The sequence below is a fragment of the Falco cherrug genome, chromosome 3, assembly GCF_023634085.1.
Source record: "Falco cherrug isolate bFalChe1 chromosome 3, bFalChe1.pri, whole genome shotgun sequence".
NCBI classification, from domain to species: Eukaryota; Metazoa; Chordata; class Aves; order Falconiformes; family Falconidae; genus Falco; species Falco cherrug.
In genome coordinates, this window is record NC_073699.1 from 48188442 (window position 1) to 48256274 (window position 67833).

General features: G+C 40.5%; 2 protein-coding genes across 7 annotated transcripts in view; both read left to right on the forward strand.

Moving 5' to 3' along the window:
• LOC102049023 (transmembrane protein 68-like) overlaps positions 1-17100 on the forward strand; it is a 20142-nt gene extending 3042 nt beyond the window's left edge. The window contains exons 2-7 of one of the 2 annotated variants that reach the window (XM_055706143.1): positions 2829-3159; positions 4705-4869; positions 8148-8341; positions 13237-13297; positions 13656-13795; positions 15641-17100. In XM_055706143.1, coding sequence (XP_055562118.1) covers positions 2829-3159; positions 4705-4869; positions 8148-8341; positions 13237-13297; positions 13656-13795; positions 15641-15745 — 996 coding nt within the window. In that variant the 3' untranslated portion in view covers positions 15746-17100. The remainder of the gene's footprint in view (positions 1-2828; positions 3160-4704; positions 4870-8147; positions 8342-13236; positions 13298-13655; positions 13796-15640) is intronic. The other variant, XM_055706144.1, reaches the window with a different exon arrangement.
• Positions 17101-19398: 2298 nt separating this feature from the next.
• Positions 19399-47968, forward strand: LOC102049309 (transmembrane protein 68). 5 transcript variants are annotated; one of them, XM_055704917.1, is made up of 8 exons: positions 19406-19700; positions 24647-24977; positions 27361-27525; positions 32085-32278; positions 34435-34495; positions 36271-36410; positions 38427-38557; positions 47814-47968. In XM_055704917.1, the coding sequence occupies exons 2-7, from the start codon at positions 24650-24652 to the stop codon at positions 38529-38531; spliced, it is 993 nt and encodes a 330-aa protein (XP_055560892.1). In that variant the 5' UTR covers positions 19406-19700; positions 24647-24649; the 3' UTR covers positions 38532-38557; positions 47814-47968. The 5 variants fall into 5 exon arrangements, with proteins under 5 accessions (XP_055560894.1, XP_055560893.1, XP_055560892.1 ...); XM_055704919.1 differs by lacking the exon at positions 47814-47968 and having other exon boundaries at positions 19399-19700; positions 24825-24977; positions 38427-40732; XM_055704916.1 differs by lacking the exon at positions 47814-47968 and having other exon boundaries at positions 38427-40732.
• Positions 47969-67833: the final 19865 nt, after the last annotated feature.

The window sequence follows — 67833 nt, forward strand, 5'->3', positions numbered from 1 at the left end:
CCACCACTGATGGATACTTTTTTGTTGTGTTAGTTGATGACATCATTCATTTCATGTGTGCTCCATTTTAAAAAGCTTTATTTTTCAATCAAAATGTCAGGTGGCATTGGTAATATACTTTCATAATCCCCGTAGGCCAATTTAAGTTTGGGCTGTTCCCAAGAGTGGTTTTGCTTGTGCCAACATTTTCACAGTCATCCAGTTAGCAGGGAGCCAGCTGATCCTGTTGGAGACCAGGCTGGTGGTGAGAACATACGGTGAGGGGCTGGTGGCAGGACGAGTTCTAGGTGGCAGCTCATGTGTGGCTTAAAGGGACTCTTTGAAAGCCCCTAGTAAAACTGTATGCGCATGACACCTGCGCAAGCTGTTGCACCTCTAATTTCCTCAGAGAACGGAGGCGCATTGTTTGCGAGGTTGGTTTCCCACAAAATTACAATGAGTGGCATCAGTTACCTTTATCGCATACCAGCTTTTCAGTAATCTTGCCAGCGTTTTATCTGCTGAGTCTGCAGTTACTTGTGTCTGGGGACTTTGGAGTAATGTTAAATCTCTTCCAGTCCTCTGGATTTTCCCTAGTCTTTCAAGAGTTACTGAAAATGAGTATCAGGAGGCCAGAGGTAATTTCAGGTAGTTCATAAAAGGTTAGGCACAACCTGGATAGATACTAGGACTTGTTAATCTTAAAACATTGTTAGATTATATGATGTCTTAATCACCAGGTTCCTGTCAGTGATCTGTATATCCAGATTAATCCCCATATCATACAAGGTTTTTATTGGTCCATTTACTGTGGGTATGGACATTTTTATCTGCAATTTTAGGTCAGTTTTGCTACTGGCAGTAGTAGTCTGTGTTCCCAGTCTGAAGCCCCCATAACAATACAAAATGCACTTGCTTCCTTCACCATATGCTGCAGGCTGAAAGAGTTATTCCAAATACTGCTCAGTATTTCTGATTCAGTAGCCTGAGGCAAGCCCTTAACGTAGCCTTCTCCTGGCCTCTGTCAGTGTCGCGTGCTTCACAGGCATTGAGAATTTGTAGTCCTTGCTCTTATCAGCAACTTTAAACAACGAATAACTTCTTTACTATAGAGTGACACCACACTTTCAGCTTTATCCTTCTTAAACACCTTCTAAGTAGAGATTTTAATATCTGAATGCAGACTACTTCTTTTATTTCTCTCATGTTATCGATAAAATCTTTCCAGTGACAATTTATTTGTCACTGACAATTTCAGTGATCAAAGATATATGAACAGATCTTCATATATCTTATTCAGGCACCAGTCATCAGGATTAAACAGTTCTGTATTATTTCTAGTGACCGTCTTTGTCACATTGGGTTTTTTTGTTTGTGCCGTGCTGAGCTTCATTTAATACAGTGCTTGTTTCCTTTGAGCTCCTAGTTTACTGTCCTTCCACCTTGCGCTCTACTTATGGGTTGAGACAAAGACAGTTTCATGAGTTCTTGCACTTTTACCTTTCGGATTCTCTTCCCCCATCCCACTGCAGGGGAGGGTGAGTGAGTGGCTGCGTGGCGCTTGGTGACCTGCTGGGTTTAAACCACAATGGTCCTTTTTGGTGCCCAGTGTGGAGTTTGAAGGGTCTGAGATAAGGACAGATTTGATTGGAGTGTGCAAGACCAAATTCATAGCTTTTACAGCTACTCATCGGCAGGGCTTGCCATGGTGCTTGCTTGCCTTACCACCCCTATATTCTACCCAGGGCTACAAAGAAGAAAAACAGAAGTTGAGTGATTAGTGTGTAACAGGTTTGCTCATATAAGTACGCAGCTGAAGATGTAAAGTCAGAAGAGTCTGGACTTGCTGTACTTCATGATCTTGGCACTGACTGTGGAAATAATGATTTGTTTCTTGTAGGTACTTGTCCTGGTGTTGGAGTGGAAAAATGTACTCGTTAAACAAGTAGTAACCTGATTGAGGCAAATAAAAGCTGTATTCAGTTATGGATTGCTGAATCTGATTGCAATGTTTAAATCTCTGCTAATGCTCAGAAATCTTAAAATCAGGCAGCAATGCTGGAGTGCTCTTGCCTTCCAGAGAAACCACTACCTGCTGTCAGGCAGGTAGGGTCAGCTGTAGGAACAGACTAACTAGGGAGCTCCATGTGGCAAACATATGACTAGGGCCACGGAGCCCACTTGGTCTTTGCCAGGGCTGGAAAATCTGAAAGAAGGGTGTGTTGATAACGTTTTTGTGGATGAGGGGCAAAGAGCTGTTTTCCCCAGTGCTACCAGCAGTATCAAATGCTGTCCCAGGCACCTCTAGGCCTTGGGAAGGAGCCACGGCTGCCCAGGTTTTGCTTGCTGGCTCTTCAGCTGCTCATTTTGCTGTTTGTTCCCCTCGCTGCCAGCTGCTGCCAAACTGAGAGGGACCAGAAGCCCAGGCTGGACTCTCTGCAGAGGATCAGGAGAGCCCAGACCTCTGGTAGCAGTCATCTTGACTAATGCTGCCAATCAGTTACCCTCTTCTGAGCTTCTAGAAAGTAAGCCATACTTATACAGAGAAATCATCTGATCAGCCATGTTGCATGGATCCTGAGGCTTCCATGGACTCCATCCCTTGCCCTTTCAGCCCCTATTATCTGGCTGTATAAAAAAAAGATCCTTAAATATATAGGATAATCTCACTGGCAGTAGTGAATGGCAATTGCCAGCAGCTGTCTTAACATGACAGAGAAACAAAATGTTTGACTCTGTGCTATAACAAAATAGGCATCAGGTGTATTTACAGAAAACTTTTTTCCTAAATTGAGAAACTTCCATGGTTAGTGAAATTTGAGCTGTGGCTTTTTTTCTCTTCTATCTAGGACATGATAGGTAGAAAAGAATCCTGCACTTCAGGACAGATGCTGATGACCGACCTAAACTGCCTTGCCTATGCACTGGAAGAATGGATGGTTGTGGAGTACCTGAAGAAATACTTTTTTCATGTGGTCATAGTCTCACTGACAATAAGTGCAATATTAGTTTTTTTTATAGTTCCTTTAACAATACTCTTTTTCATTTACCTTACTAATATATTGCTTCTAATATATCGGAAGAATGGTGAAGTAAAAGCAGATCCCTTGAGTGATGTTTGGGATGGTGCAAGGAAAACTATAGCAAGCTTTTGGGATATATATGCAAGAATATGGCATGGTAAGTATGACATGACTTGTCTAAAGCTTTGCATTACAATAAATAGTAAATACACTTGAGTTTCACTTTTTTTATTTCTTCCAAATTGATGCAAAGAAATGACATTTATTATACTTTGTATGTCATCTAACCTAGAAGTTTCTGCCTCTAAGACTGCTTGCAATATAGAACAAGCAGAATGAAAGGGAGAAATTAGTTTATATAGGGTAAATTTCTCTTAAGTGGATAGGCAGGTGCGCTTCTTTGTATATGGTATTAGAGTGAAGCATAGCGTTAATGCTAGTTCTAGTAACCTAACTGTAGGAGAACTGGGTGGTTTAATTTTTACCTTAGCAGCTGCTTAAAATGCACTTAAATGATCAAAACACAAAAACTAGCTGGAAATGTAATTAGTGTATTTTTAGTTGGCAAAAACTACTTCGTGTTATGATAACTGAAAATAATTTTAAGAGCCATATGGACAATGAAATAATTAGATACCACATTTAAGTTTATACTATGGCAGAATTTAAAAGTAACCTGAATTTTCAGTTTCATTACACTCAACTTTCAGATACTTTCAACACACCCTGCTCCCTAGGAAAATCCTTAGCTACATCTAGGCTCTTGTTCTTCCCAGAGATGTCATTTAGGGATATCAGCAAACTTTGCTGCCCTAAGGATGAAGAGTAACAGGTTGTTGTCTACATTGCTATCTTTCCTCACAGATTTTTCCTTTTAATCTTTGAACATCCTGCAGTATAAAATTTTCTCCACCTCTTCCTAGGACTCTGCCTGCTCCATCCCCATCCTTCTCCCCAAACAGCTTATGGTAGGAACTGTAGCAGGGATGGAGATGAAGGCAGAGCTCTTAGTTGGCAGAAGCTGTGGCTTTCCCAATCCTTAGTATACATTAGCCTACTAGTCTGGCTTCACCTAAAACCTAAATCAAATGTAGGAAGAGCCAGGAGGGGGATCTGTAGAAGTCTGTTGTCTGTGAGGAAATTCCCTTCCACTGTGAACACATTTAACTCTTGTGGAAAGAACCTCTCTTCGGGATTCTTACAGATTCTGGTTTGGACTTAAACATCTCAACGAGAGAAACTTTTTATTGTGTAAAATCCCAAAGTTTTCATTCTGCCCGACACAGAATGGAGATTTGTACTTTTGTATTTCAGGAAAGCATACTGACCACTCATTTGCCTCTCGTTCTGCTGATGAAGCAGTTTCACACCAGTATAGTAAATTATTATTAATTTTAAATTGTTGTACTTTGGCCTGGGAAAAGTTTCTAATGGGAAATAATTAATTTAGTCCCCTTACTGGGGAAGATGTCAGATTCAGGTCTGATCTAGTGATGAAACTGACCAACAAATCAATTCACTGATACACCTGTGGTGTTTGAGGGGCTTTCTCTTTGATACTGACCAAAAGTTCCATACAGAACAATACTTCTAAAAGCTACTGCAGAGGCTTTCTTTAACAATGGAGAGTAAACAGTTTTCTTTAAATTGCCAGATGATTCACAGCTATCATTGTTGGTATATTGCTTTCCATCCCAAACAGGTTATGAGCTTCATGGTGTGGAAAACCTACCAGAAGGACCAGGCATTCTTGTGTATTACCATGGAGCTATTCCTATAGACTACCTTTACTTTTTGTCTAGGCTATTTCTTTGGAAGAAAAGACTTTGTCTGTCAGTAGCTGATCATTTTGTCTTTCGTTTACCAGGTAAGAACATGTTCTCTTGTATTTAAGCACCCTTGATTCACTCAACATTTTGCTGGTTTAGATGAAATTTACATTTATTACATTTTCAAGAGAACTTTTAAACTAAAAACCTGCTTTTAGACTCTTAAACTAAAAGCTGGTAGATGCAGAAGGGCAAACAGGGTAGAATATCCTGTCTTTTAAGTGAAAGGTCATAAAACCACTGGTAGACACCCCCACCCCCCACCCCCCCCCGAAAGCCAACAAATAGACTTTATATAATCCCTTTGGGTTTAAATGTCATGCCTTAGTAGATAGTGTAGGATAGGGCTATATTACTGACATAGTGCTGGCTGGTCAGCAATAGGCTATGAGTGCAGAAGAGCTCATTAAATGGTAGGATATCAATAACCTACCTCTACACTGGGTAGCCACAGCTATGGGGTATGACATCAAATCTCTCTTTTGATCAGAGCCTGGAGTAGGGCACAAAACTTCTTTGAAGATTTTACAGTTTGAAGAGAGCTCTGTAATACTGACGACCACAATACATTCAGCACGTTGTAGGCTGAGAAAGAAGTAATTCCGCTGTGAAAAGGAGAATTCACAAGAAAAGCAAACCTCATTCAGTTTTAGAAAATCAAGGGATAAAGAAGGAGCATCCAGAAGGAATAGCAGGGAGAGTATTTAAAGGCACCTTTATATCCCTTACATTAAAAATTATTATAACACTAAGGAGTAAAGGAAGCTATTTAAAAGTAGAAGGACATTCTTCAGAAAAGGAAGTTGTGTTCAAACACTGAAAACAAGGAGCATCAACTCGAGCAAGTTTGATGCAAGAACATATTAAGACACCCCTGGAAAGATAATGAGGAAGAATTTGCTACAGGCATACTTGGTAAATACTGTGTAGTGCTGAACACAGTAGAAGCATGAAGTCATCAATAAATGATTGGCTTTTAAGACCATTAAAGGAAGATACAGTTTAGCAGAATGTTGCAAAGGAGACTTCTTTTTTTAAGCGATAAACGAGAGTGTACTGTTTCAAGTTGAGGTGTTCATAGCACAGATATTTATTACAAATGCATTGTAAACTAGTGTAAGGACCAAACAACACTCTCAGCTTTGCAATTTCCAGACTACTGATGTGTATGTAAAATATTGCTTGAATTATGTTCATGCTAGAGGAACAGGAGGTGGCAAATACAGTGTCAACCTATAAAACGGTTACCAAAAAGGCATCTGGTAAAAAAGACCACAAATACTGGAGATTAGCCTTCCCCATTTGCTGCGTTAGTAGAATATGCAGCTGAAAGTAATAGACTGAGTGAAACTTCTCCCTAACCCGTTGCTCTACCACACTTAACCTGCTTTTTGTAGAGAAACTTTGCACTTCACAGATTATTTAAAGAATGCTCATGAGCATATGCTGAACCTCAGACTGTTGTATTAATTACAGTTATGGGAGAAGTCTTCTTGTGAATGAATAACTGGTTAAAAGGTAGGAAATAAAGGGTAGAAGTGAATACCTTATTTTCACAAAGAAGCAGAAATCACCAGGTATATGGATGAAGATCAGTGCTGGCACCTATATTGGTCAAAATAATCATCATCTGGATCAGTAGTGTGGTGACAAATCTTTTATACTGGCCTTTTTATTTTTTTTTTTCAAGGCAGTAAAAGCCTATACAGAGAATACAGTTATCTATCAATACTGAATCACTGGCTGATTAAATGGCGGATGAAAGTCAGTATTAGTTACAACACAGTGCAGAAGGAAAGAAAACAGAGTCTAAACACATAAACATGTAATTAAGCTTTAAATTTTCTAGATGACTTTAGGGATATGTCACCTTAAATCTCATGAGTTGCCAAAAGGCAAACAAATTTTAGGCTTATGAAAAAGGAGATACAGAAAATGCCATTCTGTACTTAAAATGCATATAGCGCCCACATCTTGAGTACTGCATAGAATTCTGGTCTCCACATCTCAGGAAAGCTGTGAAGTAATAAGGATACAAAAAAGGACAAGAATGATCAGAGTCCTCGCATGACTTCCTTTGAAGAGCTAGTACATGGCACAGAAGTCTTGCATGACGAAGGAGTATAAAATTCTGTGTGACCTGGAAAAGGGGAATAAGAAGTGGCAGTATGTTCATGTGATACATCATAATTCTTAATAGGCAAAAGTTTTAAAGGCAAGTAACAGAAGTAACTATTCACTTAATAAGGATATGGCATTCCTGGCTGCAGGATAGAACAGAAACACATCTGAGTTCACAAAGGGATTAAACAAAGTCAACATTTGTCTTTGACAGAAAGATCTATCAAAGGCAGTGCCTTGAATAAGACTAAATACAATTCAATTGCAAGATGTAGCACTGTGTTTCCCACTGTCTTCCAAAGTTGGTGTTGCAGACCTTTGTCAGAGTTGCAGTGCTAGACACCAGTTCTGGCAGTCCATAGCTTTGTTTACAAAATGTAAACAATGTCTTTTCAAACCATGCCGTTGGAACAGTGAATTTGAAGATAGGGAAACTCTTGTTTGCTGAAGCTTTCTATGGGAATTCCAAACTGATAGGTTTAGAATGTGAAGATGATGTAAGAAAGCATAGAGTGCTTCTGTGGTTTACATTCTGTCTTTTGGAGAAATCCCAGTTATGGAAACAGAGGAAGGAGATTCACTAAACTCCATGCAGTGCTGAAACTGCCCTACCAACTTCTGCCATTCACGCATCTTAAGACTTGTACACCAGTTCAATTTGATCCACGTAGTTTGCAATTTAACCACAAAATACTCAATTTAACAACTCAAAACCTCAATGTTTAAAATGTTAAACATCCCATTTTAAAAGAACAAAGAGAGTTGCTTGTCAGTTATTTACTTTTATAATTGTCTTTATTGTATTGATTTTTTTCTTCTTCTGCATTAAGATATTTAAAAAGAAGTGGGGAGGAATAGGTGTTTATTCTCAGATTTCTAGCTGCGATGCACAAATTTTGATTGCATGGCTGGTGTTTTGATAGTTATGGTAAACAGCATGTGCAGGCATTAGTTTATTGAGATGCTACTGATAAGCTGGTTCATCTTCATAACATTTGGGCAAAACCACAGTCACATATTTGTCATTTTGCCAATATTTACTCTGCAGGTGTTTTACTTCCTTTGTACAAATTTGCCTTAGTTTAAATATATATAGCTATTAGATTTTCATTTAACTGTAATCTTGTTCCTACATGCAAACAGTATTTGTGATATATTGTTACAATAACATGTATTTTCTACTTCTTTATTGCAGGACTTAAATTATTATTGGAAGTGACAGGTGTTATGCCAGGTACAAGGGAGGAGTGTCTCATTGCACTGAAGAATGGACACCTGGTGTCCATCTCACCAGGTGGAGTTAGAGAAGCACTATTCAGTGATGAGAGTTATCAACTCATGTGGGGCAATCGAAAAGGATTTGCCCAGGTTGCTTTGGATGCAAAAGTGGTGAGTATTATATTTTACCAATCCTGGTTTATGCTTACTGCACACATGCTTCATTACAAAATGCAGCTTAGGAGTGTTGGAAAATCTTTCAGACAGAAGAAAAGGTTTGGGGGTAAACCATTTCTTTTCCTTTCCCTACCATGTTCCTCAAGCACAGTAATCAGTAGGGAGCAAGGGGTTTATGGAACTGTATAGCTTTTTCTTGACTGTTGCAAGGCATCCATCTCTGCAGTTCCATGCCTGCATGATGGAACTGTAGACATGCAATTTCTTGTCTTGACTGTATTTCAGGAATCTTTGCTGTGGCTGTCCTTCGTATTGCAGTGAGCTTTCATTTGTTTTTCTCATCCTACTAGACGTATTTTTGTCTTGCTTCTACATACCTAGCCATTTTCTTATTGCTCTTTATGGATTATCTTTATCTTTCTCTCTTCTCACTTATTCTGGAACGGTCCAGGATTTTGTTCTTACCCTTACTTCTTTTCATGTTACTGAAAGACTGCTTCAGCTAACCCAAGGTGTGTCTACATCAGTGTCTTGGTTTGATTCATGTGTGCACTTAAGCGGTTTTTCCATCTCTCTCGCATACCATGCTTTCATTCACACCATGGAGTGTGTTAGAATACCTGAGCTGCGTTCCTGTCGGCAGAAACTAAACCAGAAGTGGGACCTAATACTGTTCAGTTGCAAATGGGCATTCAGTCAATGGTATGAGACAAGAATTAGTTCTACATAAAAACAGAGCCCTGAAATGTGTTCAGTGTTGATATCGGATCCTCAGTGTCCTCTAGAGAGGTGTTTGTATTGGTTTGTGCTCTGCTAATGTACACATGACCACAGCTTCAGTTACATTTTCTGTGATATACAAATACACACTTCTGCCACTGGCTCTGACTTTTTCCAGCTAATTCCACGTGTGAGACTATTTCCCAGAGACTATATCAGAGAAACAATTTTGTTTGGAATGGCACAGGTCTGAAAGAGCAGTAACCGTGTCTTTTTCCCAACTGCCACTTCTCATCATCACTACTAGTGACAATTTTTCTGTGTTAATTTGGAAAGCATAGCTAGCGCTCTTTGTGACTGACAATACTGGTACACATCCAGGCTTCATCTCTTCTGCCATGAGCTTTCTGCTGCTTTCTCCTGAACTGCACAACCATCATTTTTCTTTACATTCTTATGGATATCTATCAATTGCAGTGCTCTTCTTTGGCCTTCCACATAAACATAATCCTTCCCTGTACAGATTCTCCTATGTAGACAGAGAATAGAGTCCTTCCCATGAAAAGCTGAATTTCTTACCACACCTTTCAGTACTCTTGTGCAGTTATCTTTCTTTCTTTCTTTCTTTCTCTCCCCATTACATTTTGTTGCTTCTCAAACTTCGCTTTGGTCTCTTTTGCTATAGCTCCTTTTACAAAGTACCTACTGTTTCAAAATGCATGCTTTGGGTTAATATTTCTTCATAACTTCATGTATCTCTGAAATGTTGTGGGGAGATTTTTTCTAAACACTAGAAAAAATTTAGGGGCATTTACCCAGTGGTAATGTAATTTTAGACTGGGAGTCCTGTTTCTACCTCTTTGTCTTATGTGGCCTTTTAGAAGTCCTGTTTTATGTGCTTCTGTTCACTCTCCTGTCCTTTTTTTCAAAAGTGTGTGCTCATAAATGTTAGTCACAATACTTCATATATTGTGTGCACCTGTACACTACCACTAGGAAAATATCAGAATATGGATAGGATAAACCCAGTCAAATTCATGTGGGCATTCTGAATTCCCTTCTAGTCCTTTCTCTTATTTATTAATTTAATAATATACTCAAACAGTCAGAAAGAGGTGTCACTAACAACTTCAGTGATTTCTAGTAATTTTGCTTTCACATGTGTCTTTCCAGCTACTTCAAACAATTGGAACGGTGTTTTGCCAGATGTTTTCACTTCACTTGGAACCTTGTGTTGTAATTCTACAATGTAATAAGTTGTTTTTAAAAGAAAAATTGAATTAAAAAATTAAAAAAATCTAAGTGCCCTTAATATAAAGGGCCACCCTGATCAAAACACATCACAAAAATCCTTGCTAGTAATCCTCTTAATCCTTCCAGTCTTCCGTAATTTAGAAGCACATGGAAGTAGCTGAATAGTAGTACCTAAAATTGCCAACACCTTCTATTGAACAGGGTTTGTGTGTTTTGTTTGTTTGTTTTTAATTTAATGAATTAGGTGTTAATTGAGGATAAGGTTCTTCAGTATGAAAGGTTCTTGTGGTCATTTGTATATCATGTTTGATAAGAGACATTACGCAGGATTGTGTTACCTTTAGAGCAGAGAGAGTATTTTCTCCTTTGACACCTACTAGCCTGAGCTCACCTTTATACTGCTGCTGGCAATTGTTTCACTTATTATTGCACTCATTCAGTTTTGGAATTATTTTTTTTTAATGATCAGAAAGTCTGACTAGATCCCAGTGTGGTGGGCATCACTGTAATTAGCTAGCAGGCTCCACCGAATTTTGGGCATCCTTGATATTTCTCTGGAAATCTGTGATAAGACACACCTTATATAGCTAAACACTTAAAAAAAAAAAGTGCCGTACATTTAACAGTAGAGGGGGCAATATTAACCTTACATACTTTTCTTATACAAAGTTAAGTCCATGGATTCCATCTTTTGGCAAATTTGGAGTTTGATTGTTTCTGTTTGTTCTTGCATCCTTTTCAATACTAGCCAAACCAGTCTTGTAGACAAGACTTCTTGGCTGAAGACTGGGGACATACTTATCTAAACTTTCAGAACTTGATCTAGCAATTCATATATGTTTTGCTAATACTTACTTAGATCCTGGATGAAGGCAAGATAGGACTCTTAAGTGCCTTTTTTGCATTTATTCTGCATACAGTGTAGCTGTCAACTCAGAGAACCATGCACACTTTACAGTGTTGAAAATGACTACAGTGGTTCATAGCCTGCCACAGATGACTTGAATGGGGATTTCAAGGCAAATAGACATTCCCGTTCTTCTTATGTTACAGAAGTTTAACAGTTCTTCCACTTAAAAAGTTGAAAAAAAAAAGCACCAAGGAACATAGTTTCAGCCTCAGTCCTTGCCTAAGGGTTTCCACATTCATTTTCCACTTTGTCTTGTATAACTACTCTGCTTACCTGGGGTCAGAGAAGGAGAATATTGCTTTTTCATGTTATGACTCAAGGAACTTCTGGGGCATATATTTGTCTCAGTTGAATTTATCTATGCCAGGAGCCTGGAATTTGGCAGGCTAATGGGAAGGATTCATAATTTCTGAAGATCCCTGCACTTCACCTGTGCCAAAAAATTGGTTCAGGTCTAGTTAGGTAAAAGGTAAAACAGGACTATGGTTCACAAAATTCTTATGTATGTGCAAGAGGCTGGACTAGGTGATCTCTGCAGGTTCAACCTCAGCTATCCTGTGATTCTGTCTTTTTCAAGCTGGCTGGGTGTGGTGCAGCTCAGTTCCAGCACAGCAGATCTAAATCTATGGGTTATTGCAGATCTGATTGTGCTGCTTTACAGAGGCAAGCTTTTATGTGTATACCTTTTTTTATTAGCTTAGGGAATTAATGCTGCTACCCACATTCCGTACTTCATTGGCTTATCATTGTATGCATTTAACTTGTAGTTGCTACATTACTTTGTAGCCTAAGATATGTTTATCTTGCACTATTACTAAAATTTGAAGTAGGTTTCAAACATTTAAAATGTTAGACACAAAGTATTCAATTAATAAATGAAGCTGTGTGGTATTTTTAATGTCCAGTAGTTACATGCTATGAACAGATGTTACTGATTGTTTTTGAGGGTTTATTTCTAATTTCCTGTATCTTCTAATTCTGAAGGGTTTACTATTACAACTTCATGTATGTTTGATATTTTTGTTACTTGTCAGGGTTTTTTTTACTTTAAACAATTTCCATCACTTCGAGTTCTTTGTTAGGCTCTAGTTAGGTCTTTCTCTTGCTTGTGGTTTTTTTTTTTTTTTTTCTCTCATCCTGTGGTTTCTGTTCTGTGGCAGGGATTCTTAAAAGCACAAAGGTATCCCTTCATTACCTTCTGGACAAGCAATTCCAACAACATGCTCAAAATACGGTTTCAAAAAAAAATGAAAAGGGCCAATGCCGGGGGTGGGGTGGGGTGGAAATCATTGTGTGTATGGATACAGTCACTGTTACTTTGTCTACAAACTATGAAATCTTACCTGAGGCTGTAAGACATGACTGTTTCAAGTTCAGGTATCTCAAGAATCTTTCTTTTTAGTCACAGTAATGAAGTGAACTTGTTCTGTAACTGCCTAAGGATCTGCCCTCCAGAAGGCGTTGTAGTCCAGGTCAGTGAGGGCATACGATTGCCTTATTTGTCCAAGGAATTTGCAGAAGTTTTCCAGTAGGGTAGTATCCAAACATTCCTGCTTCAATGAGACCTTACTTTGAGAAGCAGATGAGATGAGCCAAATGTGAATGCCTGCTTGCTTTCTGCGAGATTTCACAAACTGAATGCTTTCCTATTCACCACACATGATGTAAGTTTTAGACAGAGAAACTGCAGAACTTCATTTTATGTTTCAGTCAGTGATATGGCAATAAATATGTAGCATACAAGTTATATAAACCTTTAATAAATGTCAGACATTTTCTTTACAGATGGTGACTTTGAAACAGTGATGTCTGTGGGAGCTGAGAAATAGAATTTTATTTCTATTCTGGAGTTTATTTTTTTATATGCAACATTCCTTATTTGCTACTTAAGTGGCTGATAATTATCCTCTGGATTCAAGTGATTTTCTTAGCTGCATTAACAGGCACAAAAACATAAATTCAAACCTGGTATAACATTTCCACCTTTTTGTGTGTGATTCCTTAGCCCATCATTCCAATGTATACGCAAAATGTCCGGGAAGGATATAGGATGTTTAAAGAAAGAAGTAAGAACTTATATTTTAAAATTTGGAATGTTTCCTCCACTTTTCTCTCAGATTTCTCTTACTTTTATATTTTGCTTTTCAGACTTCTGCTTACTTTGGATTAACACGCTTGCTGTGGGTCAGAGGTATCTCAAATGTGGAGGTAGCTTGTGTATAACTGGTGTGATTTGGTTCTTTAATGCAGTCTTAGTTCAGTGATACAGATTTGTTTTGGTGGACGGTTACCTAAATCCTGTAATTTCTTCTTGACTGTCAGATAAAGCATGCATTCTTAAGAAGTCTTCCATACTAGATTTCAAATTTGGATTGTATTTTCTGTGACTGTAATCTAACTTTTTCCTCCCTTAAATTATTCCAGGATTTTTTAGACAGTTGTATGAAAGTACTCGATTGCCATTTACTCCTCCATATGGAGGACTTCCGGTTAAATTTCGCACGTACATTGGGGAGCCAATCCCTTACGATCCAGATATAACTACAGAGGAATTAGTTGAAAAGGTAAGTTAGCCTTTCTTGCAATACCAAACTATATACTTTGTCATTAATTATTATGCACTTGAAACTAGGTTTTTGCATGCTTGAATAAAGACAAATACACTTTTACTAGCTTGCTAATGCAATGGGCAGTTGAGCTCCAGGATTGTTTAATATATTGTTAACTACAAGTAACTATTGACATAATAATAGTTGATTGGGATGCCCTCATCCTTTCAGAGTGTGAGCTGTCTTCCTGGGATGTTAACTTTGTTTTTCCCATGGCTTTTGATAACTCAAATTATGTGAATTATGTTTTAAGTTCAGTTTTCAGTAATTAGGAAAATGAATTTAATATATAACCAGTACCTTTGCGAATCTTCTCTAAATAATGCAGGGCTTTAGAAACAAAGTTCCACAAGAGCTTCAGTCTCGCTGTCAAAAGGAAAATGTAAAAAAAAATAACAAATTTCATCCCTTATATAAAAATATTTTGAGTACCTACAGCTTGGTGAAATCAGTGGAGTCCAGGAGCATAAAAACATTTATAGATCCAGGGTTTAGGCATTTTTCAAAATGCTAATCTATACAGAAAATGCACTTTTAAAATTTTTTCACATAAGATGAAAGAAGGGCTTTATGGCAAGAAAAAGATTTGCGATGTCTAGGAATACACAGAACAAAACACTTGTAAGGATGTAACTGATGTAAAAAACACCTTGCTGCCCCCCAAAAAATGCAGGAAGGCTAGTGCCTTTTTTTTTTTTTTTTTTTAAGGATCCACTGCAGAGTGTTCTGGGCTTCACAGCAGTGAAACCAGAAAGGTTTGGTCTGTTACAAGGGAACTTGCCCAGGCAAGCTGTGGAGCTTGATTTCAACAGGTTTAGGAGGCTGGAAGCAATATTAGTGCTAAGACTGGCCTTATAGTTATCCATATTTTTGTATTTTCAGGGAACAGTATTTTGTATATCTGCAAAACTGAAATTGACATCTCCCATGATGTTTATTCGCTTTACTAAGAGAAGCCTTTGACTACTTCCTTCAGTGGGGGTATGGTTAGGTCTTCTGTCGCTCATCTTCATTAAAAAAACCCCACCAATGTAGTTTGAGATGAGCAGTGGCTTGGCTGATTTCTATCTGATCCTGCCTTGGAAAGGAGTCAGGACATGAATCTGTCAGGAAAGGTTTGGCTACTCTTTTCATATATTCCTAGTGATACTCTGCCATCACCCTGGGGTAGATCACCAGAATATATAGCTATGCTTATTTCAAGTTTAAATGTATGAGGAAAAACTAAGGGAGGTTATTTCTTATCCCTGGTAGAAACTCGGAGTATTTTATGCATTCTCTTTCAAACCTGCATTTAAATCTCATGTAGAGTGAAAATGGACAGACTTTAGATACAAATACTCTTTATTATGTGCATGCTGTATATGGTACAATTACAGAAGAATTTATTTGGGAAGGAAAGATGGAGGCTCCTACTCCAAATTCCTGGTCCCAGCAAGGTCAACTATGAGATGAGATGAAGTTAGTCAGGTTTTATCCAGTGCTTTTGATTAAAACCTTCAGGGATGGAGATTGCACAAACTTAAATGTTTGCATGTGTTAAAGGCTGCTTTGATTTGGTAATGCCCAAGTTCAATAAATCTCAAGAATTTGAGCCTATTCAAACTGCAATCAATGTTTTTATTCCTCTCCCTTCCAAGGGAAGTGTTGTTAGGATAACTAGCTGGTATAAAAGACAACTTTTTTCTTAAAGTCTCGTGTGAATTTCCCAATGCCTCTTAACATCTGAGAAGTCAGTGATGACACTGTTCTTCCTTGCATAAGCAGGTCAGTAAAGGCAACTTTCTCTTCTCTTTTCAGACAAAGACTGCTGTCCAGGCTCTCATAAGCAAGCACCAAACAATCCCAGGCAGTATATGGAAGGCTTTATTGGAGCGATTTGATAAACATCGTAAACGTGATTAGAATGCTTGTTTATTTCATTGTTTTTCCAGCATGCAGTAAAAAAACAATGTCCTGCGGTACTGATGACTAATAATTGGTGTTGAACCAGTTTAATTTACAAGTTTCTACAGATCTGACAGAAGAAAACAATTAACCTCTTGAAGGTTCCCCTGTGCCTTTGAGGATATTCTGAAGTTAGAAAGACTGAAGAAGAAAATATGTATAATAGCAATGCAACAGCTGAATTCCCCAAAAGGAAACAATGTAGCTGGGATTTGCCTGGTTCTTAAAACAAGTATGTATGTATATACATCTGAGAGCCTCAGAAGTTTTATCTAGATTGTGGGTTTATGTTTTGAGCAGTTCATGGTCCAGTCTCGGAGTACAAGCTCAGAGTGCAACTTGGAGGTCCCACAAGTCCACCCCTTGGTGGGCACCTTCCCTGTTGGACCTCATGTAAGACAGTGTCAGAAGAGAAACTGGCTCACTTTAGCTAATGATCTGCTGCTTAGGCCATTTGTCTAGAGAGGTTATACAAAGAGAAGTAATCCCATTAAACCAGATAGCTACTAGACTCCTACAAAGACATCAGCTTAGTGGTTTGGTACCCTGGAAAATAGGAATGCTACATCCAAGACTTTGCTCCAACAGAAAAAAGAAAAGTCTCTCAAAGAGAGGAAAAAAAAACCAACAAAAAACCAAAAACCCAACCTTAGTTAAGTGTAGCACTATGCAAATACATGTAGACAGTAGTTTCAAGCCTGAGCTGGTACATTCATGCACTATTGCACCATACAATACTGGTTTAGTAGCTGAAGCTGCCCCCAGCCTGAGAGTTCTTGCATTGTAGTGTGTTTGCAGTACAGATGTGCTGTACTCACCCAGATCTCCCAGGGAGCGGGCTGGGGGGAGCCTACTTAGGTAATGCAACCCCAATACTCATCATCACTGGTGGTTTGCCTGAAAATGCGGTACTACAACACTGTCGTCCTCATATGGATTGAACCTAAAGGCCTGTTCGGAAAGGTGGACGTAGGCAGCATTGTCTTCCCAATGCAACTTGCAGAATAGCAAAACTCGCTACAAAGCAGAATGTATTTTTACAGGCTGTGGGATATTTTACTGGTGGGGGTGGGAGAACTTTGTGCAATCTATCCAATGTGCCACTAAATGCAACAAAGTCTGTTAAGTTCAAACACCAAGAAAGGTATTTTTTGTGTCTTGTTTTTCCTTCTTGTACTTCTAATATCTGTATAATCTTTTCCCTCAACATCCTAAAACTTTATGTAGCATCTAAGGAAATAGATACAATGTTTGCCCATTTTCACTAGAAAGCTAAATCTACTCTTTGGATTAAAATTAATTCTTCCTCTTTCCATGCTGCTTCTCAACAAGTATTTCTTGCACATCTGGAGAAGGGAGCTGGATAGACAGGTGAGTTATTTCCCTAGAGGAAAAAGACAAGAATCCTGTCCTGAAAAATCTCAATTCTGTTTTAAAACATAGGAATGTTTACTTGAACACCTTAACTATAATTGCTATATGCAGGCAGGCAGATTTTTCTCCCAGCAGAGACTCAGCATGCATAGGAGATGATAAATGAAAGCAAATCAAGGTGCTGACTGATAGGCCTGGATGTGAACAGCCATTCAAACCATGCAGTCTTACACAGTGCACTCCAACAATATAAGCTGAAATTCAGAGCCTGAGCTTAAGTCAGATGAGAAAAGGAACTAAAAGAAACAGCTATCAAATACAAAAATGGACACAAATGAAGAATCAAGAGGAATTAAGAGCAGCCAGAATCTGAAACCATTCCTTGTATTGCAGAAACGATGCAGGACTCGACAGCATCATTCTCTGACTATCCTATTTTTCAAGCACATTAGCATCATCATGGAGCGTGTCCAAAGAAGAGCAGCGAAGCTGGTAAAGGGTCTAGAGCACAAGTCTTGTGAGGAGCAGCTGAGGGAACTGGGGATGTTTAGCTTGGAGAAAGGGAGGCTCAGGTGAGAACTTACTGCTCTCTAAACTATCTGAAAGGAGGCTGGAGCAAGGGGGCTGTCAGTCTCTTCTCCCCAGTGACAAGTGATGTAGGTCAAGAGGAAACTGCCTCAAGTTGCACCGGGGGGTTTAGATTGGACATTAGGAAAAATTTCTTCACCAAAAGGGTTGTCAAGCATTGGGACAGGCTGCCCAGGGAAGGAGTTGAGTCACCATCCCTGGAGGTGTTCGAAGGGTGTGTAGATGTGGCACTTCGGGCTGTGGTTTAGTGGTGGACTTGGGAGTACTAGGTTAGTGGTTGGACTCAATGATCTTAAAGGTCTTTTCCAACCTAAATGATTCTTAGATGAATTAAACCACCATAGTCATCTGAATTTGCACAGCAAGTCTCCGTAGACTTGGTGCTAGGTGCCATGCTGCAACTCAGAACAGAGCCTTGGTCTTGAACAGTGGATATGTAATCAGAGCATTGATTATCTTTCAGAGCAGGGATTTCAGCCTAGATCTTGCATGTCTCAGATGCCTGTTAACAGTTTGATAAGAAAGTTCAACTTTTTCCTGGGCTATTTTGTCTTACAGCAGCATCCCTGTATTACTTGCAGCTTAGCTGAAGTGAGCTGGAGTAAAAATTTCTACTACTTCCGTCTGCTTTTGTCTTCTGTCAGTTCTGGGGTTTCAAGGGAATAGACAAAACTATTATTGAGTGATGTGAGTAGTTTTGAGAGATGTATGACAGTGATTTTTCTAATAAAAAAGTAAACATTTTTTCCCAGAAACAATATGGTAACTGCTCTAATGAAGAGCAGTTATTATAATATTGTTTTAGAAGCCTGCCCCCTAAATTTATGTTCTGTTCAGAGCAGTATTGGAGGAATGCCAGAAGTAGAACTGGTATTATAACAAGTATTTCTTTCAATTTTGGATCAGATCGCTCCTCTGCTACACATATTTTCTAGCCTCTGTTATACAACAACGAAGGAAAAACTGCAAATGCAAATGACTTGTACTTGCCTTAAAACGTAAGCTGCATTTATGAGTCTTTTTGGGTATAGTTTGCCCAATGAGCAATGCAAGGTCTTAACTTTCCGTATGTGAAGTTACCCAGCTCAAATGACCAGATTTTGCATTGGGGAAAAATATGCTACCGGTAACGCTGGGAAAGTAAATTCCTTGGGCAGCAGCAGTGCAAATGCAGTCGTGCAAAGGCGCGGCTGCACAGCCCCCGAAGTCGAACGGGTGGGTGCAAACGCCAGCCGGCCGTGGCGGCGGCGCAGCGAGCGAGCCCGCAGGCAGGCAGCGGGGCCGGGGCCAGAGCAGCGCGGCCGCTGCGCTGACCGGCACCCGGGGGCTGCACAAGGGGCACAGCCGCCAGGCTGCAGCGCCGCGGGGGGCGGCCCCGTAGCCTGGGGGCACGCAGCGGGGTGGCTGTGAGGAGCCCGTCTTCACCCCCGGGCTGAAGGGCTGCCCGGCGGGCCAGCGGCCGCGGAAAGCGCTGCAGCAGCGGGTTTGGGCCGGTCGGACCGCGCCGGGCCGGCCCGGTGAGGCTCCGCCCCGGTGAGGCTCCGCCCTGCGCCTGCCGGCGCGCCAGGCCCCTCCCGCCCCGCCCCTCTCACTCGCGGGCAACGCGCGCCCCCTGGCGGCGCCCGTTCCTCTCCCGCCGGAAGCGTCGGGCGGTGCGTGCCAGACGCGGTCCGGGCGGCTCCCGCGCCCCAGGCGGCGCGGAGTTCCCCCCTCCCCTCCGCCGCTGTCCTCTTTCCCTCCGCGCACGTCCCGGCCCCCCCCCCCCGCCGCCTTCTCCGCTCCCGCCCGCCGGCGGCACGGTGCCCTCCCGCCTCCGCCCCGCCGTGGGGAGCCGCCCTAGCCTGGCCGCCCCGCGGGCACCCGGCCTCCGCGGGGGCGGCGGGCGCAGAAGTAAAAGCAGGCCCCGGCACGGGCGCGGGGCTGGAGCCGGAGCCGCCGCCGCCAGAGGAAGGTGAGCGGGCGCTGCCGAGTGGGCTGGGGGGGTCCCCGGGCCGGGCCCCGGCCCCCGCTGCCACCCCGTAGGCCGCGGGCGGGAGGCGGCTTGCCTGGATCGGCAGCGGCCGGGCTCGGCAGCGGCCTGGGGCCTGGCTCTAACCGCTGTCGGGCGGGGGCTGCGGCCGCAGCGCGGTGCGGTGCAGCTCAGCTGAGCGGCCGGGCCGGGCCCGGGCCTGTACCCTCCTCGGCCAAACTCGCCCGCCGCCCCCGGCTGCTGCGGAAGGAGCTGCTGTCCTGCGGCTGTAGCAGCACGGAGCTGGGCTGGGCCTGGCTTCCAAGCAAGGGCAAACCACCCTCTGACTTCAGGGTCTCTCCAGTCCAGAAGCCATTAGCAGGGTTATCAGAGTCCTCAAGATTTTTGTGTTTGTGGTGGCCTTGCTAATACGACCAACGTGATGGAAAGCAGCGTATTTCTGTTGGCGAGGGCATGTCATAACTCTTGCTTTCCAGTATCTTCCTCATTTGGAGCTACTGGAATGTTCTCCAGAGGTTCCACTTACACCTTTCATATACGTGCTGAAATCATACTTTCCATATTTGTCTCTCTTTCCATAATTGCTGCTTCTAGCATGACAGTAGGTCCTCGGTTAGTCCAGTGCCTGCTAACTGCAGCTGAAGACCACTGTTGTGGTCTAGTTAAGGGCTTTTCGGGGTCACGCACTGGAAGTCAGTGAAAGGAATTGTGTGTTAGCCTTGTTTCCACTTCACCACCAGCATAAAACCTTAAGCTTAAGCGTAAGTCTAATGAGAAATTGCATCTTTTTCATCTGGTGAAAATGTATGTAAGCTGCTCTATTAGGAACTTAGAACTTAAATTAAAAATGCCTAATTTGGTCACAACAGGAAATGTGCTAGTGATGTTGATTAAAATAAGAAGCTCTTTAAGGGTAATGCTCATGTTATAGAGGGATTCGGCCTGTAAATTGTTTAAGGGTGAGACTTAGCAGTACTGCACCCCATTGTGGTTTTTAGATTAGCATGGTGATAGATGTTGGAAGACCTCTGACAAGGAGGGCAGGACAGTCTCTCTTTGCTTGGGTGAGGTCCTAATCAGAGTCACATTGTTGGTGTTTCTAGATGACAGTGTGCTTTATCTTGTGATTGTAACAGCTCTGAGCAGTTGAGTAGACAGCTGTAAAGTTGGAACAGACCAAAATGACGTTATCTGTTGGTAGCATATATGAGCTATGTTGGACCTTTATTCACTGTGGAGCATCCTGTGCTTTTTTTTTTGACCATGGAGACAGAATCTGTCTTCCCTTCCTCATTGCCTTTGGTAGGGTGTTCAGTGTGGCAGTAACATAAATCACACTTGGGTTTGTATACAGAGTATTTTTGTGGATGTACCATGGGTGATCAGAAGAAATGCTGGACTTGTTACACAGAGAGCAAAGTTACAGGAGGTAAAGGCCTGGAGAAGGCCTTTATCTGGTGGACGGTAAGTCTAGTATGAGTGAGAATGACTGGCTACATTTTGGGCTATGTTAGCAAGGCCAAAGCCATTAGATAGAGGAAATATTTATTACCTGCTTTTCAGCACTTTTGAGACAAGTCCAGTTTAGAGCCGTACAGTACAAGAAAGATGCTGACAAACTGGAAGGGGTGCAGAGAAGGACCACCAGCATTGTTAGGTGGCTGGAGCACATGGTGTCTGTGGAGAAGCTGAGGGAGCTCTGCATGTTTAACCCAGAGAGGGCTTAAAAGGGGATCTTACCACTGCTTTTAATGAGTGGTTATAGAGAGGGGGGGCTTAGATTCTTCTCAGCAAAGGCACAGAAGGCAACAGGCACAAATTGCTGTAAGGGGAATACTACCTAGAGTAACGGAGAAACATTTTCACCGTGAGGGTGGTCAAGCACTGAATTAGGGGCCCAGAGAAGCAGTGGGATCTCCATCGACGGAGATGTTACAAACTGGACTGGACATGGCCCTGAGCAACCTGAGCTAACTCCCTAGTTAGCAAGAGGTTGGACAAGTGCTGTACAATGAGTCTTTCCGATATAAATAATCCTATAATTCTCTTCAAGGTGAGGAAACAATGTCATTCAGAGTAGAGTTGACTGTCCCTAAGACAAGGCAGTGCTTAGATGTCTCCTGCGTGCTTGACAGCAAAGAATTTGTCAGATTTTAATTTCTGTTACAGGTTGGTGCATAGATCTGCAAGTGAACTTATAAAACTGTCACGATTGCGTTTGAGGTATTGCATTTAGCACTACAGGCAAAAGGACAAGTAATGTTTTGCAAGGCTGAACGTGTGTGGACAGGATTTAAATGTACTTGAGGAGGATTTTGTGTTTGGAGAAAGCCATAAACAATTAAAAATATAATAGGTGGGAGAGTATAACTTCTAAGTAATCTTTAAAGCTATATAATCACTTCTTCAGTTTTGAAAAATGTTTCTGTGCCATAACCCATACTCCCATGTTGTTCTTTAGCTTACTAACTAAAGTGGAACCTAGTGGAACTAGTGGTGGAACCACTGGAGAAGCCCAGGCATAGCAGTCTGATAAATGTTGTAGTGTTGGATGCTGCTCCTGAATCCTGCTTGGGCTCACAAGTTGTGTTTCTTGTAATTGCTGTGGGTGTTTGCTGCCTGACGGGTTCTGGAGTTTGGCTCTGGCAACTGGAATGAAAAGGAGCTTTCTCTTGCTCTCCCACACATGCACTCTCTCCTGTCCTTTCCCCCTAATTCACACTGCAAAACACGTGTGCATGGAATCAGTGAAGTGCATGTCACTAAGTGCTTATATATCACTGAAGGTAAACGAGCTGCTTGTCACATTGTCTTCAGGAACATGCTGGGGAGCAAAATGTTGTAAACCTGAGCTAGTGGAACAGGCATGGATCGTGGGAGCAAAGTCCTTGTCACCAGATCAGCTTTCTTCTTGTTAAGAGATGTCACATTGAGCAATGTGGGTAGAGGCAGATTTCAAAACAGAAGGAAAAGGAACATCCGTTTGCTCTATCAGAATGGGAGAAAAAATTGAGACCAGAAAATGTGAGATGAGTTCTGCTCTAGTACATGTTTTAACATATCATAGCGAATGTGGAGTAAGACTGATTTTCATAGTTTTTATCACTGTGGTTCTGACAGTATTAATTATCTCCTGAATTTCAGTCACTTTTAACAGTAAAGGACTGATAGACACATGTCCATCTAGGCATAGAAACTCTGCAGTCATACATGCTGAAAGTCACATTTTATTAAAAAAGCCAAAACATAACACCAAGCTTATATTTTTTCAGAAATTGTTGTTCTTAATCCATTTCTCTGTAACAAGCCTACGTTATAGTTGCAACATGTTTTTCTTCTTGGTCTTGACTATCAGTTACCTGAAGTCTTGACCAAAACTTTATTCTAGACTGGGTAACATTTTTGCCTTAAGGCATTATTAATGTTGTTCTAGAACTGTAGAAGATAGCCAAGCATCCAGGTTGCCCCATGGTTATAAGATAAAGTGAATAGCAAGTTTTCCCCTTGTGGCGATTTAACCCCAGCTGGCGACTAAGCGCCACACAGCTGCTCACTCTCTCCCCCCACAGTGGGCTGGGCAGAGGATCGGAAGGGCGAAAGTGAGAAGGCTTGTGCATTGAGATAAGGACAGTTTAACAGGTAAAGCAAAAGCCATGCATGCAAGCAAAGCAAAACAAGGAATTCATTCGCTGCTTCCCATCGGCAGGCAGGTGTTCAGGATCTCCTGGAAAGCGGGCCTCCAGCATACATAATGGTTCCTTGGGAAGACAAACGCCATTAATGCTGAACATCGCCCTGATCCTTCTTCATCTCCCAGCTTATATACACTCAGCATGACGTTATATGGTATGGAATATCCCTTTGGCCAGTTGGGGCCAGCTGTCCTGGCTGTGTCCCCTCCCAGTTTCTTGTGCCCTTCCAGCCCTCTTGCTGGCAGGGCCTGAGAAACTGAAAAGTCCTTGACTTGTTGTTGCTGGGTAATGTTTACACTTAGAAACATCAGTGTGTTGTCAAGACTCTTCTCACACCAAATCCAAAACACAGCACTGCACCAGCTACTAAGAAGAAAATTAACTCTATCCCAAGTGAAACCATGATGCCCTTAAATCATATAAAGCTAATAAACAAATGTTGCTCCAGAATTATAGAAAGCCTGGAATATCATCCCAGAGAGGTCTAGCCCTGAAACTTCTTAGGAGCTGGTGCTGGAGAAGAGAGATTCTTATACATAGGCACACTACAGCCAGAGCAGTTAAATCTTTTAGAGGACTTCTGTGATCTTTTTCCCTTGTCCTTCCTGCTGCCTCTGTGTTGTGCTCTGGGACTTGGTGCTTCACTGTCTGTAAAATTTCCAGGTACAGTTAAAGGTCTCTGCAGGAGTGAGACTTGCTTATTTGATGTCATCTTCTTCTAGAGTCATTGTATGCTTGTGGTTAGTGGAAGTGTTCAGCAGGTTTTTTTATAACACTGGATCTGAGATCGTGCTGTTCCCTGTTGTAGAAGTGCTTGGGAGAAGGTTCTGAGTGTACTACTTACTGTGTAGAACAGTAAATAAGACTAATCACTACAGCTTTCTGAAAATTGAAAATGCAGTATAAATTGGTATTGGTAACAGTAGAAATGTTCTAGATATGCTTAAGCTGAACAGTTTTAAGTGAGAGAAAAATCTTAGCCTGAGATTAAGCAGTTGCACTATCTTTCTCAATCAAAATTGTCAGCATTTCCACTACACAAAAGAAAGGGACTGGAAAAATCCAAGTGAAAGTTTTGCTGCATGAGCCATTACATGTCCAATAGGTGCTGCTTGGATATGGGGTAAATGGTGTATGAATAAAATGCATGGGAGAGGTTGCATGATTAAACAGGATAGACAGGTCTATCTTTTTTGAGGATTTATTCATACTTTTTTTTTTTTTTTAATTAAACAGGAGATGATAGGTGGAAATGAATCCTGTACTGCAGGACCTATACCTGTGTCCTACTTAACCTGCCTGACTCACATTCTGAGAGAATGGACTGGTGTGGAGCATATTGAAGATTATCTGAGTTATGCAGTCTACCTTTTATGGGTGCTTTTTCCACTCGCAGTAGTTTTTCTGCTTCCAGGAGTTCTTGTCATCCTCTTCTATGCTTCCATTCTCCTTCTTCATATTTATAAAAGAAAGAATGAACTAAAGGAAGCTTATTCCAATGATTTTTGGGATGGTGCAAGACAAATGTTAGCTACCCTATGGGATGGACATGGAAGAATATGGCATGGTAAGTGAGATCTGATTTTTCGTTAAAAACTGTTGAAGCTCTTACTCCTAGTTTACCTTTCAGGATTATCAATATATATATTGTTGTTGTTGTTGTTGCATGAAATCTAAAATTCAGGCCATTTTTTTCTGTTTTTATCAATGACTGCCAGTGATGCTTGGGAGAAAAAAAAGCCATTCAGACTTCTTTGGTTGTCAGATATTTTGTCTTACACATTATTTCTTTGCTGCTACCAAATGAGATCTTTCATCCAGTTGAATATATATGCAATTTTTAAAAATTGTTTACTTTTTTTTTCTATTTTACTTTTTATAACTACTCCTGGATTTCGTCATGCCAGGAGGACCCGAAATGTTTGCTATGTTAAAAATTAGATCAATTAACTGCATTATTTCAGAGTCAATACATAAACATTGGAAGTCAAATGCCAGCTCCCTGAGAGCTAGTATGTCAGAACGTTAGCATAATTTAATTGCACTTAACCAGTCTTTTACGTATAATGCCAAATGATGCCTTAAAGGAGCACTTGGTGTCAGTTCACTCACTAGTTGTCTACTTCAAATTGACTTTAGAGCCTAAAGCTGTTACGGAACCATACTTTATTTTCTTTCTATGTGTTTTTGAAAACTACTTTCTCTGCTAGAATGTCAAAACGAAGGGCTCTGTTCCTTGTCCTTCTACTATTATTTCTTTTATAAAGACAGACTTAATAAATGATTTGGCTTTTCTTTCTAAGGAAATCCTAAGCCTCTTTCAGAACCATTCAGTCTAGATGCATTTAAAGGAAAAAGAGATGTTTAAGAGCAATTTACATAAAGAACAAATCCTTCTTGAAAATCATCTCTATTTGTTCTCTAGTGAAAGGGAAGCAAGTTTTCAAGGCATTGATAACCAGATGGTGCAGCGACTGTATCAGATAGGCTTTGTAAGACTAAGATGTAACTTTCAAATCTAGGAAAGTATACTAGATCAAAATCAACAGCTACATCAAAGAGCTTAAAATGCTCACTTCACAATAAAAAGCTATTTACTTTTTTTCATAAGAAAATGATTTTTTTAAGATCTTGGCTCTTTTCATCTGTAGTAACTTTTTCTTTTTGTAAGATCTAACTTTTTATTTGTGCAGAAAAGATTCTTATCCTGCCCCTTGTTGACAGTTGTGACTTTTCTGCCCTGCCAGCTGCTCTCATCTTCTCTATAAACTTCTCTTGCTAAAGAATGAAATGTTTTGCAATTATTTTTTCCCCACTTGATTATCAATATGTCATAGGAAGAAATCTTCATCTTGAAATCACAGCACTGGAAAAAAACCCACAAACCCCCAAATCAGTGCCACAACAAAAAACCCCTAAACCAAAACCCCAAACTGGTGTGTGATGCCTGTAACTTTACATGTATTATGCAAATGTTAGATGTAGGCATCATTCTGGTTATGACTGGCTGGTGTGGAGCACAGTAGTCAGTTGGTATCATACAGATGATAGGCTTGCAATATGTTGTGACTCTACAGGTATGGGTAATAAAATAGAGTGAGAAGAACCAAGAGTACCTTCAGAATTAAAAATTAATGGAATGGGAATTGCAGACCTGATTAACTTTGGAAGAAGTGAAAGGGTTTGAGGTTTTTTGTTTATTTAAAAAACCCCAAACAACATAAACAAGATACTGTAACAATACTGCTCAATATTAACTGAATATGTTCTATACTGACACATTTTGATATTTTTTAACTGAATATATTCTGCACTGTTAACTTAATTAGAAATATAAGTTCAGTAAGAAACTTGTGTGTGTCTATGTATCTTGCAATTAAGCTTACAAAGCCCCAAATACTTTTAGTAATTAGTGATGGAAAAAATATAGCAAGTATAAATCAGAGAAATAACAAAAATAAGCTTCATACCCTGAAGTAAAAGGAGATCTGTAAATGGATGCTGTCACGTCAAATCTAAAAGTTACTGGTGGCAATGAACTTTGAAAGGTAAATAATAGCTCGAAATAGATTTTTTTTCATGACTCCTATCCAATTCTTAATTGTGATTTCTCTTGAAAGATTGATTCAGAGGACTCTACAGCCTTGAAGAGAGTGAACTGAAAAAATAGGGAAGAAGTATATAGTTCAAGACAGTCAGACCGGGTGCTTTGTTTTCAGGGTTTTTTTGTTGTTTTTTCTTTAAATGTGGCTCTTCTGCTTTAAATGAAACTTGCCCTGTGAAAGCCACTTAGTAAATGCTGCAAGTCACCTCTTGACTTTTTAGCTGTCACTTTGCTCTTACCACTTCTCAATAGCTATCAGTTTGTTCACCAATTTGCTGTGAGTTAGTTTCTTTGGGATAGAATTGTATTAAACTTTGACATCTGTTATGCCTTTAACTCCTAACAGGTTATGAGCTTCATGGTGCTGAAAATATTCCTGAAGGACCAGGGCTTATTGTGTTTTATCATGGAGCTACTCCTGCTGACTATGTCTATTTCACGGCTAGACTTCTTATAGAAAGGAAGAGATACTGCCATGTAGTAGCGGATCACTTCGTCTTTAGATTACCAGGTAACATACTTCATTATAAACAATCAGTTTGAGAACTCTTAATTATTTTTTTGAAATGGTGTAATTAATAAAAATTTTGCCATAGGAACACAGCTGTCAGAACACCATGAAGTTCAGCAAAAGCAAATGTGAAGTTGTGCATCTGGGATGGAGCAATCCCATACGACAGTACCCTGGGTAGAAGGTGGCTTTGCAGGAAAGGACTTTGGCGTTCTAATGGGCAACAAGTTGAGCGTGAGTCAGCATCGTGCCCTTGCAGCAAAGATGATGAACTGCATGCTGAGCTTTTTTTAGCATGAGTGTAGACAGCAGGTTGAGTGAAGAGATTTTTTTTTTTTTTTTTTTCCCCCCACGGCTTGGCACCTGTGCAAGCACATCTTGCAATATGGTGTCTGGTTTGGGACTTTACAGTACAAGACAGACATTGACACATTAGAGTGTTCAGTGGATGATGGGGAGCTGGAGCATGCGATGTATGAGGAGAGGCTGAGAGAACTGGATTTGTTTGGTCTGTACCAGGTAGGGGTGGGGGAAGATATTACTGCTGTCTTCAGCAACCTAATGGGAGGGTGCAGAGAAGAGGGAGTCGGACTTCTCACAGGTGCACAGCAGTAGAATGAGAAGTGACAGAGACAAGTTTCAACACAGGAAATCTTGATTAGATGTGTGGAAAAGTATTTTACCACGAGGGTGATCAGACACTTGAACACATTGCTTAGACAAGTTGGGGAATCTCCATCCCTGGAGACTTTCAAAACTCCAGTGGGTGAGGCCCTGAACAGCCTGATCTATTTAGACCTGCTTTCAGTGGGAGGCTGGACTACATTACCTTCAGAGGTCCCTTCCAACCATATAAATCTCTGGTTCTGTGAATGAATTAAGGGTATTCAGGGAAGATGAGCTCAAAGAGCCCAGATAATGTTCTGGGTTGTGTTTTGAAATCTGCACAATAACCTGTGATGGGCAACCCAAATAGATGCTGCTTCTCTTGTGAATCAAACCAGGAAGACTGCCAAAATTTCATCCTAGTACTAAGACTGCCTGATCTTGATTAAATCTTCAGCTTAAATTGGATGCCTTTTCAGGAGATGTTTTAGTTAACCAAAAGTTATTTTGCTCAATGGAGGAGAAATGGTGGGTGTGGAGGGGTGGGCTTCGGGAGTCTGTGGGCTGTTAGACACACTTGGATTAAATGATTTAATGATCCTTCTGTTTTTATGATTATTGAATCTACTATGAATAGCTGTGAGGAATGGCTTGACCTATGAATCTGAATCTCAGGTCCATGCCAGTATGCAATTGCCAGTACATGATCTGATTGCATCCTCTGCATGGGGCACTGCTGTCCTGAATTAACTGCATTTAACTGGTGTGTGCTTGTAAAATGTTGCTGTGCCTCTTAAGAGATGTGTGAGCCTCAAGGAGTCAAACGTGCCTCTCCTTACTGCTTAGTGTTGAAAGATACAGCTTGATAACTTATGGAAGGGAATCTAACCTAACAGGAGACATACAGATATCTGAAGATTGCTATTGAACGTAGCCTAATGCATCTTTCTTTCATGTCGATGCAAAAGGAAATTATTTCATTGTCTCCGTTTGTACTATATTTATACTATGTATGCTTCTGTTGCTTGCATTTTGGAGCAGAAGGATATGAGATATGGTCCTGTGGCTTCTTTTTTCCCCCTTTTTCTTTTAGAAACTGGAGGTTAATGATAGGGGAAAAAAAAAACATTTCAGTTGTTTCTGGTTCTTCTAGATCCTTAGCTGTGTAATGCTCAGGAATACTTCGATTTCTCAACGGTTAAGAGAAAATAGTTTCCTAAAGAGTGCAGTGAGGACTGTGCTTTTGCTTGTGTTCTTCTCCATCACCCTTTCCTATAGCATAGGCCATGTTTGCCTCCTAGAGTCATCCCTCTTCAAAAGGCTGCCTGCTGTTTTAGGGGTCTAAGACAATCCCTCTCCTATAAAGTCCCAGAGCAAAGGAGCTGTGGCTTCTTGCCTGTTAAATATACAAGGTGTTGCAAAGTGTCTTGTGGACTAGATGTTCTGCAGATAATACATGCATGGTTACCTACAGTTGTGGAAGGTTGGATTCAACGGTCAAAATGATTCTTCTCTCTCTGTAGTCGTTATGATCAGTCATAGAAAAATGGTGACATCCTTACCATCTTGCTACCAGGTAGCTGACAGCACCTATGTTGTTACAGTCGCTGGGGCTAAGCTAGAGAAATGTATATAGTGCACTTTGAGATAAGTGTTAAATGCATTACTGGGCACTCTCCAAAGGGTTTTCAAACATTGGTGTGGACACAATGTTGTAGACAATAGGAGCAGAGTATGCTGGGGCAAGTCCAGGTTGAACTGTGGAATAAAATTAAGTTTAGACTTCTTGGTATTTGGACAGATTGGCATCCCTTCATGCTCTGGAAGGCTGAAAAACTGTATTTAGATAACTTTGAGAGTTGTTTTGTTGTTTCAAAGTGGAAAAATAAATTCTTGGTCACTTTCATGCAACAGCCAGGTATGACCCCAGTGTTTCTTCTGACTCCTCAATGACCTTTGCCTTGGGTTCAGAATACCCTCTCTGCCCCTTCAGGGCCACTCCACTCTGCTGCTCTAATGGAGCCACGTTTTTCCTCTTTGCTACTGGAGCAGAGGTATTGCTAGTAACATATGATCTGCTGGCTGGGCTATAAGGTACAGCTAAGGATATAAGGCTTATGCTAAAAGCCAAGGGGGAAATAAACCTGAGAAATTTTGTGAAGACTTGAAACCCCCCCACACCACTATTTTGTATTACAATTTTTTGCCTGTATTCTGTCTATATTCTGTTCTTTTTTTTCCGACCTATGCAGTGGATGGACTCATGGTGTTGCTCTATCAGCCTCCCCCCGTTCCCAGTGTGTCCAATGCAGAAAGGAAAACCATCTTCACAGCTTCTGCTTCATTGGAGTCTCTTTTCCTGCTCGGGTCAACCCTTCTTAGGACTGTTTTGTCTCTTTCCTGAACTCACTGACAGAAGGGGACTTGGAGACAGGCAGCTTCCTACTACGTACATTCCAGAGAACTTTAGTTTGGGAATGTAAAATGTAAAAACCAGCTATTGAAGATCCCACATACAAAGCACCTGAGAGAAATTAAATTACTTTAGGAAAACACTATTTCTTTGCAAATGCTAGTAGATGAAAACTGCTAGTGTCATCAGCAGTCTGCGAGGCAGGCACAGCAGAATATGAGACAGGTGCAATACAGCTTGTGTTCGGTTGTTATGCTTTCAGACAGATCCCAGTTGTGTATAGATATAAATCAGGAGTAATTATATTCACACAAACTACAAAGACTGGTTAGAGATCAGAGTTTAGTTAAGTATAAACTAATGCTATGCTGCCCCATGGTCTCCTTCCCAAGCCCTTACTTTATGCAGGCTGTAAGAGAAGACAGATCTCTGTCTTAACTGTATTGGACTTCTGTCTGTGTGTGTGTATGTAACAAATATGTGATCGTAGTAACAGCTATTCATTTGTTAACCTGAGGTTAAGAAATGAAAATCTGTTACTGAGGGGCAAACTCAACTAGATCTGTTCTGTGTCCTTGTCTGTGGCTGATAAGGTTGTTGGGAAACTTCAAGAAAGAGAAGTATCTTTCCCATACTGTTTAGTCATTTAAAGTTCCCCTTTTTGGTATGCAGTACTCATAAATACTGTATTTAAAATTTATTGAACCAAGCAGACATGATTGATTTCCTGCAAACAGAGGTTTATGCTAGTTGTGTTCTTTCACATTACGCTAGTTGTCTAAATTGATTAGGTATGCACCCATTTGATGCTTGTAAGCAAACTTTTGATGTTCTGCCGTTTCTTGAAGAGCAGTGTCAGTATGACATTTCAAATTTAAGATGATATAAGGAGTTTATATAACTTTACAGTTAAAAGCTTCAGTAAATGAAAAATCTTAACCTAAGATGAATATACCCAATCCAGGCTTGCCAGATACCTTTGTGTGTGAAAGGCCATCAGGGTACTTACAGACTGAACCAGGGAGTCAGTTCCTGCAGTGATGTGTAACACAGAATGCTGCATTTTCTTTGTCATTCTCCTTGTGCACAGACTACTTTTTGTTTGCCGAAGTTAACAAAACAAAAACCCACAACAATTTACTGGTATTTTCTCTTGTTGCACTTTATTAGGACTGTGCTACATTTGAAAAGTAGAGCTTGGGCAAGGAGCCAGTGCCCTGCAGCCAACTTAACAACTCCTTTGAAGGGGCATGTGAAAGATGGCATAGTGCTTGCCAGCTTTTTCCAATTTCGTTCTGATTGTGAGATAGCACCTGACTTTACTGTGATAAAAAGCCACTGAAACCCCTAAATCTTCAACTTTTTAGACCAAAATTTATACGTAGGACTTAATGCTTCAGTCCCTCTACAATCATCTTTGATTTTGGGTTACAGGTTATTATATAAAATAAATTTTAGCTGTTGTGTTCTGTATTGGAAATCTGTACTCAATGGTAGTATGAATTAACATTTTCTGAATTAATATTTTCTTACCCTACAGGTTTTAAAATATTACTTGATGTACATGGAGTTATGCATGGACCAAAAGAAGAATGTGTCAGTGCTCTGAAGAAGGGCTATCTGATAGCTATTGCCCCAGGTGGAGTTCGGGAAGCACTCTTTAGTGATGAAATGTATACTATAATCTGGGGTAATCGGAAGGGCTTTGCTCAAGTGGCCATTGATGCAAAAGTGGTAAGTATGACAGATCACAGAAGAGAAGCAAGGAATGCTGACTTACTAGTACTTTCTTCTAGGGAAAGCTGTTTGGATTATCATATATTTGGTGTGACATTGCTGAGTAGCGTGAGTATGGTCTATTTGCTCTCATAACTACATTTCAAGTCTCTTGTCGCTTTTGATAAGGTGGCTTTGGAGTCAGCTAAGAATAGTGTCGTCAGGAAATCCAGAGTTTAAAGGAATGAGAGGTGAGGTCCAGGACGGTTTCTACATTACAAGCCTATGCTCTTTTACATGTACCTGGTCAGGATTGTGATGGTGTAACCCCTGACCAGAATGGTTGGAAAGCAACATGAACATTTGTTTCCCCTGTCACTGAAGTATACCGTGACCCAGCACAGTATGGATTCACTGGCGCTACATCCTGTAGTGGCATTTTATGGTAGTAAGGGATGTCTAGGGCATGCAGCAGTGGTAGCAGATGCTGTTCGCTAGTGTGAGCTGTCTCTTCAATTCTAATATGTAGCATTGCACTTGATCAGCAGGCAGATACTTATTCATATGGGACCAGTTGTGAAAGGCACATAAGTGTATGAATAGTTGAATTATACCTATTTTAATAAGCGTTTCAGAGTCCTTCTCATTCTATATTGGTACTTGAAAGATGTGTGCATATGTCTGTAGGTCTGCATATATCTAATCTGAAAGGAAGTCTCACACCAAGGGTTTTATAGTTAGGTACTGTCAAAGATAAAATTTCTGGATTTTACACAGAAATAGAATACTTTTAAGACCCAATTTTAAGTGTGTGTCACTTTTCTCAGGAGAAAAATAACATTGTTCAAACAGGCTATTTTCAACAGATTTACATTTTACTAATGTATTATAATACCACACGAAAGACCATCCTTGGGATTCAACTATGGTTGTACTAGTTATTTTACTGAATGTGTGTTCAGTTCCCTTTATGCACTCGCAAAGGTCTTGCAGCTTTATCTCCCCCTAAAAAACACCTGAGAGTTGCAGTAGAATAGGAATAGTGTTGGAGGCAGGCTGAAAGTGGGGAAAATATTTAGATTGAAGATGAACTTTAATTCACCTTTAATCATGAACATAACTCCTCATGGAAATTAAAACATCAGAAAAATGTGTCTTAAAACTGGGACCTTCAGCTTGGAGTTGTCTCTTTTCAGTGATTTGTTTGCCAAAATTTTTGTGATATAAACCAACTTGGTACATACAAAAATCTCTACCTCTATGTCAAAAGTAGGATGTTCCAAATAAGATGGTTCTAGCATAAAGAAGTTTGTTACCATTCGGTTTAGGTAACTGCACTTCTTTCTATTCTCTACAGTTATATTGGTTTATTTAGAGACCACCCCGCCTCCCCCCCCAAAAAAACCCAACAAAACCCCAACAAACAACCCCAAAACCAAACAACCCAACCTGTTTTAAAAGTTTCATTTACTAGCTCATCTCCATGCTTTTTTGAAAAAAAGTTTGAAAGAATCTGAATGTTTGAAAATCCCATAAACAGTTCTGTATTTCTGATGATGCTATACACAGTGAGTGCATACTATAAGATGATAAAAAAATTTCAGGTAGTAGTCAGCCCCCTCCCGGTTCTTGTAAATCTTGTAAATCTTAAATTGCAAGTTCAAAAACAGCAATAAAAACTTGAAATATGCAACCATTCCAAATATTCATCAGCAGAAACAAACCGTGGACATGTATGAAATATGACACATGATGTGTGAAGCAATACAATTAACATAGCAGAGATGAATCAGACAAGTTTAGAATCCCAATCCTGTGAATTCTTCCCTGTGAGCATAGCTAAAAATTAGGTAAGAGTTTTAACCACTTAAGTCACAACTGTGCAAACACTGCTAGACAAGGGGAGGCCTAAATGCTCCACAGGTTCTGAAATCTTGGACTGCTTTGAGAAAATGGACTTGCTGAAACAGTAACTCACTGAAATCTCATGGTATTCTCGAGCGGGAAACCTCACGGCAGAAGATTGCGGAAGAACTAAAGAATACTTGTTTTGCTCTCTGTATGTTCTTGTCTGAGAAGCACTTCTGAAATTGATTTGCTTGTTGGGTTTGAGGTAGAAATTTTTAGATAGTGGTATCTTCATTAAATTCTTAATTATGTTTTTTCCCTCCTAGCCCATCATTCCTATGTTTACACAAAATGTTCGAGAAGGCGTTAGGACATTAGGAGGAATAAGTAAGATATTTTCTATTTTTCTGTAGTTTATTTTTCCATATATGTTTAGCCTATCTCTGTAGAAATAATCCCCATATAAATCTGAGATTTGACACAGCCTTGTTTCTGGAGGTTTGCTGTCCCGTAGAGTTCAGAGATGTTATTAAGGTTTAATGTCAGCATTAGATGTGGTATTGGCTTATCTAAGTTACCCTCCACATAAGTGTGCCTTTCACAGAAGCAGTAGAAGAGAGGGAAAAAAAAAAGCCAGAAAAAGGCAAATAGATTTACAGCACTTTTTTCCTCAACTCCAGGTTTTCTGCTGTCTGTTAAGAAGCAAAGCAAATAGGGTTTTGCGACTGACACATAATTTCTTTAAATGTCCTCCTAAAGCTCTGTGCTTACACCTCTACCTGCACTTAAACTTCAGATGGTTTGAAATATATTTTATCTGTAGTTGGTTTAGTATTCAGCACTAAACCACAGGTCCTTATAAACCCCGTCATTTGCCTGCTCTCTTTTCTCATCTCTATGGGTCTTCTAGCTAGCACACAAATAGATGGGTATATGAAGGGTCCACTTGCGGGATGTTTAGATGCCCACATCTCTGCTGATCTGCTAGTGTTAACCCCCTGGTTTTTTATATTTTCCATCTAGCAGAAAGGGCCTGAACAGTCTCCTCCCCACCACATGTTCTGCCTCAAGTATGGCATCATCTGCATCAGAGGACTGCAGGGCAAAGCACTTCTGTCCTCCTCTAATTAAAAGCCAAGGCATCAGATGTAGACGTGCAGAATAATTCACACATTCGTCAAGTTATACAAAAATATACAGCAATTAATTGTCGCTGTGTTCAGGAGGATCTTCTCAACCAAGCAGAAATTGAAGCCCATATTGTTCATGCTACTTGTATTCTAGCAGAGGTGCTACAGGAATTGAGTTCTGTTGATCACTGGAGGTGTTACTCTAGTTTCAGTGGGTTTGGAATATTCTTTATTCTTATAGGTCATGTATAGAAAATTCCACATCTTGGACAGTAAGGATTTTCTTATGCCAACATTTCAGTTAATGGAATTCCTTGTCTAAAATTGAGACAGAAAATATTAGTACCCATTCTGCAAGGAATCTGTTCTGAGTGTATTTGGGCTAGATTCTTAGAAGGTGGCATGTGGGGAAGATAATGTGTCCTCTTACAGCTGATCAAAATACCTGTTTTTTCTCTCTTTTCATGTTGTTTCACTGCAACCGGTCTGTGATCTGAAAGAGCAATCCAATGTTTTAGCATGACCGGCCTTTAGGCTAGGCAGATAAGACTGTTTTAGATCCTGTAGACCTCAGTGGGACTGAACAGAACAGTCTTCCAATACTGTTTTTTTTATGCTAACCTGTAAAATTAGCTGGACTGTAACCTGTATTGTGTAGCATTCCCTTCTCCAGAGAGGTAGCTCCTGGATTTTTTTCCTTTTCTTCCTTCTCTTTGCAGCTAGTCTTTGGAGGAGAGATTTCACACCAAGTTAGGGTGGAAACAAGTCTGATGTTAGCATTAACACAGCTTTTAGGAAATGAAAGTCAAGGGTAGACTAGCACTTGAGATGACACACTCTTTGAGAATCTGGGTCAGGGGCTGGATTACTTGACAAGCCAGTTTCAGTTTTAAGATATACTGGGGAAAAAAACTTTACAGAATAATCAGCGTCTCTCCTCTTTTTTTTTTTTTTTTTTTTCCCCCCTCTCCTCCTCACCCTTCCTTTTCCTTCTCCTGCTTTCCTCCTTTCCCCTAAATCTTTTCACATTAGAAATACTTAGGTCACTATATGAACGTATTAGATTGCCAATAGTTCCTCTGTACGGTGGATTTCCAGTCAAGCTTCGTACATTTATTGGAGAGCCCATTCCGTATGAACCAAATATAACTGCTGAAGAACTCACTGCAAAGGTAAGATAGATATGCATATACATATTTAAAATATTGACTGTTGTGACAGAAAACACTGGAATATTCTTGTCAAGTAATTTCTGCCTTGGAGCTAGTTACAGAAGTTGGTGGAATCATGGTAAGCTTTGGACTAGCCTAACTCTGAACGCCCTTCTTAAATGCTATCTTTATTACCACGCCTTGCAGATGTTCTAGGCCTTTTAAAGTCAATACTGCACCCTATATTTGCTTCAAGAAACAACTTTAGGGACTGGAGAAGTTCAGTCAGATAAGACTGCTCTGAGTTGATAAAGACTTAAGTACTTCACCCAGAGAAAATGTTCTGATTCTTGGCCTTTTCAGAAACATACTGCTGAAGTCTGTCAAATAGAGCAAACCTGTGTTCATAAACTGTTGAAATTCAATACAATAAAAAAATTAAGGTAAACCATTTCGCTGTATAGTGTGTTTCCATTTCTATTTCCTCCAACTTCTCACCCAACAAAATTAACTTTTGAACATTCCCCTAGTTCAGATTTAGGTGGCTTATAGAAAAGATTGTCAGGTTCTCATGTTCATTCAGTTTATTAATAGATTTCACAGTGCACAGACTTAGAACAGTTAAGTGATGGAGCAGTCAGACGGAGGGGGCTGAAATGGCCATTTTTTAAAGGTCCACAGATGGTAACTTTTAGCATTCAGAAAACTTTGAGAGAAAGAGATTTTTCTTCTTGACCATGCAGGTGTCTCACCTCATCTGATTACTCTGTGATTAGATCTCTGCAAAATGACATCTTAAAATGTTTATCTCCATTATTTTATGCCCTGGTTATGGAAAACTGATTGTTTCTTCTGGGAGTTCAGTATGACAGGACTTCAGAACTGTTTGCTTTCAGGAGAGAATGTATGCTTAAACGACTTTAAAACATGATTTGGCATCTTTACCTTTATGCCAACCCTCGCTTGTTTCTGACTTAAGTGCAAATTCTGCTAGATAAGGCACCTAGATTGTGAATCCCTTAGGCTTCTGGTTAGTGATTTTGAACTTGTATCTCATGTTTCAGGCTATGGCACAGTATGCGTTTTCCCATTATGTGTCGAAGAAAATTAAGCACCAATTTTTGACCTAATGGAAATTTTAGATCTGTAGAGACACTTAGGACCTGATCTATAAAGAGATGTGGGCAGGAACCTTTGCCTAGGACTTAACAATTGATCATATACTTCATAAAAACAGTGGGAGCTTGTACCAAGAATCAGTTTTCTCCTTGCTGACCACTGGTTTACAAAGACAAATAGTTCTCTGTTCTGTCTCTAGCCTTAAGAATTCAGCAGTCTGTGCTTCTCTAGGCAGATTAGGAAGGTTACAGCATGTACTCACCATAGCTTTTGGATGTTGCCCTGGTTTTGAATGTTCCCCGTAGAGCTTTTATCTAATTAGAATAGCTGCTATTACCTTCTTGGCCTGCTATGTTTTGGACTGAAAGTAAACACTGCTGTCACATGCAGTTATTGTAGGTGTGGTTTAAGCATATGCTTTACAGGACCAGTTCCTTCAGAGGACTTGGGTGCAGGGATAGCTACTTTGTAGAAGCCAAATGTGCTGAGACACAAATTGTGTTTCCTGTGCTGCTAATAAGCAGGTGTAGAAGCAATGTTCTTGCATACTGGAAGTGTTACAGATGCAAACCTGGGCATAGGCAGAAGTGCCTGAGTTGTAGTACAGCACACAGGTGCTGACATGTTTTATAGATCTAGGTCTCTTCATTAATTTACTCCATTGTCATTTTACTATTGCGTATCACTGACAGAGCTTGTAAGCACAGCTACCAGGGATAAAAGATAGTTTGTTGGTCTGTTTCTTGGCAGTGATTCCGCAAACACATCTTGTGGGCTTAAATATGGAAAAATAGTGTTTGGAACTTGCAGTAGTTTGTGACATTTGACAGGATAAAAAAAGAGCTTAGAAATTGTGTTAATGTATGAACAATATAAAGATGACTTAATCTGACAAAAAACTTTTCTCTTTCCTTACAGACAAAAGCAGCACTCCAAGCTCTAATAGAAAAACATCAGAAAATACCAGGAAATATATTTAGGGCTTTAATGGAACGATTTCAAACACAAAAGAAAGAAGATTAAGGTCTTCTGAATAAAATACTATTTAGGTATAATATTCTTAGTTATATTTGTAACTTATTCATTCTTCTAATAATAGGTTTTAAATTCTGCCCTAATGATACTGCTGTATAATTGAAGATACAAGACACTCCCTTCCCCTTCCTCCTATCCAGTATCAAGCTCAGGAACCCAAACTTCAAATCATTTATAATGGAGCAAAGTTTAGTTTGTGATAAATGCATTCCTACCTTGAAAGTGGTTGGTGGTTGTGTGTGTGTGTGTTTTGGTTTTTTTTTAATGGCAGCGCTGTGACTCTTTATGTATGTGGTCTCTTGTCTTTTTTTTGTTTTGGTTTGTTTTTTTTTGTGTGTCGTTCCCCTACTCCCTCCCTCCAGGTTGCTCTTTAACCTGAATGTTAGACCTGCTGAAGAGCTAGAGTCTTACTGTCTTGATCATAATCACTGTAACTAGGTTTCGCAGGCCAGATTAATGCCATACAGCATTTATAAAATCTTTCTTCAGGTTGTCACTCTAGTGCTGTTGGAAAACAGTCAACTTTCTATGGTCTGTAGAACCACAAAACCTATGGTGGAAAGTGTTTAGTTTTACTGGGTGAGCTCAGAAAGAGTTTGGAGGGGTGAGAGTGGATTAGAGAACTGCAGTGAACCAAATAAATTTGTTACTGGAAACCACTCCGATGCAGTGAACGAGAACCCTACAGCACAGGTGCTGTTCCAAGCCGAGCCACATTGGATATCGGGCCTTGGGTAGAGAGCTGTCCTGTATACTTCTCAGTGAATCTGCAAATTCTCCTTTGGAAGTATGAGCCAAGCATTTAAACTTTAAGAAATGGAAATGAGACTACTGTTTAGTAACATGAGCTTATAAAGCTTTCTTTTGAAGGAAAGAAAGAATTAGCACAAAATTCCTTTTAAGAGTAGTAGTTCTTTTGAAAAACAGGATATACATTCCCAAATACCCTTTGAGTCTAGTATATGCAAACTGTTATATATATAAACTGTTAAACATGCATATTCTTTAAACACAGATATTTACATAAGTTATTAAATCAGGGTTGAGAGGCAAATCCTATATATTTTTCTTAAGTGAAAACAATTGAATGAACAGGAAAGAATTGCAGGCTTGAGCTTTTGTGCACTTACAGTAAATTATACTTTTTCTGAACTAAAGCCTATGCTTTTATTGTCCAAACAGGAAATATTTGAAATATTCTGTCTGATTACCAGCAAGTTTAATCTCCAGTTCTTAAGTTAACATCTGGGTACTCTTCAGTTTTGGGATGAGGACAAATTCCTTAAGACAAAAGAGTTTTTTGCCATATTACATTGTCTCCTTTCAATATTGTTGGGGTTTGACCTTTCCTTAAAAGAAAAAACAAAAACAGCCCCCCTGCCAACTTTTGAAAGTTCACTTGTATTCAGTTTAGTATCCATTCCTCCCACTATTTAAGCACGTGCTTTGCTTTATACTAGTGAAACTATATAAGTGCATGTGGATGATGCCCTGTGTTAGAAAAATACCACTTTATGGGAAGGAGTCTATAAATTATGGTTTGCAAAAAGCTTGCTTACTTCATGATGTTACTTTATATCAAAAGGATTTTATGTGATGTTGAATTAAATTTTTTAAAGCTTGAGGAAGAATTATGTTATGTAAAAGCAAATGACCATTCTGAAGTTCTTTAAATGACTTGGGTTTTATTTGAAGGCACAATTGTATTCTTTTAATTTATCAGAACGTTTTTAAAAATATTGTGTTAACACAGTATGTCATTAAAAGTGATAATGCCAAATTCCAGCATCAGAGTATAACTTAAGTATGACTTTGTTTTTACTGGCCATCTTGAGGAAAATGTGTATTACTTTATATAATGAAATTCTCAAAGGCAGCTGAACATATTTTGTGTTGAGGTTGCATATATGTAAAAGAAAACTCAGTCTAAAAGGCTCTGTTAGACAACAACAGACAAGTGCGATCTGAGATTTTGTAAAATTTATTTTAATAATGTTGGCTGTTTGATGCAGTTTTGTCCCTGTAAGTATTGAAAGATGAGTATAAAAAATGAAGGGCAGTATTGGTACTCTTTAAGTGTTCATATTTGTATAGGCCTTTCATATTTATTACTATATATAAAAAATGTATAGAAGACACTTTTTTTTTTTGATAAAATGAATTTGAATAAAATTGACAACTGGAATAGGCTTCTGAAGTTTTGCATTGTGTGTGAACTAAATGAAATTATACATGGCCTGCCCTGCTGAACCTTCAGTGGTTTTGAACAGCACGTAGTACCCTCGAGAAGCTCTTATTGCTGAGTGTCTGAATAGGGGTGGAAGGATCAAAGCCCCCAAAGGAGTGAATTAAAGGAAAAATAATTTAGACAACAGTGGAGTAAAAGATAAAAGTCACATAATCAAGTGAGTTTTCATAGTTGTAATCAGTGCTGCAGGAGGCCTTCGCAGGCACTGCAATAAGATTCCACAATATGTCATAAATACTGACTAGTAAGGTTTATTGTTAAATATTTGGGGTGCGAGTTACCTACTTCATTTTGTTGAAAAAGGGAGCAGACCTGCAGACTCTCGCAAGTAAGGTTATAGACCAGGCTCTTTCCTTTCAGCTGCTTTGGTTTACTGTGGGTCAGGCAGAAGTATTTAAAGGAAAGTTTAGCAACAGCAGACTAGACCGCTGATTGCCTGGTTGGCCTTTGGATATGCTGAAGATGCTCCAGTTTTCTCTATACAAACAGCATAACCAGGATATGCATTTTTAGGTTGTTTGGAGGTAGAAACAGACTGACTGCTGTACTAACAGGTATTTGTCATTATCTCTCAGCAAGACCCAAAACTCCTACTGGCCAATTTACTGTCCTCTTGTGTAACAGCAGAGCTCAGTCTGAACATCTATTATTAGGATACTTCCATGTGAAGTTAATCACTGCAAATACAAGGTAGAGCAGTTAATCAGCATTGTCAACACAATTGTGTGATTCATCTGGTCTTGGGTTTGCTGTAAAAGTATACCGGTAAGTTGCTCCATCCTATTACTCCGTAAAGAAAGATAGAGCTATGGTGACAGTGTGCTAGCTCTACAGTGCTTAATCCTTATTAAGCCTGTCATAGAGGCTAGACTGCTTTTTTTTGTGTTATATTTGCACCAAAATTACGGTACCAAAAGTAAACATGGAAGTGCCTGGAATTGCTACTTGAGTGTAGTAGCACAGAAAATATATGTTAAGCAAGATAATCCTCCAAAACATGTCTGCTGAAACTTCACAAGGCAATATGATGTCACTTTCTTAGTTCTATTCACTTCATGTCTGTGAAGGTCCTTGCCAGTGACAAAGATACTGTGTTTCTACAAAACGGGTCGGTGATGCTAATGCATTTTTGTATATATATATATATTTTTTTTTTTTGGATTCAGAACTAGCCAAAATGAATGGTAGTCTCAACACAAATCACAAAGATGGTCAGAGGGCTGAAGCAGCTGCCCTGTGAGGACAGGCTGAGAAACTTGGGGTTCAGCCGGGAGAAGAGAAGGCTCTGGGGAGATGTTACAGCAGCCTTCCAGCGCCTAAAAAGGGTTCTACAAGAAAGCTGGAGAGGGACTTTTTACAATGGCATGTAGTGATAGGACAAGGGGGAATGGCTTTAAAGTAAAAGAGGGTAGATTTACACTAGATATCAGGAAGAAATTCTTTACTATGAGGGTGGTGAGGCACTGGGCCAGGTTTCCCAGAGCAGCTGTGGATGCCCCATCCCTGGAAGTGTTCAAGGCCAGGCTGGATGGGGCTTTGAGCAACCTGGTCTAGTGGGAGGCGTGTCTGCCTACGGCAGGGGATTGGAACTGGGTGATCTTTAAGGTCCCTTCCAACCCAAATGATTCTATGACACTTCTCAGCATGAGTTATTTGCAGTATTTGCTTGTCTGGTTTTTTTGTTTGAGTAATTTTGTTTTGCACAGATGGTTGCAAATTTACCACTTACTGCCTCGAATTTTGTCACAGCATATACTGAGTGCATACCATATGTTGCTTCCTGAAACATTTAAAAATTGTTATAATGATCTCTTCATGTTAGAAAATAGGTCACAAAAGTGTAATAAACTGTTGAACTGTAGGGAGAATTTTTTAAAAAACAAAAGCGTTTGCTCGCACTTCTTGCTTTTGCGTGTGTGTCTGAAACATTACAAAAATGTAAGATGCCATTTGGAATTAACATCAGGCTGCATATATAAGGCAGACCCAATATTTTTTCCCCACCACGGAGCTGAGTTGGCTGTTGTAGAGCAGATCCTATTCCACCAGGCCTTGTGTTGCAGCCATCACATGAGAAAAAGCCCACCACTCCCTGCTGTCCATACTAGTTACTATAATGAGAGAGCGCAGCATGATTCTTCAGATCACCTTTGGCTCCTGTTTTCTAGCTAAAACCGCTGCATGATCTGGAAACATGAGATGCCAAAGTTCTAGCAAGAGACGGGGTGTGAGGGTGTATTGTATTATTTAGAGAAGATCATAAAAGTAAAAAAAAAAAAAAAAAAAAGGCAAGAAACGGAACCATTTTTACCTAATTCCTTTTAATGGGAAACAGAACGTGCCAAACATCAAGGAAGATAGGAATTCACAATTTTGGGTCGTCTTTACAGGGAATTTGTGGCATATCATTTGGGATGAGTCCTATTACAGTTGTGACTGATATTCATATATTCCAGACTTGGGTTTACTTTTCTTCCAGAGGTGTTTCTTATGGTCAGGTGTATGCTCTGCTCAGAGCAGCTCCAGTCTTTCCTTCAGTTATTTATTAAGTGGGAACAGAAATGGAGACCCCAATGTACATTTGTTAGTTCTCTTTTTGGTTTATTTGAAGTCTACCAAAGGTACCTAGAAACATTTCTGGGCCCCTATTTCAACTGCTGTGATGGAGCTGCCAGCTCTCCAATCACTTCTTTACTCCTTAATTTTACTTTACTTGAGATTTCTCCTTACCATGTAAAAACCACTCTCCTGACTCCACCAAAAAGTTTGAAGTGTCCTGTCTATTCAGAAATGGATTAATTTTCTTAACTAGCAGGCACAGCAGTTGCAGGCTTGCTTGGTTAATGTTTATTACCGTAGATTTTTACGTTCCAGACAGAATTTTTGGCATCTTGATCCTGCTTTGTGACAACAAGGTTGAAGGAAAAGGTCTGACTGCAACTTGGCTTAGTTTCTGAATGCATTAATGAAAATATAAACCAAGCCCTGCAGCTGAAACAAGCACACTCAAACCCCAGACTAGTTTTGGAATCCTTATTCTGGGCAATCGGGTCACATTTATAGAAACAAAACTTCCTGACTCCTTTTTCTCCTTGCAAAACCTGGCACCAGCACAGGAGCATAGCAGTAATGATGGCATTTCCAGGACCAAAGTTACCAGCTGAGCCACAGCAGGGGTGCTTGTTTGGGAGGAGCAGCCTCAGGAGAAGATCTCAGCAGCCCTTGCAGCCTGCCTGGAGCAACCCATAAGCCAGTAGACTGTAGTGGAAGATATCTAGTAGTCAATGCTGCGTTGGGCTTGCTTGTCAGGCAGCAGCACATCAAGGGTTGTGATTTCCCCTCAAAAGTAAGCTAGCAGCCATGCTTGCTATCCATTTCCTCTCTCTGTCACTGCATTGGTCTATATCGTTTCCTGAAGACTCCCCTGGCTCCCCATGTTGATACCCGGGGTCATTCAGGCAAGGCTTGAATCACAGTAAAGCTTTGCCTTTGCAGGCGGCGAAGCGAGCCTGAGCCCCCGGCAGATGCAGCGCTGAGGTTCGCCCTGCGGCAGGCACGCGTGGCACGGCAGAGCAGGCAGGGGAAGGGGCAGCAGCCAGGCTCACACAGACACCCCGTTTGTAGTGCCTCAAGTGCCCTGAAACACCTTGATCAGCCCAAGGCTGGCTCAGGTGTGTTGAGACAGACACAAGAAGTTACAGCTGAGGAGTTAATGTGGTTAAGTTCTGGTCTTCATGCGCATCCCACCACCACCACCTTTAAGATCCCCACAGAGATGAAACCTTGTAAGGGAAGACTGCTGTTCTAACAGGTGAGAAAGGTTTATATAAAGAGCCTGTGGTATTTTTCTGCCATATGTACAGTATCCACAAATACCATTTCTGGGAGGCAATAAACTTTCTGCATAGCAGCTATAATAAATGAAGCAACAGACACTCTTACGCTATGCAATTTATTCTGCCCTTCTGGTGCAGCAACCAGGTCAATACGTAGATCTGAAGTTGTGCTGAAAACGACACTTTCAAGTTGCTTTGGTTACTCCATGCCCAGTGCCTCATTTGCAAAGCTCTCTTCATAAGCCAGTGGATGTACAGCTTGACAAGCAGTTAAAATCGGAGGATGGCTTTTGTTGCTTCTGCAGCAGGGTGAGCCAGGAGAGCCTGGCACGTGGGCAGCTAAGCACCCGCGACTGCCCAAAAACACACTTCAGGGAGCAAAGGGAGTAGAGAGATGACCTAAAAAGGCAGCCAGAAGATCTCAGCTGTTGGAATGCATTAATCTGTCTTACTTTAGTTTCTTAACTCTTAACATCTTCTGACCATTAACGGCTGCGGGACCAGATACTGTCTGACTTTATTATTTACACAGCAGCATAGGTATGTGTATGCATGTGCATGCGTGATGCCCTGTTTCTTCAGTATAAACAGGAGCATGGAACCTACTTTAGCTGCTGTTGCAAGGCAAATAGCAGACCTTATTATTCAATCCACCTGAGCTTTGCAAATGTCAAGATGATATCGCTCATGCTGGCTTTGTCATCATGCTTAATCATTTTTTATTAGCTAGTGAACCAAGTAGTTTCTGTAGATGTGCTGATTTCTAACAGATCGCCTCTTCAAACTGTGCAGCCAAACACGGATAGCAAGCAAATAATGATTTCTGGAGCCCAAGCGCCTAATTTTAATGCAGATTTCAGTAAGTGTAGGAACTGAATCTATAGGAATATTTTAATCAATGAGGAATTGGCCCGTCTCTGAGGATTTGAGCCCCATTTCCAATGTGTAAAATAGGAGACAGCATCCGTGTTAGCAGTGTGCTCACATAGGGTCAAATAAAGCCAGAAGCACTCAGGTTCCAGAATAGTGCTGTCACCTCAACAAATACTTGCAACACCAATATTCCCGAGCTCTAGAGTGAAACACAGAGGATAGCAGGTCTGACAACGAGGGAAACAGATATGCTCAAATATAAAGGTGCAATTTCACCTGTAGAGGAGGCAACTCCTGAGAAAGACTGACACTGGGGCTGTCCTTCAGAAGCTTTACTTCTTTGGCAAGCTGTCCATTTTCAACAGTCCCTCCACCCTTCCAGGCAGCACTCCAGGCAAGAGACAGCAGTGGAGACAGGTAGTCAAAGGAAAACACATGAGCCTGTAGTGTTGGCTCTTTTGGGACAGAATGAAGACCTGCTTCCATCAAATTTAATCAGATTTAATACCCAGCTGCTGGGAACAGCTACAGTTTTGCAACTGGGGAGAGGAGATGAGGTTTGGCTGAGCACAGGTAGGCTGCATAGGGAGAAGGTGGTGGTGATTCACCCCAATATGAATGTGCCATTGTTGGGGTGGGGCAAAGTCAATTTTAAGAGGTGCAGCAAGTGTTGGCAGCTGCATGAAATAAATGAATAAATCAATTGAAAAAAACATGACTGGCTCTAGGTAATTCCTGTGTCCATGACCCAAGTTTCCCTTCCTGGCACCCCATATTGCTCTGTGTGTGTGCTGGGTTTACTTTATATTTCAGCAGAAAAGCTGAAGGTGTATTTCTCCTGCTTGCTTTACAACAGCCTATCTGGAATGGAAATGTTTGATCCTGCACAGTGTGCTTGGCTGTTGCCTTGCCACCCCCCCACCCCCCCACCCCCCTTCATTACATACGTAATGCTCCATTGTTTAGTGAGCAGTGCTGCCCCATTACAACCATCCTAATAAAAATTCACCAATTTTAGCTGCTGTCAGCACAGAAATGGGTTAATATCTAGCAAGGCATGTTGTCTTAAGTTAGAAAAACTGTCAAAATGCCAGATGGCTCAGTGTGGCTCAGATAGTGCAGTTACTGCCTTTTTTAAGATGGAAGGAAACCTTTTTTTAGATGCCTGATCCCAAAAAGACACTTGCCCTGGCCAGCCTGAAAGCAAGCCATGCCTGCCTGCCTTTAGGAGTTAGGTCTGCTCATTTCACACTTACAGATGCCACAATACATCGCATGGAAAAACCCAGACATTGCATCACCTCTGCTGGCATCTGAGGGCAAGTGAAGGAAGGATCCTTACACAGGGAAGTTTATGGCATGAAAAGAGATGGTTTGCTAACATTCTGGCCTGCATTCTTTGATTTTTTTTCCCCAGGCATGTTGGTTGGAAGTTTGCAGCCAGTGTTTCCAATGTCAGAAACAGTAAGGGCATGGAGAATTCAAAAGTGTTGCTGCCCTGACACAAGGGGAAAGCCACATTGCCGAAGCAGAGGTTATTCCTTTGAACACTTCAGCTGAGCCTCTCTGAGCATTCACACCAAATACTGCATCCACACCCTAACAGCTTGCAGGAAGAGCTCAGCTCAGTGCCGTGTACCGTCTAAGACAGCAGCAATGCAAGGTGGCACGTAGGGAGCAAGTTATTCATGCAACCTATGTTGGTCTGAAAAAGCCAGTATGAAACGGTCCTCTTTGCAGCCTCTGCTTAAATTCAGATGTGTGGGACCTGGAAAGTGCCAGGACATGGGGCACTGCCCTGTGATAGATAAAAGCTGAGCTCTGGCAAGGCAGCAGCTGACGGTCCCCGACTCCATTACACACTCTCCCTACCCTGTCTGACTGGCTGTATCTCCTTGCTGGCTCTGCCTGCTCCTGCTACACAATCTGATCTGTACACTTACACCCTGACACCTAGGCACCAGAGCCTTTGTATATTTGTACCGGGCAGTTGCAAGATAAATAACAGAAAGATCCTGAGCCCAGAAGCTTCTCCACTTTCTTCCCCATACACCAGCTGCCTTCATAAGAGGCAGAGCATCTCCCTTGAGATCCGGCTTCCTGTCTGAATTCGAATGACACCTCTTTAGTACTTCTTTTGAATCGAGGTAGTAGATAATGCAGAGCAAATTACTGTTTCTGATAACTCAGGTCTCAGAGAAATGTCAGATAAACTCTTCAAGGCAAACTGTAATGAATACAAGACTTTTATGTTCTTCCAAGATTTTTTGTTTTTCTCTAAGGCTGCCCTGTTTTTTCTTCCTCTTCCTTTAGGAAATATGAGAGCTATGATCTCAAAAGATGTTGTACGTGTGCACACAAGAAAAAGTACTCCAAAGGATAAAAGTGCAACCAAATACTTTCCCTTCTTATTCTAATTCTCCTTCAGGCAGAAATAGAAAGAAAATATGCCATCTCTATGCACAGTCAGGAGCATCCTGTGGCATAGGCAGTGAGTGAAAATGAATTCTCTGTGCAAGAAAAGTTAATTAAAGCAAAGGTTTTATGAGATCTGTACTCAAAACAATATTAAAAGAAGTTGAATTTAAAATTGATGTTTCTCATGTCCTACTTGCACATGCCATCAGGGGAATGGCATACCTGATTGGAAATACAGTGCGGTGCCTTTTCAGCCACCACTCGGGGAGGAGATGTGCCATACTGGATCAGATCGTTAACCCATATCTCCATCTAAATCAAGGCATGCACTGGTGAGAGCTGCAAATTCCTGCCAGACAGCTTATCCTTGTGCAATTCTATTGGGCTGCATGGTGGGTGAGACGAATCCAGACCAAGCGGCAATTTCCCTGTGCTGAGCGTGAGGCACAAGAAACTTTTAAATGAGCAGAAGCCACAGATGACATCATGTAGGTGGCTGGGTAACGGATCAGGCAGGAGCAGAAACAGTCCTTTTGGTTCCCCGCTCCCCAGCCTGCAGTTTAAAGTCTCACTGCAGTGAGGAAAAGCAAAAGGTGTGTCAGAGGTCCAACTGAGCTCTGAGAATGAATTCTGAGGACCACACTCCTTGGATCCCCAAATTTCCAAGAACATTTCTGATTTAATTGCATATTTTCTGAAGACGTCTGATTCTAGCAATCCATGCATGGAAATCAAAGACAGAAGTTTCACTCTAATTGTTTCTGCAACAAAGCTTCACAGAGGTGCTCTACAGGCAAGGTAAATTAATTGTATATGCTAGATAATACACCATTGCATTGAAATCCTGTCCCATTAGGGTGTGGAAGAAGCTGTTATCAATGCACTCTCATGTCTTACCTGAACAGTTTGGGACAAGACGATGCGCCCAAATGTAAAATACTGCTAGCTACATAAATAAAATACAGTTGGATAATTATAACTTTAGAGATCAGATGAATCAGAGAAGCAGAAGCCCATCTAAAGGTTAAACTTGATTCATTATTAGTTACAAGTCACACATAGGAGTTCATGTCACTTTAAAGAAAGGTGTAAGCATGAGGCATGTTTACCCTTAATTGCCAATAATGTTCTGCCTGCTAACCATTGGGGCAGAGAGCAGAGAGCTGTAACCTCTGTGTGAGCACAGGTGCTTCTCACAGGAGGCAAACCAGCCCATTTCTGCCTTCATACCATAACATGAAACTTAAGCTTCAACCTTATTTTTCCTTTACAAACACAGACTGCACTGTGTATGTTGCTCACATGGGTATGATATTTGGAGATGCTCATTAAGGCATGCTATATGCTTTATACGATAGCAGAGTTTAAGCACATGGCAGTTATTTGCATTCCTCAGAAATGGTGAATGCTCTAGGATATTATGGCCCAGCTAAGGCAGAGTCTTCTTATTTTGAGTTGTTGGGGTTTTTTTAAAATTATTATTTTAAAATATGGGCTAGGTGGAGTCATGCACAAAAGTCAAATTCCAAGTCAGCACGACAGATCCTGGGGTGAACCTGTAGGCAGAAGATGGCACAGGGTACCCAAGAAAACACTGAGCAGTCAGAGGAGTTGAGAGGTGGGTTAATTTTCATGCTTCTATCAGGATTTTGTTAGGACATTCCTCAAGCCGTTAGACCTCTGATGAAACGCCACACAACTGTAACATAACCACACAGCTCCTCTCCCACTGCTGCACCAACACAGTCGGCTGAAGTCAAAATCAACAGGAAAAGGTGACCGCGTTTGAAATGGAAACTCAAACATAACAGATGGCAAGCACAGCCCAAAGCAAAAACAAATACCCAAAGGAAAACACAAAACCAAATATCAGAGACAAATGGGCATTTAAAATAAATGAGCAAACACACACAAAAAGAAAATGCCTTAAAGGGAGAATCTTGGAAGAGTTACAAAATCATCAGACGAGAAAAAAAGATCAGTAGGGACAAACATGCAGTGAGGAAGGGCTGAGTTTCATAATGCTGCTTGCTCAGTCTGAAGGAGCCTCCAGGTGTTCCCTCGTACTCTTTTGTAACTACAGGTTGTGAAATAGCTGGTTTGCAGAGGGTGGCTAAACTGAGCCTGGTCATGGTGCCTCTTGTATCACACTGGCCTGGGGAAGAGAAACTACATTCATTGCGCTGTAATGGTGGATCCACCGGCATGGCAGAAGGAGTGCATGAAGCTAACAGATGGAATAAAGTAGGGCCAATGCTAGTGGGAATATAGAGGAACTACTAACAGTGACTACTGTCAGAGCCCCACTAGTCACAGATGTTAAAAATGAAGTTAGGTCAGTATCTAAATGTCCTTTGGAGTTTAATGAATTGATCAAAATTCAAATTTGGACTGCTAGAGTCTTTACCAACACAGGAAATTTAGAACTGATATAAGATTAACTTGCTTAATACTATGAGATAGTTTGGAGATTAATTGCAGCAGTCAACAACACCAGTATTAATCCATTAGCTCAATACCAATATTTATAATGGTAACATACTTAACCTTATCCTTCTGTGTTTTGAGACGCTATCAGTGATCTTGCCTTCCATAAACCAGTCTACTGGGTTAATAATTTAAGTCCTATGACCACACGTAGCTGTCACACAGCAGCAGGAAACACCATGTATTATTTGGGTGTGGTCATGGCAGTGTAGTTTATGCTCACGATAGTTAACCAAGAGCCCATTTAAAAATAAATCACTTGGTTACTTGAAGACACAGTAAGCATGAGCATCCCTTTGTCCTCTGTTTTTTTTTGTGTAGCCTCCTGTGAATGAGAAATCTTTCCATCTTGCAAAAACCTGCTGCTTAAGAACAGATGTGAAGTCTGTGTGGCCTCCTAGAGAAGCACGGCCTGGTGTGCTAAGTGGCAGCAAACACATCTAAAGCCACGCCTCCAGTCGTTCTGGCTCTACATCCTCTGGAGCTATGCTTTTGTCAGCAAACTGAGCTGTCCTCCCCTTGCCCAGTGAAAAGAGGTGCAGATGGGCACGTAAGAGTAACACTAATGTAGTTAAAATATGCATTATTGTGTGGACAACACACTTTCCAGCGTACTGTACTTTAGGCTTCACTCAGCCCAAACCTGTGCCAGAGAGTAGGTTTCCAGCCCCTCCTCACATCAAATTCACCCGTGGTTCTATGCTTGACCATGGGTCTGAAATGCTCCCACAGCAAAAATACTATACAATACCAGTGCTTACTTGCCTACTTTCCAGCTTCATTTTTGAAGCCACTGAAAAAAAGCATTTTATACCTGCACAACATTCAGGTTCTCTAACTCCCTTTCCAAGTTTCCCATTGCTGTTGTAGGAAGACAGGGCTCCTTCCCATGCACGCAGCTCTCAAAGTGCATTATTAGCAGCATTAAGTCAAGCCTTGTGCTAGCTCCCAAGCTAAGTAAAGTAGGAGGAAAACCCTGCTTGAATGATTTTGCCAAGACACTTGGGGCTTTTACTACCACGTCCCTGTACTTAGGTTTTTTTCATTGGAACTATATGGAACCAGCATGTTTTTTTTCATTGGAACTATAGATATTTCTGTCTTCTTTTAAGGCAGGATAGACAAGAAGTATTCTGAATAAGCACTTTGCAAGCCACTTGCAAACATTTTCTCTCAATCTGTTGTTAAGAATCTAATTAAACTGGCCTTCAGTCTAAAAAGAAACTGCTTTGCTTCTTTCATGCAGAAGGTTTTCATTACAAGCCTCCTGAAGAAAGCTTTTGCCTCAGAGGTTAATAATTTGCCTAAAAACATGCAACATAAATCCCTTCTAGTCCAAGCTAACTAGTCCCACGCTGTTGCAGCTGCTCCCCACCCCCCAGTTAATGTGTCCCATGCAACCCCACATTCGGGTAAAGGAGTAGCAAGCTATGTTAGAGGTCTCCAGCTCCTTTGAGAGACACCTGAATGCAAGGAGAAGATCCTTAGGTGGGGAGTCCTGGCTTCAGAAAGGCTGCCCAAGTGGTCGGCCCAGCCACCCAACTTGCCCAAGATAAGTGTCTCTTTGGAGGTGTGGTACAGTCCAGCTTAGCAGAGAAGATCTAAAATGCTCCTTGTGCTGCTTTTCTGGGGAATGCTCTTTCATCTCACCGCTTATCTACTTATGAGGTCTCATCAAATGATTTTCCAGCATTCAAGATTGCGGCTTTGATGTCTTTGCCCCCTGGTTCACATGATCAGGTGAGAAAATTCTTTAAGAGTGTGTTTCTATTACTTGCCTTTTGGTTTCCAAGCCGTTGGTGGGGAGTCACAGGGGTAACAGGGACTGAGGATTTAGGACTCATTTGAAATAAGACAGGTACCAGCAGCGCTGCTGGGCTGCTGTTCTCTCCATTAAGCTTTGCCAAGCTACAATAACTGCTGCCTTCATACCCTCAGCCAAACAAGATACACATGAAAAACAAAACCTTGAAGAATCTATCAGTCGCATATCGTCCCTACTTGCAGTCAAATTCACTTACCCAAAATCTACACATATATATTCTTTCCTCTCTTCGAACCCACGCCAATTATTTAGTTGTTTGGTGGGGTCTTTTCGCCTTGCTTCCCTTTCTCAGTCACCTGAGGGAGCCCAAGAAGCAGCATTTAAGAAGGAGTGGGAGCATGGCTACAAGACAGAAAGCCTGGGAGATCTGGGCACTGGGCTTCACTGCACAAACTTTGCGTGCTGCTTGGGGTGACATTGCACACACAAATGTGTCAATGGAGTCCAAGAGGGCTATTAAGGACGCTGGAGATGCTGCCAAAGACAGGAATGACTTGTGTAACAATCTAATGATAAAGCATTTGCCCAGGAGGCAGAAGTGGAAGAAACTAAACCCTCCTCAACTCAAGCAGGGTTGAACACAGTAAGATCAAGAAAGCAGCTGCATCTTCCCTTGAGTTTTTCCTAGTTATTGGGCTCAGGACAAGGCTTGGGTGAGTCTCAGATCTCTCTCCTCCACTGCTCAACGGGGATCATGGAACAGCCATGCTTTCTGTAGTCTGAAGGGAGAATAAAGCAATGAAGCACCTTCTTCTGTCCCCTGTGAGCAGGGCCCTTCTCACATGTAGGAGGAGTCCTAGGTTTCTGCACTCCCCCAACAACCCTGAGAGCAGAGCCCAGAAATTCCCTTTTCTGGCGGTGAAGTCAGGCTCCAGTTGCTTCTCCCCTCCTTGGTGCCATGGACTGGCTGGGGAAGGTGGCCCCGCATAAGGTTGTGCAAGTCCCAGGTCAAATCTTCTCCCAATCCCAGAGGTAGCCTGGGAGCCACTTGCATCACTCCTGTGCTCAGGTATGGGAGCTCCTGTGATAGTACTGCCCAGAATCATGGAACAAGTAATGGTGGAAAGGATCTCTGGAAGCCATCTGTCCCAAAGAATTGTCCAGGCTGAGCCAACTTTTATCTTGCTCGGTAATAATTTCAGAAGCTGAAAAGTTAGCATCTTTTTGCCCATCTACCAGAATAAAAGTTTTAAAAAAGACTCCAGAGTCATGGTAAAATGACCACAGTGTACTTTATTTAATGATTTTGGTACCTTGTGTTGCAATAAAATAAAAAAAATCTACAAAATCCAAATATATAAAATTTCAAGTTTTCCTTTTAAGTTTTACAAGAAAAATCAAGTTGTAACCAAGGAAATTTGTTAGTATGAAGCACTACTTTCAACTTCGTTTCATCACAAATTGCAACTTACTTAACAGACCAAAAGAACTATGGTACTGCAGTACATCAAATACTTCACACACTGTGTTCTTTACTATAGCACATGTAACCCCTGTCGCGGGAGGCAGCGGTCTCTAGCCAATAAAGACACACTTCACAATCTGAACTCTAAAGGAATGTTTGTATACATGGATTCAGAATATATATATTTACAGGAAGATTTCTTTTTTTTTTTAATAACTATTTCGATTCTTCATTTCAAATAAAATACCAAATACATTTTTACAATGTTTACAAGTCAAAGCACAAGTTCTGCAATGATTATCATTCACCTCAAGTCACTGTGCTTGTACTGGAGGGATATCTACACTGATCCATAAACACATATGTGATCTTCCATCACTTTATTTCCGCAACGGTGACTAAGGAGTATAAGCACAGTAACAATTATTTTAGCACAATCAGTGTATAATGCAACAGTTTACAACAGAGAACTGAGAAACTATTGGTCCATTCTGTTCAATTTGCTGTTTATCTGCCATTATGTTAGTCTTTGTCACATAAATTGTGTACAAGAGAAGAGTTAAATAACATGACTTGAATAGGAAAGAGCACACATTTTTTAAGGCAAATTAATAAGCAGCTTATGGTGTTTTTTGTTAAACTATACCCCAACAGAACCTAAAAATAAAATGTATGTTCTGCAACTGTCAATAACTATGTCTTCTTAGATTGATCTCCTCTATAAATTGATCAACATGGCTTTGAACCTGGTTATTCAAAATGGAAAGAACACCTCCCCCCAAATCCCCAAATATAGAAAGTGCATGACTTTATATGCGCCAAAGCAAAACAAAAGGCAGCTGAGGTAGTTAGATGTAGAATGTATTTACGAAAAATAACTGAAAAACTAAACCCAGGACATACACAGTAAAAATCCACTCATTTGGATAGATACTAGTTTTGTATGATGCAACAACTTAAAGCAGGAAACTATGATTTCTGAAAAAAAATAATTAGTATTAATACATAGGAATGAACACAGAATATACTATTGGAATTTGAATTTCAAGTATTTGAGTCTATTTGCATGTGCATTTTTTTACAGGCCTTTTATACTGTTAGGAAGTAATTTACTTTTTATCAGGCATCACATGGGATCTGGCCGAGCTCTGGGACTGCAGCTCCTGGAAGGCAGAAATACACTGCGAATGCCTGAAGATGTGCCACCATGTGTGCCCAGAGGCAGCACCATCTCAGCTTGGGTGAAACTTCTACACACCCATCCTCCACCGAGGCCACCTGAGAGTCACAGGGTCGGGGATCTTGTGCCTACATCTCCTGGGGACTGTTTAGATAGATGTCCTGGGAGGCTGCCTTGGATGTATCCATACGTCTGGACCTATGCGGAATGTGCCCATGTAGTGGGGATCCCCCACATGATGTTCCTGCAGAGCCTGTGTGTGCGCACCCAGCCCAGGCATAGACCCCACGCACCGAGCAGTCCCCAAAGAGAGGATCAGCCTCCACCTTGGACCACAGAGTCACAGCCCAGAACAATTGCATTTCAGCCCTCACGGTGACCTTTTCTCATCTGGAGACAGGGACTGTGTTCGCCCTCCTGCAGACAGGACAGTCACCAAGGAAGTGTTGGCTTGAGTCCACTCAGCCTAAGCAGGGATTTGAGCTCACATCGTGGTCCCAGAGCTCTGGCTAACAGCTCCCGGTGGAGAGGCAGACTCAGCTTTCCCTTCCCATCCTGCCGAGGAAGAGGAACAGGCAGTTTTCTCTACCAAAATGCACAACTTCTGTGTGCAGGTGCGAGAAACAACTTCAGGCTCTGGGAATGAATTTCACAAACAAAGCCTATTTCTAGGAGGCAGGTGAACTTAGAGACGTGTTCCTGTCTTCAGCAGCAGCAATCTAGCACCCCATTACTGAACATGCAATGTGCTGGCTCTTCTGAGTCCTACTGTTAGACCTCCCTGCTGATGCTCACAACATGGGTACGTGCAATTTGGTGTCATGAATTCTGCACTAGGCACCTGGCTTGAAGAAAGCACAGCAGGAAGCATCACAAACTGGAATAGTTTTGGTGGTTTGGTTTTGTGGGCTTTTTTTTTAAATGGCCTGTGAAAACACAGGGTTTGTACTTCTGAAATGTGTATGTATGGTCTACATATAATATATGAAAGAGAAAAATGTATTTGTGCCTTTTTTTTTTTTTTTTTCTATTAAACAAGGGAATCCTGAAACTCCCCCCTGCCTCGCCTTTTCTTTTTTCTTTCTTTTTTTTTTTTTTTCCTTTTTAACTTTACCTTTTTAAGCTCCCTGTATTTTGATTCTGATTTTCAAAAGTGATGAGTGGTTTTGACCAATTTAAACTCTGGCAGCCCAAAATGTGGAGTCACTGATGTTCACAGTGTGCTGAACCTATGTTCTATGGTGGCAGAACCGCTGGCAATTGCCAATCACACTTGCACATCCTGCACATGGTGGCTTTTAATTTTTCCTGTTCTTGCCACAGAACTAAGTGGAAAACTAGAACACTGGAGTGTGAGATTTCTTAGCATGGTGCAGTATGGCAGCTTCCCCCAAAATATTTCTTAGGAGTTCCTGCTCAGGTGCTCAGACTTTTTGAGTCAGAGCGGGAATGGGGCTGCGAGAATCTCAGTTTCTCAGAGAAGTCAAGGCTTTATAGTTTTATGTACACCTAGGCAGAAAAAGATATTCTGATTTTGAAGGGGACAGAACTATTTTTCAGGCCTTATTTCATAAAAGACAAAGATGATTAAAGGCACCCTTTTGAAACAGATGTAAAAATCTTTTTCTTCATGTGGAACAACAGTAAAGGCAATCCTTTGTTTTTCTCTATGCATGTCAGTTTGCAAATGACAGAAAACTACAAACTGCATCTTTAAGGACTGCATTGCACCAGCTAATAAACTTGTTTGTGGTTTTAGCACTAACCTCTACAGTCTAGGCACCCAGCTTGATGTCTCAGCATTTTGATGTTGTGGGTATTTGACATACACTGGCATCCTCTTCACTGCATCATAACTTTTATTCGCCTCCTTTCATTTTCACAGAATCATGCCACAGATAATATTCCCAAGTCCCAGTACTCACAGACAACTTCTGTCCCAAGAAGAAGCCACCCCTCTCTCATCACTAGTTCAGCTGTGTCAGTGGTAGCCACTGGAGAAACCCAAAGAAAAGAGGATCTACTTGCGTGTGCCTGATCCTACCCTTGTGCCGTTGAAGTGTCTCCATCCCCTTCCCGTGTGCCCCAGCATCGAAGACTGAAATAAGATTTGACAGGATCCAAATCCTAGATAGATTTTCAGGGGTTTCGTGGTGAAGTGTGACAGGCAAGTGTCGTGGAGGGCTGAGGTGGCAGGCTGGCAGGGAAAGCAGGAGGACTCTTGCCTGAGCTTAGGATAAAATTTCACCTCCCCAACTTGTCCAGTTTTTCTCCTGCTGCCCTGAAACCTAGTGACTTAGGCTTTATAGAGAGATGTGGATTTTTCTTGAAATTGAAATGTATAGCTTAAAGGATACTTATTTCATAGAAAATATTTAAATATAATTAACATATTAATAAGCCATCTGAAAATTTAAATGGCTATTTTAATTTCTCCTGGAATCCAGCCAGGTATCTTGGCCTCATCCAGTGACTAACAGAGCTGGAAGACCTAGAAATGCTTTAGTATTATTTCCCGTGGACTGTTCTTTAGTACAAAGCCTGACACTCATTCCTCAGACATTTTCATTGACTCAGCCTAATCAGTATTGGGTACACAATGGCTGACAGTTCCACTTGATAGTAAAGTTCAAGTGAGCTGTAAAATACTTGTTAAAGAGATTCCTTAAAAATAAATTTCACTTAGAGAGGCACTGTGAAATTTAAAAGCAAAATGCCCACATGCTTACTCCTGGGGCTTACTGGACTCCATTAAAGTCAAAAGAAAGTAATTCATTTGCTACAGTGGACCTTCAGGGAAGCCCTTTATGGTTATAAACTGCCTGTAATCAAAGCAAATCCCAGTATAATAAATGCTCCTGTTTAGACTGCTGGTGTAAGTATGACGTATTGATGTGTTCACCAGGCAGATTTTCTCTATTAGTCCTTTAAGAATGTCTTTTGGTTTGAATTTTTTTGCTTAACTGTAGATCATTCAAGAAGGTTTTGTAAGCACCGCTGTTAACAAGTCTGTCTTTTAGGATTCTTTGCCTCGTGAAATTGCTTTGGAAGGCTCCCCTGTTTTAGCCTAGAAACACTTTTGCACACATTTCCCCAAAACAAATCAAATTCACCAGTCAATCTGAAAACAAAATTTATGTTCTGTATCTTAAGAGATGAAGGGTAGAAGCACATGTGAATTAGTTAGCTTTATTTGAGCATACATTCTGCTCTAATGTCGAGAATATGCTCTTTTTAATTACTACTGGGCTTATTAGTATTTTTTGTAGGAATCCATTTGGAATGTCCAATGTGAATTAACTGACATGCTCCTTGCACTTCACAAATTTCAAGAGAACAATGTATACTGAGGAAGAACAATTAAATTTGGGTTTACTTTCTTTTTTTACTTTTCTATGTTTTGGTTTTGGTTTTGGTTTGGTTTTTTTTAATACAAGAAGAATACAGAGAGCTGCACAAAGGTTTAAAGCACAGCTCTACTCTGGAAACTGGAAACTACAGGAATTAAAAAATTACCAGAAAATTAAAATCAGCATGTTAAGGAACCATATTTATTGCATTCCAGTGGGTACCATTTCCAATACACTTGGCTTACAGTGAGAAGATGACTCTCCCATTTGCTAATGCCACAGGTCAAATCCAGAAGTCAGGCTGCGTTTTGCATGGCTCTGCAGCATGAGAAATAACAACTGATTAAAGAGGCAGGTAAGCAAGCATGGGAAGAAGAGAGTCAGCTTCCACTGTTGAGACAGCCTGATACATTGAATGGCACCTGCAGGAAAATACAATGATGCTCATTTATTAGAATAAACATTAGCTTGTTAATAATACACAACTCAAAGAACAGACAGCAAAATATCTGTCCCCTCAAGTAGATCAAATTATGCAGAGGATAGTTTCTGCCCTTGAGAATCAATGGGAATTGATTTAAAGGACTGCAGTCCTGTTAAAGAAGAACTGCACTGGGATGGCAGATCTCTGCTTGCTAATCCAGCATGATCCCCAGTTAGTGACTGTTCTGTGAGTCAGATATGATCTCAGGAACACAAGACATTTACTTCTAGGTTACTATGTGCATATACCAAGGCTTTGGAATGATGAAGTAAGATCAGTTGAGCAGTAAGATATGACAGCTATCTTTAAAATTGCTCCTGCTTTGCACTTGATAAAAGTACTTCAGTATTTGCACCTTTAACTTGCTTTTCTCTAACTACAGAGGTTATCTCAGTAGCCAGGTGTTATGTACATGAATTTTTGTACTATGACATGAGAAAAGAAAGTCTGAGATAACCTAAGCATTGTCTTATCTCGTTGGTGGGGTTTGCATATGAGACTTGTAAGCACAGGAGGAAAATGGAAGCAAGTAAAAAGATCAGAACAGCATCTAGTAAATTTTGCAAACTTATTTGAACAAATCTTTGAAGTGTGGCATGCAACACTTACAGATCATGCATGAGGCTATGGATGCCTCCATAATCATTTCTGCTGAAATCAGGATGATACTATTCCTGCTTCTGAACCAGAAAGGACTGATGATAACTTGTAATATAGTTGAAAGTCCTTCAGCAGTAATTTCCGTGATGGGCTGAGTGACAGAATACCTGAGCATGAACAAACACTCTGAGAGCTCACCTACTCTAAAGATTCACAGCTGTTCCGTAAGTATAATAAGGCTTCTACTGATCTCCACCTTCTTTATTTTTTCCTGCTCTACGTCTTTACAGGCACACATCTCCTTAAGTATGTGCTCCTCAGCTATGCATGAACAAATTGGTGCAAGAAGTATTAGTGATAAAGGAACATGCACCTGCAAACCCACTATTTGCTTGAGATGTACTGCATGAGAAACTGAGAGCATGAGAAAATGCACAAGCACTTGAACAACACCAAGCCTTGTAATATTCCACATACAGAAAAGCCCATCTTCTGAGCCTATTTTAAACCTTATGGGGTTTTTTTTGTGGAAGCTCTCTGAGATTTATCCTCTGTAAAATAAAATAAATTTGACCTATAATCTATAATAAAGAACTATGATCTCGAATTTTAACAACCACTGGCGTAACAGCCATACAAAACCCTTGTCTCTCAGGCCTTAGTTTGAGACACCCTTGTATCTTATTGCTAATAAACAACTCCTGTCAGCAGCAATGAAGTTATATCTAAGAAGTATCTTTCACTGTCTCCCTTTGTGTTTCAGGAAGTTTGTAACATACCTGGAATTTTCTCAGTCAGTGTCTTCTAGAGGAGGGAGTAACTGCACCATAAATAGTATTTTGGCATTAAGGTTTGTTGGTTCTTTTTGCTGTTAAAAGACTGCTCCTCCCTTTATCCACTGAAACAGCAGGGGCAGCTTTTTCACAGTGTTTCACAAAACATCTCCTAATCCTGACTGGAGGAATCATTTAATTGCTTTCGTGTCTTTCTGATCTCTGGCCTCCCTGCTAAGGTTACCAGAGATGATCCTTCCATGACAAAACGTATGTACAGATTACTCATTGACGTACATACACATGGACCCTGTGTAGATGGACCGGAGGGGGCCATGACAGCACCCTGCTTGAAAACTCTGTACCAGGAGGGGGTAAAGCCAAGCCACGAGCCCTTGCTGAGCCCTGTGTGGCTGTAACCGTGTTCCTCCAAGTACCAATGTTAGGTTAAATATTAAACCACCCACTTGTTCTTACTGATTTTTATAAACTGCAAGTGTACTAACCTACATCCTTCCTGCTTATGAAAGGACTTAAATGCTTTGTTGACCACAAGCATTTCTTTATTCAAGAGATCAGATTCAATATAGGCAACATTATATTTTTTTCCCTTCTGCTTCATGACAAAGTAGTTAAAATCCACCTGTGTGTTAAAAACTATGAATAAAATATTTTCTCCACTCGTTCACCCAGTTCTTAGTGCTGGTGCTAAATGCGGTATTTGTTTTGTTACAGTCATTTCTCTAGGAATTTCTCTAGGATCGCTCCACAACCAGTACAGTCACCTCAGAAATTAAATTGTGCTGCAGCTGGGTAGAATGACTTTTTGGTTGATAAGAACATAGATGGCCAGAAAGAAATCTGGCCATTTCCCCATTGACAGTAACTAGAGCTGTCTTAATCCCAGCAATCTTCTTTTAAATACAACTCGTTGCATGTAAAAAACATATCAAATGGATGAATGATTCATAAAATGGATGATGAAAGCTTAGCTAGGAAGAATTTCCTAATGTTGCATTTCTTCTAGATCTCTCTTTCCAGTGTGAGCACCATGCTGAACACAGTTAACAATGGCTTTCTTTCTTTTTTTTTCTTCCCCAGCTGATTAATGTTTGCTCACGGGAGCTTGATTACTGTATTACAAGTCACAAATTTGCAAGATTAAAAATGTCTGTTGAATTAATTAGCAGCAAATCAACCTAAGCAAAGCTTGACAAGTTCCAAGCTGTTCCAATAAAATAAAAAAGGAGGAATCAATAGCAGCCACGAATACATGACAATATGCCAGCACTTTGCAACTATAAATAGTGGCAGCTGCCCTCTCCACTGACAGAGGGAGATTTTTCATTGTCCGTACAGTGCTGTCTAAAGGCTAAATCCTGCTCAGATCGGTGTGGCAGTCTCGGTGTTCTCAGTGAAATATGTCCTGTGGGCCAGCCCAAAGCCAGGGGGAACTGGAGCTGGAAACGAGCTGCCTACTTTGTCTTCCCTTTCAGCGAGAGCCAACTCCCGCGGCGCCGGCACCAGGACCGACCACAGCACGGGTGGATGCTGGCTGGCAGGAAGGCTGTGTGTGTCCAGAATGGAAATACTGGGGATGGCACTGGGAGTCATTAGTGACTACCTTTGGACTTTCTCTCTGTAGCTGCTGATATTGTCTGACCAGGTCGCTGTTACAATTTCAGAACTTTCTGTGCATAAATCAGATCCTGTTGGAAAGTTACTATGTTTTCCAGACTCTATCCTTAATGCTGAATGGTGACTCAGATCAGGAACTTGAGACATACACTTGAATGTCAATGGAACAAGGGCCTTCACTAGCTAGTAATCTTTTCCTCAGCTTCATAAAATTTAAAATTAATTCTTATTGTTATCTAAGAAACAATCTGGGATACACAGATAGTAATGTAGAACACATACTTAAAAAAGCATCACTAATTAAAATTCCAGAAATAGCTACTGTATATGCATGGTACATTTAAATTGACAGAGGTATTGTTTTCAAATACATGCATTTGAAATTTATCTTCAGTACTTAATTCATGAACCAGAAAATCGCTCTTCTGACAGCATGTATCAGGCAACCGCATTTGTGTTGGATAACAAACACTCTTTAGTGTTCTTCAGTCCAAATTCAAGTAAACTGTTCTAATTAATGAAGGTTATTTCCTTCAGAACCTACTGACATTGATAACTGGTGGTCAGTGAAACAAATACAACAAATGTTAAAAGAAACAAAGGTTCAATTGATCCCTTTCCCATTTGCTTATTTTTTTCCTTGATTAACTAAATGTGGTAGATGCTTATTTATTTTGTACAAATCTTCCCCCCGCCCCAGTGTTCTTTTACAAAAATATTTAAGATGATGAAATATAGCGTTAGACTTATTTCCTCCACAACTTTTCATTGATGTACTGGCATTATACTTTGCAAAGCTGTCTCCAATAATGACTGAGACGTGTTTTCCAATAATGTTCTTTTCTTTTTGCAGTTATCAATTGATTACCCTTGATGACAATGCTCCTGATATTTTTTTTTAGGCTTAGAATTTAAATAAAGTATAAGATTGAATCCTAATAGAATCTCAGGACTCATTGTCATGTGTATACATACACACACACTATATATACGTGTGTGTGTATATATATATATATAAATGCATTTGATACTGTAAATTTTGTCCCAAGGACAAGACGTGATCCTAGTATTTTTCTTATGAGAAAAACAAATATTTTCACAAATAGTACTCTTTATAGCATGCTCCAAACTGTGGGCACTGAACATATTTACATTCACCATAAGCTGGACAATTTGCACACAACTGCCGTCCAAACGTACTGTCCAGAGAAACCATGGCTGCTCCACATGCTTCACTAGACAGCACAGAGCCCGTTTGCCCTTTGCTAAGCCCAAACTGATCTTTGTTTGTCAAAAGAACTGGGAGTGCACCACAGGCTCAGGGAACTATGGATAAGCTACATGGTGTAACTCTGGTGCACACGCAAAGTCTGCCTGAGCTCTAATGAGAAACCAGGTGAATGTGGCCAGAGTAGCACACAGTGCATTAATAGACCTGGTTCAAGGCAGTGTGTAGAGATTCAGGGTTTGTCACAGTGCTAACCATGTTCATACAGCTTTTGGTCACGTTGGAAAGTGAGCAGAGTAATTTTGCATCTGTTCCAAATTTTTACTGTAGACATTACTCTGGCTGGATGCAGGCAATGGCACTGGATGTGTGCAACAACTTCAGCGTTCTCAACATAAAGGGGACCTAATGCATCAAAATACTAGAAGTATGCCTACATTGCACAGGATAACCTTTACGTTTTCCATGAAGAGGAAGAACAGCCTCAAAATTAGAGGGAGGGAGCATGCCCTTCTCCTCAATAGCATGCAGCCCTATAGCCTTCCCCTGAGAGATAGTAGCTGGAGATATGAATCATTGCTAGTTGAAGAGATAACTGAGCCTGGCTCTCCTCTTGGTCTCTGCTTGCCACAAATCTACTGCTGGAAAAGCAGTCATGAGTATTTCTCTGCAAAGCTTTGTCTGATAGCACCCCAGAGGACCCGAGTCCTTCAGGTAAGATGGGCAGAATACCTGCTCAGGGGATCCTGGCAGGCTTCGGTGGGAGATAGGAGCTGAGCTACTCTGTACTGTGAAGATCAAGGTGTTTCTGACCAAGTCCAGAAGCCAAACTTTAGGTGCTTCAACGTCTAGCATAAAAAGTTTGGGAGCTCCTGGTTAGTGCAGTTTGGAGGATCAGAGTATTAGCCTGAGGCCCCTGATGTGCCTGTGCCGACCTCTGTGCGTGTGCCACAGCATGCCAGGTGTCTGGTCCCAGTGTGTTGTGGCTTTCAGCCAGCCCATGCATGTGGTTGTCCCCTTTGTGAGCTCTTTGGTGCATGAGGTGGGGGAGAGAGTGCTGGACTATGGCCAGGCCTTGCCCTGAGAGGACTCGTAGCACCCAAACAGCCTACGTCTTGCTATAGCCCTGTTATGTCTCTGAAGGCTCTTCTAGACATTCAGCTGGCATCTTTTTTACCTTGAGGAAATCACTTATCAGTGAAGTTCTGTTTTGTGGCACGTTTTACACACTAGGTGGCTGAGTGGACACACCTGTTTCACACTAGAAATGCTTTTGTGAGGTTTATTTCGGTGCAAAAAACCCGAACACAAAGCTTCTTTGAAAGGATGTGGACTTTCCTACAGCAGCACAGACCTTGTGCAGAAAAGCTGCTACCATGCTTAAGGCTACAGCATGCCCAGAAGCAAGATCCAGAAGTGATTGCTTCCAAAGATATCTGAAATAAGAGACTGAAATCTACAGATAGAGAAAATGTTTGTATCCATAGCAGTCATGTCTTTCTATGAGTGTAGCATCTAGTTACATTGACAAATCTGCGACATTTTAAAGTTTTATCCCAACTATTCCTGGAAACGAGATGTTTGGTTACACTTTAAAGTTTCTTGGCTGTTTTTATTTTACGGTGCCTTGCATGTAGAAGTTTAGATTTGATCTTCCTATTAGCTGCTACCTACCTCACAATTTCTTGTAGATCTCTACCAATGAGTATGGTGTCTGTAACTCTGTTGTAATTACACACAAGCTTCTCTCTTACCTTTCTAGCTCATGTAAATCACCCTGTAAATGTGCTGAAGAAGACTTTTGCCCCTGCATCTTGCATATCTGTCCTCTTTGCTCCAGGATTCAGGGTAGGCAGATGGCTTACTAATAGGTATATAAGATCCTCTGCATAAGAACTAAATGCTAAGCATTGAGAACAAAATATAAGGACAGGAGCCAAGCTTACACGTTTAGAAAAAGTTCCTTTTAATGAATATGTGGTCAGCAATTGGCTTTTTATAAGGATTACTGGAAACGACTGGTTTCAGAGACATTTTTCAAAGTCTCCTTAAAAGAATCACATAATGGTAACTCGGTCAAAATGGATATATTCCTAAATGTTTGAACTAAAGAGGAAAGAAGAAGAAATCTTTCAATTCATGCTGACTTAGCACTAAGTTTAGAGTATGTATTTCTGGTTGAGCCAAGCGATATTCTGGCTTTTAGGTATGAAGCAGGTGTCTGGCTGACTTCAGTTAGCAGCTGGGAGGTGAAGGCTTCCACTACCATGGTCTGAATTCATCACCCAAGGCCAGAGGCTTTGTTTTCTCATGTTCATACTGGCGTAACTGTGAAGAAATCCCACCAAACACCTGCAGTGCTGGCACTACAGCAAAACAAATGGTCCCAGGGGACCTGTCTTGTGTTAAAAAAGCTTTGTAAATGATCTGTAGATCAGTGACTCCATGTTCCTAACTTTGCATAAGCAAGGCTTTACAAGGTCATCTCCATCTCTCCTATAATGAAATCTGCTCTTACCAGACTTGAGAAATCATCTCAGAAGCCAACCACTCAGCAATTTGCAGCCAAGTGAAAATGATGACAGAATTTGTTTCAAAAAAACACTATATGTGAACTGCAGTAATCTGTTGGGTTTTTTTTTCTTTTTTTTTTTTTTTAATTCTCATCTTTGAAAGGATCTGTTTTCATTTTGCATTTCATCTGTTTTATGAGAATAAAGAGGAATGGATTCAATGCCATAATGAAAAGACATAGTTCTATAAACAGTCAAGGGAGGATTTCATAACATAGTGTCTCTGGTATATAAATGGCAGTTTGCCACTTACTCCATTTGGCTTTCTGCTGAGAGCATGGGCTTCATGCGAGCTAGTCTAATTGCTACAATTAGCAAAATTAAATGGCTTGTGTATTTAGACAATTGGTCCCACACTCTGCATTGTTGTACTATAGAATTAGTAATTACAGTGTTGAGCTTTTAAATTCATGGACACGTGTTGTGATTATTTTCATCACACGCTTCTTGTAGGAATTCAGCCTAAATAAGCTTGTTTAGATGGATGCACAAATGCAATGTACTCTGCTTCCCACCATGCACAGGAGCAAGAGAGGCAGCAGTAGGACCCCAGCAATCTGCTGAAGTCTTTTCCTTGGCATTGTGCAGGCAGTGCAGGGGGTGCAGAGTAAATCACAGAATCTCAGTCACTCCGGATTGCATGACTTTGGGGATGGAACGGAGAAAGGGCAGTGGCTTTGGGAGCTGAATCACAGGCAGAGCCAACTAAAACTCAGTACAGTGCCACTTTTAAGGCTCTTAAGGAGTTGTATGATCAGATCAAGTCACAAACACTTCAAAATTGTTTAATTTGGATTATTAAAAAACTAACAGGCTAGTTGTGAATATTTGCTGGCCAATAAAAAGTAAATGCATATATTGTGTGATTGGGAGTCCCTTTCCAAATAAAGCAGCACTTGTACTTTTAGTACCACTCATGAATTGCTCTTCTGGGGACTATCACATGTTTTAAAGGAATTTGGGTTTAATAGATATTTATCGCATATTAAAAATTGCAGCTCAAATAAAATTTTAATTTACCTCCTCTGCTTAAAAGTTTAAAAAATCAGGCAGCTGAGGCCTAGCATTTAATTTTGAAAGGAAAGTTTTCTCTGATGTTATAGAAATCAATTAATAGAAAATTTCCTGATTTACCAATGCAAATGTTATTTATATGCCGTCAAGCCCATATTAAACCAAGCACAGAAACATTGTTCTATCACAAGAAGCATATTTAAGTTGACATAAACAAAAGTAAAAATGAGTTTTTTCATTACTAAATCTGCAGGAAAAAAAGTATTGCACATATTTTCAAACAATTAATTAAAAAAAAATTATCCTATTATAGAACAAATAACTTTCCTTTTAAAATAAGACAAAAGGTTTATCTTACATTTTCTTATATGTTTTGTGAATGAACGTGGGTATGCATTACCTCTCCTTTATCCAATTAGAGTAGTGAATACTAATTAAGTTGACTTTTCTGTAACATACAAATCCACAACTCTCAAAATTTTAGGACCAAGTCTTTAACCAGATAAGTTACCATTAAATCCGCTTGGCAAACCTGTTTGGTTCATTAGAACAATGCTTTTGTAAGTCTCACTTCTAACAAAGAGATGTGATTGCTTTTTTTTACCAGAATACAATTACAAACTTTTTTATTTTCCTGTATTCTGGAATGAAATTTAAAAGACCTGATTTTTTCATTAGTTCAAAAGTAGAAGTTAATACTTTTTACAACCCTTATTTTTTTTTCCTATTGCTGTCTTAATTGAACTTTATTGATTTTAAAACTGTCTGTGGTAAAAAGAATAGTGCATATTGATTATTAACTGTCCATAAGGCCATCATGGAATTTCAACGTGGACTATGTTTAATCTTGACAATTTCTATAAAAAAATTATTACAGCTTTTAATGTGACTATTCACAGCAATACAAATTAAGAAATTGTCCATGTAGTCATCTGAGCATTAAGATTTCAATGGCCAGCCTGTTCTCAGTGCAAGCATCACTGATGTTATGAACATAACAGAGCAAGATTTTGGAGAGCAAATTTTGACTTAGTGTAAAAGGACTTCCCCTTCCTCAAACAGCTGGGTTGAATTCTGAAAAGAATGTATGTGTACGTACTGCCATGTATGGTGCTGTGCACTCAGACCACGCAGTAGCTTGCTTAAGATAAACATTTTTACAAACAGTATTGAAAAAAAATTAAAAATGCTGGGAGAGTAAGGAAAGTAAATGCTAAATATTAAAAGACACATGGATAAGTAACACCTCTGTGTCCTTCCTTCCAAAACCAAACAAGAGCAAATCAAACAAATTCACCCCAAACCTTCTTCAGAAACCTTGCAATGCAAGCATTGGTCCAGACTGTAACCCTTTAAAT

What these genes read in the sequence shown, in the direction of transcription:
- LOC102049309 (XM_055704917.1), top strand. Translation starts at nt 24,650, where the DNA reads ATGATAGGTGGAAATGAATCCTGTACTGCAGGACCTATACCTGTGTCC. An exon ending in TAGGACATTAGGAGGAATAA is followed by an intron (nt 34,496 to 36,270) that starts GTAAGATATTTT and finishes TTTTCACATTAG; the next exon opens with AAATACTTAGGTCACTATAT. An exon ending in CTGAAGAACTCACTGCAAAG is followed by an intron (nt 36,411 to 38,426) that starts GTAAGATAGATA and finishes CTTTCCTTACAG; the next exon opens with ACAAAAGCAGCACTCCAAGC.